This window comes from Gigantopelta aegis, chromosome 6 (assembly GCF_016097555.1).
Source record: "Gigantopelta aegis isolate Gae_Host chromosome 6, Gae_host_genome, whole genome shotgun sequence".
Lineage (NCBI taxonomy): Eukaryota > Metazoa > Mollusca > Gastropoda > Neomphalida > Peltospiridae > Gigantopelta > Gigantopelta aegis.
In genome coordinates this window covers 77,781,533-77,839,123 of record NC_054704.1, presented here as the reverse complement: position 1 = coordinate 77,839,123, position 57,591 = coordinate 77,781,533, and the positions used below count along the sequence as shown (strand labels likewise).

General features: G+C 38.5%; 2 protein-coding genes and 6 non-coding genes across 8 annotated transcripts; 2 read left to right on the top strand and 6 right to left on the bottom strand.

Annotated features, from left to right (window-relative positions):
• Nucleotides 1-1,314: 1,314 nt before the first annotated feature.
• Nucleotides 1,315-11,162, top strand: LOC121376345 (40S ribosomal protein S20). Its single transcript, XM_041504190.1, has 4 exons — nucleotides 1,315-1,471; nucleotides 8,595-8,688; nucleotides 10,002-10,201; nucleotides 11,061-11,162. Exons 1-4 carry the CDS (start codon nucleotides 1,469-1,471, stop codon nucleotides 11,115-11,117), a joined length of 354 nt encoding a protein of 117 aa, XP_041360124.1. The 5' UTR covers nucleotides 1,315-1,468; the 3' UTR covers nucleotides 11,118-11,162.
• A 3,048-nt stretch (nucleotides 11,163-14,210) lies between these two features.
• Nucleotides 14,211-14,331, bottom strand: Trnal-caa. Its single transcript has 2 exons — nucleotides 14,294-14,331; nucleotides 14,211-14,256 (listed from the first exon to the last, which is right to left on the bottom strand). It is a non-coding gene; the product is annotated as a tRNA-Leu (tRNA).
• Nucleotides 14,332-15,650: 1,319 nt separating this feature from the next.
• Nucleotides 15,651-15,771, bottom strand: Trnal-caa. The gene is made up of 2 exons: nucleotides 15,734-15,771; nucleotides 15,651-15,696 (listed from the first exon to the last, which is right to left on the bottom strand). It is a non-coding gene; the product is annotated as a tRNA-Leu (tRNA).
• Nucleotides 15,772-17,415: 1,644 nt separating this feature from the next.
• Nucleotides 17,416-17,536, bottom strand: Trnal-caa. The gene is made up of 2 exons: nucleotides 17,499-17,536; nucleotides 17,416-17,461 (listed from the first exon to the last, which is right to left on the bottom strand). It is a non-coding gene; the product is annotated as a tRNA-Leu (tRNA).
• A 3,244-nt stretch (nucleotides 17,537-20,780) lies between these two features.
• Trnal-caa lies at nucleotides 20,781-20,901 on the bottom strand. The gene is made up of 2 exons: nucleotides 20,864-20,901; nucleotides 20,781-20,826 (listed from the first exon to the last, which is right to left on the bottom strand). It is a non-coding gene; the product is annotated as a tRNA-Leu (tRNA).
• A 3,069-nt stretch (nucleotides 20,902-23,970) lies between these two features.
• Nucleotides 23,971-24,091, bottom strand: Trnal-caa. Its single transcript has 2 exons — nucleotides 24,054-24,091; nucleotides 23,971-24,016 (listed from the first exon to the last, which is right to left on the bottom strand). It is a non-coding gene; the product is annotated as a tRNA-Leu (tRNA).
• A 2,796-nt stretch (nucleotides 24,092-26,887) lies between these two features.
• On the bottom strand, nucleotides 26,888-27,008 carry Trnal-caa. Its single transcript has 2 exons — nucleotides 26,971-27,008; nucleotides 26,888-26,933 (listed from the first exon to the last, which is right to left on the bottom strand). It is a non-coding gene; the product is annotated as a tRNA-Leu (tRNA).
• Nucleotides 27,009-38,921: 11,913 nt separating this feature from the next.
• LOC121374894 (growth arrest and DNA damage-inducible protein GADD45 alpha-like) lies at nucleotides 38,922-43,852 on the top strand. Its single transcript, XM_041502017.1, has 5 exons — nucleotides 38,922-39,060; nucleotides 40,323-40,551; nucleotides 41,639-41,713; nucleotides 42,471-42,716; nucleotides 43,184-43,852. The coding sequence occupies exons 1-4, from the start codon at nucleotides 38,960-38,962 to the stop codon at nucleotides 42,576-42,578; spliced, it is 513 nt and encodes a 170-aa protein (XP_041357951.1). The 5' UTR covers nucleotides 38,922-38,959; the 3' UTR covers nucleotides 42,579-42,716; nucleotides 43,184-43,852.
• The last annotated feature ends 13,739 nt before the right edge of the window (nucleotides 43,853-57,591 follow it).

Below are 57,591 nucleotides of genomic sequence, written 5' to 3'. Positions count from 1 at the left end.
TGGGGGCCGTTCAAATATTACGTAACGCTATTTTGGACTAAATTAGACCCACCCCCACCTCCGTAACGCTCCGTAACACAAGACCATACATCCACAAAATATTACGTAACGCTTGGAGATACCACCCCCACCCCCATTCACAAACAAGTCATGATATCTATGTAGTATAATTTTAACGTACCGTTTTGCGATTTGGGAAAGCTAAAATTATAGGCTACGTACGCATTTCAACTCGATTTAAAATCATTAATATTGTTTACATACCATATCTAGCTATTATTACGTACCTACTTTTTAAGCATTGTCACCGTGACAGAGCGTTTATGGATTTTTTTTTAAATAATAAAATTTAGTAATTAAAAAAGTGCGTTACGCAACGCTTTTCAGTACACCCACCCCCTGTAACGCTACATAACGTATGGACATACACATACACCCCATGGATGAGCGTAAATATGTATTATTTGAATGTCCCCTATGGGTTACAAGGGTACGTTACACGTAACATATTTTGATACCGTTATTTTGTTTTTAATTTTCAATTATTTGTGATAAATAATTACAAATGAATACATCATACACATAATAATCTGTGCATAATTAATTAGACAATAATATGAAAACTGTAATTGTGTTGTCACGGCATGTTCATGAGGGCGATCGCCTAACGTTTGAGGAATGTCATATGACAGAAGACGATAGTAGCCTACCAATCAAATTGGTCAGGAACACTGTTTCCTGAGGCATGTTCAGTGTGGCTGAACTCAGACCATTTTCTAGACTAAGTTTTACGTTTCATGTGAACGTGAACTGTTTTAACATTCCCCTATACCACTTGGGTTACAAGCATGTTCGTCACGGATCCGTCCGGTCTCGGGATAGCCAGAGACCTGACCCGGGACAGAATTTACGCTACACATTAGACCGAATGACTAGCCTACTCCAGAAACCAGTCAAAACAGTTTGCAAACGTTTAGCGAAAAGCGGCTGGCTGAACCAATCTAATTAAAATTAGCTCCACTATTACATGTGGATCTAACAGCAGCCAGTTGAAGCTCATGTCCACCAATCAAAACCTTACTTGCAGAATCAAGCCAGTGGTTTCACTTATTGGTCACATTAACATTTTCTCAGTAAAATTGATACAAAAGTGCTTTCGAACGGTTAATTGTTTTTTCTTTTTTGTGGATACCCTGGAGTCCCACTCCGGGTGGTTATATTCCTGGAATGATAATATTAAAAATAATTAATAATTAAAAATATTTTATTCATAAAGAAATATGGTCACTGGAGCATATATTTCGCACCATTTCGATGTTTAATATGACCCTGAAAATGACAACTTCCTGTGAAAAGCGCATGCGTTCTCTTTTGCATTAACCTCGTGGAGAGAACAGAAGATTTCTGGCTCACCGCTGTTCAAAAGTCGTATTTTTGATTAAGTCGGCCAGATATTACAGAAAAAAATATGGTAATCCGAACTCTTTAACCATTCTTTCAGGCGTTTTGAATTACCGTAAGCGATAATTAAAAGAAAGTTCTATAGAAATTCGATTGTTACCCCACCACTGGCACCAGATCATTGGATTTGACGTTAACAGGTTGTTTAGCCCGGCCCCCAGTGTCTCGTGAATGAGGACCATATGTACTCAAGATTATGTAGTGTCGTTTTGCTCTAATTTTTAATTTGTTAATAAATGAGACATTCATTGATTTGTCCTGTGCCCTAAGGCCGTGGTATGTGCTATCCTGTCTGGGATGATGATGATGCACATCAGGCTGCAAAATGACTGGGTTCGCATCGCAAAAGCCGAAAAGGCGATGCAAAATCTTGCGATCGCGATGCAATATTGTAACAATGACTAGCAGTTTGAAATGCATGTTCTTTGTAACCAAATTGATCTTTGAATTGAGATCAAGGGAGAAGAACACCACTATTGCATGTTTCGTGTGAATTACGAATGCCTTAAAACAAGTTTTATTTTATAAGTTATAAAATAAATAATTGTTAATTGTTACGTATTGGTATGGTTCGCTGTACTGCGGCCACTAAAATAGACTCGCCCGATATTTTTAGAATTTGTATGCTACCAAATAATGTTATAAAAGGCGAAGTGTGATTGGTCAATATTTAAATTATTATTTACAGACGAAATGTTACCTGGACATTGGAGACTACGCAGTGTTGTTAGCAATCTGATTAAAATTAGTTCTACTGGTCTAAATAAGGCATTCGTAATTCACATGAAACATATCGTATACCCAGTGTTCTCCAACCCCAGTAAGCGGCTTGTACACCCGCCAAGCTGAGAATTTGCGCCGCCAAGCTGAAGATTTTCGCGATGGGTCCGCCAAGCTGATAAAAAATGCTGCCAAGTCGAAAATCAATCCGCTATGACGAAAAAAACTTCCCTCAGTTCTATTCACCTATCGCTATGTTTAGCTTGGACTTGGAGTATATAATAATAATATTCTAATTCAACACATTTGTAAGAACGAATCTGACTGGATCCCTGCTAAAAATTTCTTGTGGTAAAATCACCGATATACCGGTCGCAAAATTAAAACCGGGCCTCCCCAATATCCAGCAGTGATAAAGCAGGAGTCGTTAATACAAGCGGCACAATTTCAGCGGTGCAACGTAGATTGCCTCTCAACAGCTTGGCTCCTCTAATCCAATCAGCGAGCGGTAATTTTTGACAGACAGCCGCCTGTCACTTTATCATTGGCAATTTGCATATTATGATTTTTAGTAAATCTTAGTCCTTGCGAGTAATTGACAAGGATCCGGGCAAATTTCATGCAGGGGAATTGTCTATTGCTGGCTGTTGGCATGTTGAAAACCATAAATCGAGAATAATATTTTATGCAATGAAAGACGGCAAAATACTATCCCCAGATGCCAGGAAATCGCATCTATATGAGCTTTTATTTTTAAAATTTTCCGGGGGAGATTAGCCCATTGGCTGCACACATTTAGGCCTATGATCATCTAGGCCCTACTACTTCAACGTGACCGGTGCCGGTGCGGCAGATCATGAGATAGATTATGGTTAACTTTATTTAAATCAACTATTAAATGCCAGAAAAAAAGCAACTTTTGTGACTTAAGATTTACAAAATTTTCCGGTGCGAGAGGGGGCGAATCCCTCACGAGCTCACCCCCCCCCCCCTCGTGGACTTCGTCCATTCGTTTCAGTGGCGTCGTGTGAGGCCCAAGGCCTCACATGTCCGCCAACCTGGTCGCCAGTATAACTGGTTCAACAAAGGCCATTGGAAAAGATCCCTTGAATTGGAAGAGTAGCCCATGTAGTGGCGACAGCGGGTTTCCTCTCAAAATAATTCGACGCCATATAACCGTTTTCAAATCACTGGCATGAGCTACAACTGGCTGCAAGTAAGGTTAGCTGATTGCTGTTTGTAGATACCGGACGGTCCTCAGTGGCGTCGTGGCAAGGCCATCGGTCGTACAGGCTGGTAGGTACTGGGTTCGGATCCCAGTCGAGGCATGGGATTTTTAATCCAGATACCGATTCCAAACCCTGAGTGAGTGCTCCGCAAGGCTTAATGGGTAGGTGTAAACCACTTGCACCGACCAGTGATCCATAACTGGTTCAACAAAGGCCATGGTTTGTGCTATCCTGCCTGTGGGAAGCGCAAATAAAAGATCCCTTGCTGCCTGTCGTAAAAAAGAGTAGCCTATGTGGCGACAGCGGGTTTCCTCTAAAAACAGTGTCAGAATGACCATATGTTTGACGTCCAATAGCCGATGATAAGATTAAAAATCAATGTGCTCTAGCGGCGTCGTTAAATAAAACAAACTTTACTTTTATTACCATGTCATGTTCTCCTTCAATGCCATAAATTCTATTCACTGTACCCTCCCTCGTCACATGTTATCCCCATATGCCTAATAACCTCGAAATAAAATAAAACTCGTCGTCTTCAATTCCAATTTAATTAAATGTTGTTTTAGACGCTACTGGATCCAACTTGGTGAAACAAGCTTAAACTAATTACTTCACAATACAGTGTTCTCGCTGGGTGAAAATTAAAGGAGGGCGGCCGCTCGGCACCACACCCTTCAAAAAAAACCTCGCAAAAAACCCCCACCAATAAACGAAAAGCAAAAAAAAAAGGGGGGGGAGTAGTTTGGTTATCATATTGTTTTGTGCTGGTAGACTTTGAGAAAAGACATACTCCTTATTTTGCCTATGAAAAAGTGCAAAGGGGTTTATAAAAAGACTCGTCTTTTAATTGAACCGAACATAATATCGGTCTGACATTCACGGGCAGTTCCGGTTTTGCTGGACCAATCAACGTCTTATTATTTTTAATAAAAATTTCAAGATGTTTTCAAAACAATAAAGATGTTTGTAAAGTGATCTCCTAATGTCAGATACATTTTTGCTATTTCCATCTTCATCGAATGAATCGATCGCTGTGATAAAATATTATCGCCAGCTGATAAAAAGTAGTTTCGTTTTTGTAAAGGTGGTGTATATATTATTTGGCACTCAAGATAAATGATTTTTATGATAAACACTACCGTTGTTTTTATAAGCGTTCATATCCCCTCAAAATGAAAAGTTTACAATATTTTATAAAGAACTGCTGAATAAACAGAATAACAGAAAGTAAAAATCATCAGTTTCAACCAATTATATCTGCAACTGGGGACAAAATATCAAACGATAGTTAGTGGAAACAAAGACAGAATGACCGTTCTGATCACGTGACAAATTTGCGCCAAATAAGAGGGTTTTTTTAATCAGAGATTGCTGAATCCGTAAAAAAATAACATGTTTTCATTGCTTACATAAAATATAACTTTTATTGTATCTATCAAACATACAAATGGATACAGATATTGGACAAAATAGAGGCTGTTAAAAATACTGTTAAATTATGTTACGGTAACTGTCGTAAATGTTTCATCAATTGCTTTTTCGTACACAACGCGGCTTGTTTCCTTTGATGTCCAGTGTGCAGACTGATCGTTGTTTTTTTGTGTGGGAAAAAAGTGCATTTGGAAATAGCAGAGATAGGTGCTGGAAAATAAAAGAGGGGCGCTCAAAAATAAAGGAGGGCGGGGAACGTGAAAGGAGGGCGGCAAAATGGAATAGTGGGGCGGGGCGCCCCGCTTAAATGGAGCAGCGAGAACACTGCAATACCACAATAGAGGACACCTGTACACTTAATTGGTAAAGCAAACAGAAACCAAACAAGTTGAAAGGGAAGGGCTAAAGATTATCTTTACTGGGTATATTGTACTAAAACATCCTACAACATGTAGCGTGAAAGGCGTACATTATAGAAACAAACAATAACCGAATAAATAGAAACGCCAAAGAATTATGTCTGCAGAGCATTGTTACAAAAACATCTACTAAGCGTAATCTAATGCAATATAATTTATTTTCACATTTGTAAATTTATGACACAGCAAAAAAAAATACGGGGTAAAATATATCTAATAGTTTATTTAGCCCCTACGTACATGTAGTACACATTATTTAGTCCATGGACGAAATGTACTGGGGAAATAAAAACCCAGTGGACGAATCGTCCGGAACTGATTTTTTGTAGTGGACGAATCGTCTCGAGGTCCTCAGTGGACGAATTGTCCAATCGACTGCATCCCATGGGGGTGTCGATTTTCCGTGATCGCAGCCAAGGTAACTGATTCGCCAATGATAAACATTTTAAAAATTTATCTCAGTGTACAACCTTCTCGCGTGTGTTAGTATTTCAAATAGAAAATACTGTCGGAATATGCGGAGGATGTTTGACGTTTTAACAAGAACAGTGATGTAACGTACTAGTTGCTACGTCATCGTGGTAACCTAATTTGCAAGCAGCTATGACCTTGTACACTGAACTTGTAGCCTACCGTGCAGCAAATATATCATGTTCACGAATTAAATATACCGCGAACATGCTGATAGCTTCGCGAATTTAATTACGCGTTAACTTATTTCCGATTTAGCTTTGAATAATGCCTATAGATACAAAACACATAGCACATGCACTTTATTTTTATCGTCAAATTACCTGCCACGTGGTTTTATACTACAAGTGACACTCGGTGCTATGCATGATCTGCGTTCAGCGATGGCCAGTAGTCAAAATGTCTGATAATTATTTTGACCGGTTGTCGAAGTGGTCGTTCGTTTTAACTTATTGCGTGAAAAACAGTCTGGCAAACATTAGCGACAAATGGCTGGCTGAACTCAAGTCTGGTATCTCATGACTACGAGATTTCAGTTTGTTTTTACACTGATTATTCTTATATTCGATACATACTTGTGGCTTTCGTTATTTGTAAACCCGAATGCAACCTATGAATACTACTAATAAATAGTATTGGGTCTAGTCTGTGATTTTTCAAGTTTTCTGCATCATGTATTATCAGACATACATGCGCACAAGACTAACGGCACGCGGACAGCATGGTGAGAATGTCTCGAGTATAATTATATCGTACGTGAAACTGTCATTGAAAGGAGTTCAGTTGATATTGGTTGTTTTTAGTTTATTATTGGCAAAAACTATCGTAAAAATGTAAAATGAAAGCTTGATCGCGAATTATTTTAGCCGCGAAAATGTTTGCGTATACATACAGTATTATCGACTAATTAACAGCCTGGCGTTTTTAATTTCGAATTGCCTCGGCAAATAATGTTCCGGTAAAATACGTATATATATCGTTTAAGAATTGTCAATTTTCATAACAAAAATGAACACCGAATACGTTGGAATGATCAGCCAAATAAGGAATTTTTCTCTGGCTTCAATCGCACTTTGGATCAGACATACAAATCAACTCAGGAAAGACTAAAAAATCACTTTGAACAAGTTAGATAACCAAGCTGCTTAGCATAACCATTGACAAATATTATTCAGAAATATGTTGTACTATAAAAATTAAACCCAGACATTTCTATGCTATTTTCTATATAGCCAAAAAAAAGTGAGATTCTCTGGGTGTGTGTGTGGAGGGGGAGGGGGGAGGCACCTGCCCCCTTGACCTTCGGAGGATAATGCCTTGTAAACAAGTGACAATGATGACCCTTCACATGTACTGTTCTGTACTTGTTTTATTTTGGGGTAAGCAGCCCACAATACAAATACATGTATAAGAAATATGCAATTTTATTGAAAAGAATGTTTTATTCATGTTTACTCATTTTATTAAAGTGCTAATCAAATTCCAATAGTTGCTAATCAATTCTCCATCCAGTAGGAAAAACTGCTAATCAAAATTTTAAAAACAAATTGCACCCTGCATTTAAAAGATCCCTTGCTACTATTAGTAGTAATGGTAAATGGAAAAATGTAGCGGGTTTCTTGTCTAAGGCTGACAAAATTACCAAATGTCTGACATCCAATAGCTGATGATTAATAAATCAATGTGCCTTAGTGGTGTCGTTAAACAAAAACAAAAGGTTTTCTTCCTGTAATGTGTGTATTAGTGATTAATATGTGGATTTTTTACAAATAAAATGATTGATGTAAAGGTATTTGGCGTGAAATATAGAATTGTTGTGGTATTAGAGCAGGAATCTTTGACTACACTTTGGTAGGCAGCGATTACGAAAAGATTACATAGCTTGATCTCTGACTTAATGAGAGCGTATAACCTTCTAAATGTCCGTCTAGCTCTTACAGTTAGGAGTACTCGGGCTACTCATTGCCTTGTCTAATGTGCAGAATAAAGGTTTACACAGGGACTGTCCTTTTTAGGCTACGGTGCATTTTTAAAAATCTTATAGCCATTAATTCTGTTTAGAAAAATGTAACATAAATAATAATTTTTGTGGTCTATGGCAGTAACCAATTTTGAATTATCAGAAGCCTGGGTTGGACATCAGTCTTCACCAGAAAAGGCAAGTGATCACTCCTGCTCCACTCCACACTCACGTGAAAAGTTTGAGAGTGGCAACTTGATCGCCTTGCAGTAAAACAATTTAATACATTTTATTTATTTAGCACCATTTTAGGAGAGTGATCTTCTGCTTGCCTTGATTTTACTCATGGTGGAAACTGGATATATAACAACCACGGTAATCGACAGTGATGAGTCTAGAAGACCTTTTTGTGACATAACATTTTTATTTATAATCCAGTATTGGACAAAAACAAAGCTCCAGTATTGGACAAAAATAAAGCTAGTACTAGTAGTAGAGCTGGGCGGTATACCGTATATACTGATCGGTATTATATCAATACCGATTTACCGTACCGAGCACATTCCAAAACACTGAAATTTCGGTATTGAAAAATATTTCCCGGCATTTAGTAAAGAACTAATAATATATCTGACAAACGAAAAATGGGTTGGTATAAATCAGACGAGAGCCTTACCGGGTGACCCTTAACTCAGGCATGCATTTAAAGCAAAGTATACAGAAAATACCGCTCGATATAGGTATTGTATGAATACTGTACTGATACCAAGGTAAATTATCCCCCAAAATACCGATATCGATATCGAACCTCAAATTTCAATACCGCCCAGCTTTAACTAGTAGTATGCCTGTAAGACTGACTTAAATTAAAACATTTGAAAAAAAATTGTTTTATATTAACAGTCCTTCAAAGATACTAAGGCTCCAACAGATGAGGCACCAATTCATCGCATCCGAATTACACTTACCAGCAAGAATGTGAAAAGTCTTGAAAAGGGTAAGTATCAATTTCGTCCTTAAAATATCGTGCAGGCATTCTTTGACGAGGGTTGTCGTTAGAAAAGGAGAGGCAGCAACTGGTACATCAAAGGCCATAATATGTACTGTCCTGTCTTTGGAAAAATGCATGTAAGAAATTTCTTGCTGCCTTATTGTTTGGAGTAGTGACAGCAGATTTCCTCCCCTTTTTTTTGGACCAAGTATCAAAATACCCATATATTGAACACCAAGATAATACTAATAGCTGTAGTTTAAAATGTGCTGAGGTGTCATTAAGCAATCATTCCTTCCCTTTCAACTGGTGGCTTAGTTAATACATGTAACAAACTGTATAAGAAGATATTATTACCCCAGCAGGCACTCTCATAATGGGGAAAATAAAAATAATACTATTGCACGATTTGACGCTTACAAACCAATGACCCTTGTCGGTACTACATATGACGTTTAAAGAGTTTGCGTTTACGGCTGTCTGTTTTTGGTGTTAACTTTATAACAGAATGTCATTTTAATGCAATTCATTATAGATTTTGTACCAGATTTTGAAAAGTATCTATGAATGTTATTAAATTACAAAGTTATAGTAATACTCAGAACAATGCGTAAAGTGGTTTATATCAGTCCTATACATGTACGTGCATGTGTGTTGAAAATAAGGGCTTTTAGAGAAACAATAGCTCAGGTAATAAATAGAATAACAAACTCGGCACCAGTTATTATCAAATTTATATCCCTCGTGAAATAATTTTCATTTGTCACTTTCTAAAGCTCGGACAACTGAAAATTATTTCAATCGGGACATAAATTTGATAACTGGTAACTCGTTTATTATCCTCTACTAAACAGTGGAACCAATTTGTGATGGTCTACATCTTTTGTTGTAAATGTAGCTGATACTGATGCTGCAATAGCTGTAAAAATACTGGTTGTTATCTTATTTTGTTGTGCTCGGTTGCCATATTTAGTATATATTTGCAATGTTGAGTTAAAACAACTAATTCTAATTATTAGGCAGGACAAATTGTTTTGCTGATTACAGCTTTAAATTAGTTGTTCTTTATAGCTGTTTTCTAAAGTCTGACAGATCTTAGATTCTAGTACGTTTCTGGTCATTACGGTGTTTATAGTAGTTCATACTGCATTTTTGTGTAAAAAAAATTAACTAGGGTCATTGTTTTAATATGTCTGCAATAAAATAATAATAATAATTTGGACTAAATTGTTTCTTATATTGATGTAACAAAATGTGGCTCTATTTTGTCTTTTTCAGTGGTTTATAAATAATCCTATACTTTTTTTTATTTGTTTTAGTCTGTGCTGACCTAATCAAAGGTGCCAAGGAAAAGTCTCTCAAAGTGAAAGGACCCGTGCGTATGCCTACGAAGATTCTTCGCATCACCACCCGTAAAACACCCTGTGGAGAAGGATCAAAGACCTGGAGCCGATACCAGATGAGGATCCACAAGCGAATCATCGACCTTCACAGTCCATCTGAGATCGTCAAACAGATTGTATCCTTTACTCTTGCTGGGTTTAGGTTTTTTTTCACCCCCACTTCAGAGGGATGTGATTTTTCAGCTTTCTAATCCAGTTTCAACTTTTGTTTTTGTGCATTTAATAATTTTCAAATTGGGATGTAACCCAGTGGAATAGTGCTCGCGTGATGTGCAGTCTATCTAAGATCCCAGTAGATGGGCCCATTGGGCTATTTCTTATTGCAGTAAACCTTGTGGTATGTACAGAACTTCAAAACATTTCTTTGAACCAGTGCCCTAGACTGGTTTACCAAGGAACATGATATGTGCCTTCCTATCTTTTGGAAAGTGCATATAAAATATCCATTTCCTTTTTCTACAGACTCTGCTGTCCTGTCTGTGGGGAAGTACACACAAAATATCTCTTGCTGTTAATGGAAAAGTGTAGTATATTTCCTCTGCAGACTGTCAGAATTATCAAGGTTTTCTTTAAGACGCAACTAGAGCATATTGATTTATTATAGGCTATTAGCTCTCAAATATTTGGTAATTTTGTACACATTCTTGTAAAAAAACATGCTACATTTTTCCATTAGCAACGAGGAATCTTTTAGATACATTTTTCCTACAGGCAGGACAGCAATTACCATGTTTGATATACCAGTCGCAGGGCACTGGTTGGGATGGGAAAAACAATTATAGGGGCACTGGACCAAATGAAGAAAACAGAATTATCAAATGCATGACATACTTAGCCAATGATTGATAAATCAACCTGCTCTAGTTGTCACTTTTTACTTATTATTATTATTATTATTATTATTGTTTTTAAAGTTTTAATTTACCATTGTATGTTTTTTCTACCGCTAGTTAGTATTTCCTTAACTGGTTCTAGACCTCCATCAGTATTGAGCCTGGTGTGGAAGTGGAGGTGACCATTGCTGATGCATAGACTCTTGTCAGTATGAACTTTTGACAATAAACGGTCTTTCTCAGATTTCTGTTTTTTTATAATTTGTTTTGCAACAAACTGTTGCAAGGGGGATAATGGATGTTACATCTTTGTTTTGGTTTGCTGTTTTCAGTAGAACCTGAAAACCCCCCATTTCTGTTGTGTTGAAAGAAGCCACTGGATGGTAAAGCTTTGATAATTTGTGCAGATTCTTACCACCTGAAAGTTCATTTGTGAGCAGTACAATAGAAATGAAGTTGAGGGAGTTGGTGCCTCTGTGCCATCCCTTCGTTTGATGCCCATCAAATCTTAGGCTTGATCATTCATATTACACTTAAAGGAATGCTAAAGCAAGGCTTTTGGACTGGTGTGCATATTCAACGATACATAATTCACATTATTGCTTAATATCAACAAGTATACTCGTATAGTTAATTAATAAAACGGTTAAATGTGACGGCTATTGTATATAACGGGCGCAGCCATTTTGTACCATCCCAGTGAATACGCCCTCTGGCGAGCTGGTGGTTACGTAATACCTAACGTGTCGCGTCAGGAATTGGTCTTCGAACTGAAAAAACAAAACATACCTGATTTTTGCAGATGCATCGCAATGTTCTGTAATAATATCTATCCCAGTAACACAGCAACTGTATATATGGTTTATTTTTCAATACAAAATAAACCACCATTGTCAAAGTGTTGAAATAACTGTATTGTATTTTGTATATAAATTGAACCCGCGTACTGAAATAATAGTCGGAGTGTTTTGCTTAATTGGTCTTTTCTTTCCGTGGCCTGTACCTGTGGTTCTTGATTGGCAAGTGTATATTTAGACGGTCCCTAGACACTAAAAAGACGTGCCTCTTTTATTAAGATCACAGGGTATTGTGTGATAACTTCAAATCGTAATGGACTTTACCAGCTTTATTACTGTTAAGTAATTCTGTAAAGCCCTTGATTAAGTAGACTTCCCCATCTAAAAGCACAAAACTGACCAATTACGTAGTCCCAGAGAAAAAAAAATATCACTTTGGTATCGTGAGTGGTTTTTGCTCGAACGTATCCTAATAATATGCATTTTTTCTTTTCGTTATATTGATACAAATTGAAATATATTTAGTTAAATAGTTTATTAAACTATCAAGTCATTTATGTTGTTTTACAAGTCGGGTTGATGAAAGCGAAGCGCCTTGTCGTAAATTAGAGCATTTGTTTACTCCGTGCATACTAGACAAGTTGGACCTGAGCTCACGTCACTTGGCCTCAGATTACAGTTATCTTCCCATTTGGTTGTCCAAAATCCGGAAGTTTGACCGCGCAAGTAGTCTGCTGTTTGACTGTGATTATTTCATGGCAGACAGCTATGAAGTGGCAACTGTTTGACTGAAGTGACAGGGGATAGCATGTAGTTTGTAAACATGTGTAACTTGTTGACATTGAAGACTTGTTTGTGGTAATTCCGGCCCATGCAAAAGTAGTGCTTTTTGTGTAAAATGGGTGTACTCCGGCCTGGTTTAGAGGGTGTGTCTGTTTAAACCAATATGCTGGGAGAAAGAGCTGGACAACAGGGGTTGTCCTTTTCAGGGTATGTGTCCCCCATGCAGGCAAAGGTACATACAAAACTTCACGGGCCTGCTGATATTAATAACAATGTTATAGCCACTAAGGCTATATAGAAACATATAGCGAAATTAATTGTGGTCTGAGGCCACTTCTCCCCAAGCTATACCACCGGACGTCACAAAAACAAACAAAATGGCTGCCCCCAATTAGCAGGAATAATCACGGTTTTTTATTTGTTAAAGTGTCAATATATGTCGGTGGTCCGGGTATGCATCTTTCCAACACGTAAGGCTCTTGTTGGAGTTTAGTCTACCTTTAATGGTGTCTGGTTTAACATAATGACTGGACAGGTCAGTTTTGTCATCTGAAGAGGAGGGTGGGGGGGGGGGGGGGGGGGAGACTTATTTGGAGGGGAATATGCATAAATATTGCCACTGAAGCTTGGCGGTTGGGGCAGATGGGCCTCCTGATGCACACCGCTGTTGATGGAGTTTGATCCGTTTCATTTCAGAAACCTGCTGCCATGTTTTTTATCACTACTCCACACAAGTGTTGGCTGGTGGCCGTAGTTCCACGACAACCTATGTAGAAAGGAATCCGTCTATCCCACACCCACATTGTCAGAAAACCGCCCCCTCTGCAATGCCTTGTGATGCTGAGCTGAAATGTAAATATCCTGTTGAGATAAAGTTTGACTTTCAATAAGTTTCATGGCGATTTACCCATTTTTCATAGAGTTATGGCCCTTGAAGTTAGGAGATACGAAATTTTTGGTGGCCCGGTATTTAGCAGTACTCTTAAATGCTTTACAAAAAAAAAAAAAAAAAATTAAAGTGATTTTTCAAATATACGGGCATAGCCCTTCGTCATCCCGGATTTAAAAGGTTTTGAAGGGGAAAATGATTGGGGTGGGTGGCATGGCACCTGCATGCATGCAATACATATACACATTAACAACGCACACCATAACTAATAAAATAAACCTGAAGATTTTGTTTATGATAGTCGTCGGATTTCTTTCTTTTGTACGTTTTGATGAATCGATTAATACATTAAATGATTGTCGATGTAAATTAAATATGTCGTCAAACTAATGTTATTTTTTAGCTTTTTACTTTTCTTTTTTGTATAAAATAATTTAAAGAAAAAACAAGTATTTTGTTTAACGAGATCCGTAGAACACATTGGATGTCCGAATGTTTGTACTACAGTCATTTAGAGGAAACCTGCTACATTTTCCCATTAGTAGCAAGGGATCGTTTATAGGTACATATGTACCAATCCACAGACAGGATAGCACATACGACATTTATATACCAATCGTGGTTCACTGAATGGAACGAGAAGTAGCTCAATGAATCCACCGACAAGGATGTAGCGCTTTACCACTGACCACAAATTATGCAGATGATGTGTTATGTGAAGTATTGAAAAGCGGGAGAGAAAAAATTTGTCGGAAGTGGAATTCGAACCCACGTCCATTAATTTAATTACTTTTTCAACGTTTTAAATGAAAAAAAAAAGATTTGTCAGAAGTGGGATTTGAACCCACGCCCACATTCGTGGACCAGAACACTCGTTATCACATGCAGTGTGTAAAGTTCGTAAACCTTGAGTCTGGCGCCTTAGACCACTCGGCCATCCTGACAACTACAAATGTATATTACAACTAGGGGGCAAAAGTTTAACCATAAATGTAAACCTTTATTAAATTTATGAAGAAAGAAAAAGTAAGTTTGTTTTGTTTAACGACACCACTAGAGCACATTGATTAATTAATCATGGGCTGTTGGATGTCAAAACATTTGGTAATTCTGACTCGTAGTCGGAGGATGCCCGCTACATTTTGCATAATACAACAGTGGATCTTTTATATGCACTTTCCCAGATCAGGTGAATTAGAGGGTTCTGTCCACAACTGCATAGTTAAAAATTCACTTTTATGGGTATTAAAACGTACCTCACGCCACCCCACCGTAGAATAACAATCAAAAGCAACACTCCTACGGAAAATTGTCTAATGTCATTTAACGTACACCTCGCACAAAAAAATAATACACATTCCTCCAAACAAATTTTAAAAAAAACAAACAAAAAACAGGATAGACCTTAAAAATATATAAGCCTTTTGATACAAAGAAAAAAAAGAATATAAAACAAACTAACCGTTAGTTATATAATGACCGAAGCTTTTATGTCTGAGGTAGCCTTCAGGTGGGTTTGTTGTACTTGTATTGAAAATATGAAGCTGGAACATACCTAATTGGGATGTTGATACGAAAGTGTCTTTTTTATCCATTGCTAATAAAGATATTGTAATGTCTTGGTGCTCATTCATACTGGCATTAGGGGTAGTGAAAAGGCAGACAGTTGCCAAGATTTACCTAATGTCAGGGTTAGTGCGCCTTGCACCTACCTTAAACATTATATTAACCAGTATATCTCTTGCACCTACCTTAAACATTATATTAACCAGTATATCTCTTGCACCTACCTTAAACATATTAACCAGTATATCTCTTCAACTTGATTTACCTAATGTCAGGGTTGGTGTGCCAAGCACCTACCTTAAACATTATATTAACCAGTATATCTCTTCAACTTAGCAATATGATTGGAACGGTGCGGTTGCGAGCAAGCTTCATTCTGTCAAGCCAGTCCTGGGAAAGTGGCAATCCTCCCGTTACGTGAAGAATGAAATTGTTAGCTTGTGTTGTGTTCGCATCTGTTAGTGTATTCTGATGGTGCATAGCATGTTGATGGTGTGCAATCATCTCGACCTAACAAAACAAAAAAATAAACATTTGGTACGTTTCGGTTCCACTCTAAACTTAATTATTTTTATTCGAAACATTAATATACTTACCTGTAATATCTATATTTTTGTGTTTTATTTTGTGTAAAGTAATTTTTAGCTGATTTGATTAATGTTGAAAAAACGCCCATTATTTAACTTTTAAAAATATTTGTCAGAAGTGGGATTCGAACCCACGCCCACATTCGTGGACCAGAACACTCGTTATTACACATAATGTGTAAAGCACTTAAGCCTTGAGTCTGGCGCCTTAGACCACTCGGCCATCCTGACAACTATATAACAACTATATTAAAACTAGGAGGCAAACGTTTAACCATAAATGTAAACCTTTATTAAAATTATGAATTAAAAAAAGTCAGTTTGATTTGTTTAACGACACCACTAGAGCACAGTGATTGATTGATTGATTAATTAATCATGGGCTATTGAATGTCAAAACATTTAGTAATTCTGACTCGTAGTCGTCAGAGGAAACCCGCTACATTTTGCATAATACAACGATGGATCTTTTACAGGCACTTTCCCACAGACCGGTAAGCACATACCACGGCATTTGACCATTGTGGTGCACTGGTTGAAACGAGAACAAAGCCAATCGGTTGAATGGATCAACCGAGCTGGTTCGATCCTGCGATGCACGTACCTCAAGCGAGCTAGTTGAGTTAAATCCCGCACAAGGAATAAAGAACTCTTTTAATTACATATTAATTACGTCGGCGTTAATCGATAGCCAAGGAATGTGCAGGGTAAATACGTTACAGTCGCGTCTAGCTCTCTTACAGTCAAGAGTACTCGGGCTACCAAGGAATGTGCAGGGTAAATACGTTACAGTCGCGTCTAGCTCTCTTACAGTCAAGAGTACTCGGGCTACCAAGGAATGTGCAGGGTAAATACGTTACAGTCGCGGCTAATCTCCAGTTTTGCCCCGATTTCACTGTCGCATCGAAGGGGCGGGACATAGCCCAGTGGTAAAACGTTCGCTTGATGCGCAGTCGGTCTGGGATCGATCCCCCGTCGGTGGGCCCATTGGGCTATTTCTCGCTCCAGCCAGTGCACCACGACTGGTATATCAAAGACCATGGTATGTACCACCCTGTCTGTGGGATGGTGCATATAGAAGATCCATTGCTGCTTATTGAAGAGTAGTCCATGAAGTGGCGACAGCGGGTTTTCTCTCTCAATATCTGTGGTTCTTAACCATATGTCCGATGCCATATAACCGTAAATAAAATGTGTTGAGTGCGTCGTTAAATAAAACATTTCCTTTCCTGTCGCGTCGACTGGTATGTGCAGGTGCACATTTTCAGATTATTGTCAACTGAACAGTCGAGTCGGCGTTAATCGGTAGGTTTTGTTTGTTTGTGTTTTTGTTTAACGACACCACTTGAGCACATTGATTAATCAATCATCGGCTACTGGATGTCAAACATTTGGTAATTCTGACTCGTAGTCATCAGAAAAAACCCGCTACATCTTTCCTAATGCAGCAAGGGATATTGTATATGCACTTTCCCACATACAGAATAGTACATACCTCGTAGAGAGAAAACCGATTACTATTTTATATTGGCATCAAGGGATCTTGTACATGTACCATCAGAATGCAGATCAGGTGAGCGCTTTAATAAAGCTAGATTAGAGAGTTCTGTCCACAACTGCATAGTTTGTTCTTTACTATTTTAAGTAGTTTATATGATAATAGGTATATGGACACGTTAAACGACTAGTCAAATTAAGTCGGTTCCGCCCTAAACTTAATCATTTTGAATGATTTATGAGATGTTGATTTTTATTCAAAAATTTAATATACTTACCTGTAATATCTCTATTTTTGTGTTTTATTTTGTATAAAGTAATTTTTAGCTTATTTGATTAATGTTGAAAAACATCCATTATTTAACTTTAAAAAATGTTTGTCAGAAGTGGGATTTGAACCCACGCCCACATTTGTGGACCAGAACACTCATAATAACACACAGTGTGTAAAGCTAATAAGCCTTGAGTCTGGCGCCTTAGACCACTCGGCCATCCTGACATCTATATTACAACTTGGGGGCAAAACATATAACAAAAAACGTAAACTTGTATTAAAGATAACAAGGCATGAAGGAAGGAAATGTTTTATTTGGTATGTGGTCAAAACGGCCCCAGGATGAAACGGCCAAAGTAAGTCAAAACAGCCAAAGAAAAAAAGGTTAAAACGGCCAAAGAAAATAGTCAAAACGGCCAAAGGAAATAGGTATCGTACCATAACATTAAATTAATTCTCATTAATAATAATGTTAACCAATATAAGCAATATATCACAGGCAGTCCAAAAAATATATGTATAAAAACAACAGTATCACTGGTAACACTTTATTACACATTTTTAACAGAAACTGTATCACAATAACATTTTATTACACTAATTTACCACATATATAATAATAATAATAATAATAATAATAAAAAATAATAAAAACATATACACACAACATCTCATTATAAATGCATTTTGTCTAAAAATGGAGAACGACTTATAATTCAAAATCCACCCTCCATTTGAAATAAATACTAGTGACCAAAATTTACCCCATAATATTAACTCTACCGTGGGTCAGGCCACTGGTCATACCAGCTCAACGAGCTACGAGGCAATAAAGGCCCTACCGATTATCTTGCACGAGTGACCTGATGCTGTCCTTCTCGAGCCTTTTGCGTTTACACGTTGGCCGTTTTGACTTTTCTTAAGGGCCGTTTTGAATTTTACTCTTTAGCCGTTTTGCCTTTTTTACAATCTGATTAAAATTATTTAGGGTGGTTTTGACCAATTATTGTTAGGGCCGTTTTGTAGTGGGTCCGTTATGACTACGGTTCGTTTTATTTAACGACGCACAACGTTTTATTTACGGACATATGGTTAAGGACAACACAGATACTGAGTGAGGAAATCCGCTGTCGCCACTTCATGGGCTACTCTTTTTCGATTAGCAACAAGGGATCTTTTATATGCACCAACTATGAAAAAATATTTTAATTACTATATATTTATACGCACGACTGGAACCCATGATATCGGACATATGTTAAAGGGACAGACCCTATTTTTTAAATACTAAGGCATATTTTCCCACCTAGACCATAGTTTCAACCCGTCAAAATGGACACTACGTTTGGTTAATTTACAAACCTGTAACAAATTTGGATACAACAGAGTGAAACAATAATCTGTGGCGTTAAAATACCCTTAAAAATAGACTAAAACGCGACTTCATCATCGTTACTTCTCAGACGCACATGGGTTTTTTAAAATATGAAAAATGCATTTTGTGGTGTTAGAAACATCAGGATGACCGGAACACTTCGGTTGTACGGAAATCGATAATCTAAACAATAAAATACAAGTAAAGTTTGATTTCAGTGATGATAATGGGCTCTAACAGTGAAAAATATGTATCAGTGTTTAAAAACTAGGGTCTGTCCCTTAAAAGGATCACACATATAATACAGCCGCCACGTTATGAGTTACTCTTTTTGATTAGCACCAAGAGATCTTGTATATGCACCATCAGACCGCACATCAGATGAGTGTTTTACCATAGGTCTAGGTACGTCCCGCGCCATTATTAAAATGACTTGGAGAGTTCTGTCTATAAGTTATTTTGCATACTAAAAGTCCACTTTTATGTGTTTTAAAATGTACCTCACCCCACCCATGGAATAAAAATCAAAAGCAACACTCTCACGGAAAGTTGTATAATGCCACTGAACGTACACCTCACAGAAAATCACCCCCACCCCCCAACCCCCATCCTCCAAATTAAAAACGAACAAAAACAGGAGAGACCTTAAAAATATAGGCTTTTTCACATAAACAAAAAAAAAGCAAAAAAAAAGCATAAAAGACAAAGAAATGAACAACACACAAGAACAACAAAGAACAAAGAAAGAAAATAAACCCTGTATATAATTACTCAAGATTAGATGTCTTGGGTAGCCTTCAGGTTTCTTCTTTTTGTATCTGTATTGATGATTAATACGTGAAAAAGATAACTGGCCCCCTGGTGCTGGTGAAAATCCTCAAATTCGGACAAAACCAATAGGGATATTCGGGCACAATGTACTAGCATGAACCGTTTTCACCATTTTCATCATTCTATAATCACAATATTAGTTGTATTATTAGTGACATAAGCGTACGAGACAGGGGAGCAGGGGGGCAACTGCCCCCCCCCCCCACCCCCACCCCCACCCCTAGTGCTGGAGCAAAACCTCACATTCGGTCAAAAATTATAAAGATATTCGGCAAAATGTGTTAATCTGAGACATTTTTACCATGTATTTTTATCATTCTACCCTCAAAATTAGTTTGCAACTCTATATAGCTGTTTGGCTGTAATGCTGATATGAATAAATGTAGTTATGCAGATTCGGGCATTTTCGTTTAATTTGGGCCAAAGCCAGTCTGCCTCCTACACAAAGTAAAGTTTGTTTTATTTAACGACGCCACTAGAGCACATTGATTTTTTATTTTATCATCGGCTATTGGACGTCAAACATATGGTCATTCTGACACTGTTTTTTAGAGGAAACCCGCTGTCGCCACATAGGCTACTCTTTTACGACAGGCAGCAAGGGATCTTTTATTTGCACTTCCCACAGACAGGATAGCACAAACCATGGCCATTGTTGAACCAGTTATGGATCACTGGTCGGTGCAAGTGGTTTACACCTACCCATTGAGCCTTGCGGAGCACTCACTCAGGGTTTAGAGTCGGTACCTGGATTAAAAATTCCATGCCTCGACTGGGATCCGAACCCAGTACCTACCAGCCTGTAGACCGATGGCCTAACCACGACGCCACCGAGGCCGGTCCCCCACAAATGGGAGTCTGTACGCCTATAATTAGTGATTCGTATGCAACCCTATATAACTGTTTGGCAGTAATGCTAATTAATGTTGTTACCCAGATTCGGGCATTCTCATTCTATTCTGGAAAATACCAGCCTGCCTCCTACAAAAATGGGATACCGTACGCCTATGTGTGTGCCTTGCATATTACTAATCAGTATAGAGTTTTAACTTGGCAAGATGACTGAAACAGCGCGGTTGCTAGGAAACTTTATTCTGTGAAGCCAAAGTAGGGCCAAATGACTATGTCTTAGATGTAGGCCTAATAAACATGTACTGGGGAATAGAAGTATAATAAGTATTCATTATTTATATATAAAAAATACTTTGTTTTAAAATAACATGTTAGAGTCATAATATTTAATTTACAAAAACAAAAAAGGTTTGTCAGAAGTGGGATTTGAACCCACGCCCACATTCGTGGACCAGAACACTCGTTACAACACATAGCGTGTAAAGCTTATAAGCCTTGAGTCTGGCGCCTTAGACCACTCGGCCATCCTGACAACTACAGTTGATAAGGGGTGAAAAACGTATAATAACAAAACCGTAAACTTTTATTAAAGATAGAAAAGTTTGTTTTGGTTAACGACACCACTTAATTAGTTATCGGCTATTGGATGTCAAACATTTGGTATTTCTGACTCGTAGTCATCAGAGGAAACACCTTACATTTTTTTTCTAATGCAGCAAGGGATTTAAAGATATGAATAAAGAAATGCTTTAATTACGTACGTACGGCAGTAGCCGGCCCTATGGCGTCGGGCATATGGATATGGTAAGGGATCTACATATATGATATAAGTTTTAAGAGAGAGGATACCAGGGCCATAGCTAGCGAAAAGCATTATAGAAAATTATCTTCTTAACCGTTTAAGACTATTAACTACTCAGTCCCCCCCCCCCCCCCCCCCAACAAAAAATCCTAGCTACGGCCCTGGAAACACGCTTCCGCCACTCTTTTACATTAGCAGCAAGGGATCTTTTATATGTACCACATCAAATGTGATTAGATATCTTGGGTAGCCTTCAGGTTTTTTCTTTTTGTACGTTAAAAAAATTCAAAAGCGACTTTTAAAAAAAGCTGGTTTAAATACAATATTTACTATCAAACTAAAAAATGTTGACGTGTCTCCAAGCTTTACAAAATACATTAACTGGAATGTTGATACTAAAGTGTGTGCCCAGTACAGTCATACTGGCATCAAGAGTGTTGAAAAGAATATAGGAAAAAAGTCACAGGTAAAAATAGTCATGGAAAGTCTATATTTTCAACTTGGTAAGATGATTGGAAGGTACGGTTGCGAGTGAACGTCATTATGTCAAGCCAGTCCTGGGAGAGTGCAAGCAGAATAAAATGGTGACCTTGTGTTGTGCTCGCATCGGTCAGTGGATGTTGGTGACCTGCAATGATCTTGAAAAACGGAAACAGATATATTTAGTACATTTCGGTTCCAGGATGTCGGTGGCCTTCAATCATCTTGAACAAACAGAAAAAATATATTTAGTACATTTCGGTTCCACCCTGAACTTATTTTGAAAGTTTTACGAGATAGTTGTGTTTTATTCCAAAATTTAATGTACTTACCTGTGATATCTACATTTTTGCACAAATCTTTACACTGTGTTTTAATTTAACTTCAGAACTTTTATATTGATGTTGTTCATAGATTCAATTATATAGTTACCTTTGTTTTACACCCAGTAGCCGATGTGGTCGTAAGTCACTAACTGGTCACCATAAAAAGGTGGAGCCGTTGCAGTTTTTCTAAAACACCTGTTTTTAAATGTTGCTACAGCCCATAATAATGGTCCTTTTACAATGATTTTGGTATCAGAAGAAAGGAAAATCTGTCTAGTTTAATGTGAAAAAAAAAAAACCAGGAAGCAAAAATATAAAATACTTTGTGAGTTATGTAGAAAAATATGAATTACGTCAGGGATGGAGCATGCAGGCGGAGAGTGGTAGTGGTTGTATACATTTATGACTACAGGCATTCTATAGATGTTAAACAGCTTTAGTTTCAGGTTTTACCACTAGATGTCAGTTAATAGCCATAGAAGACAATAGAGGGCAGGTAATTATACATGGCACGGTCATTTTCTTGAAGTCCTGCAGCTCCATGCCTTTGTCTTGAAATTTTAATTATGAATTTGCTCATGATACATGATCATACTTATGATATATCAGTTAGTGAAAAGGTAATTAAAGTAAATGACTATCCTGTTTTTGTCAAGAAGCCACAGTGTTCCAAATCCAATGCAGTTAGCTAGACAAGACATGTCTTATGGGCATTTCACTATCTTTCAGTTGGATGAAGTCCCGACAATGGTTGTCATGTTTTATACTCATTTAGAAAGTGGAAACACGTGAATGTACTAACTTCATTCATAAAGAATCTGATATAATATCTCTCATTTGTAGTCAGATGTAGGTCAAATATTAATTTTCTTAACTGACCAGTAGGTGGCAGAACAATGTCACTCAGCATACATGTGAAGATGTCTAATTGAGATGATACAGATACTGAGCCAGTAGATGATTGGGAAACTGACCAACAATATAATGCAATGTATGACATTATTTGTCATGATACTGTGGCTGTTAGACCCAACATTGAGTCACTAAGTGACTATTTCCTTCTGCGTGTAACTTCCGCCAGTGTCCTTACTCTGTCCCAAACTACTGAAAACCAAGGGCATGTGTATTCGGGAGGGGAAAATGTTATTGAAGGATATTTCTCAAATTTTATGAAAGCCAACAGACATGGGTGCTGGTACAAAGCTGTGAAGGAGGAAACAGTGATAGTCCCTGCTGGAAGTGTTGTGTATGTTGGGGTGGAACTGCAGCAACAACGGGATGGAAGACTGTTACCAAGTTCATTTGATCACGGGGATATAATGTGTTTCCTTAACTAAAGAGTTCTAAGACAGAACAAACAGTTCATACCCACTTTTTTGGTACAGATATTTAAATAATTTTCTCAGGATAATTTTGCCACACAAACATTAATGAAATCAGATGGATATTATTGTGTCTAAGGCCAATTATGTTAGGGTAGGTATGATTTGAGAAAATGCCAAAAACGTTTGTACAATGCAATGCATTTTCTATTAAATTTGTTAATTAAAACTTTTAATATCTTTGCTAATTGATGGAATTTTTTATTTCTGTTTTTAGTTTTCTGACCAATAGTGTCCTAGGTATTCATACCAAGAATAGTGAAAAATTGGTCATTTTGAACCTGCAACGCAAATTAGGACCAGTATGACCATGTATTTTTTTTTTTTCGTGATGAGGGTGTCATTAAACGTTCGTTCGTTAATTCATGTTGACATTTTCGTGTATTTGACTTCATAAAGGTGTGTCATTTTTCAGCTTGTTTCCTGTTTTGTTCTATTTTTCATAAATTCATTTTGAGAAACTAAGCTGATTTAATATGAAATGCTGTAAAAAAAAAAAACCCACCAAAAAAACAACAACACACACACACATACACAAAACCCCCAACCCAAACCTTCAAACCTTTATTTAAATTTTTTTCTAAAACTTTTTAAAATGTAGAAAAATAATTTGTCAGAAGTGGGATTTGAACCCACGCCCACATTCGTGGACCAGAATACTCATAACCACACACAGTGTGTAAAGCTCATAAAACTTGAGTCTGGCGCCTTAGACCACTCGGCCATCCTGACAACTACATTTCCAACAGGGGTGAAAAACGTATAATAACAAGGGATTTAAAGATAGGAATAAAGAAATGTTTTAATTACATTTTAATTACGTACGTACGGCTGTAAGTGATCACACATATAAGTTTTAAGAGAGAGGAAACACGCTTCCGCCACTCTTTTACATTAGCAGCAAGGGATCTTTTATATGACCGGCCTCGGTGGCGTCGTGGTAGGTCATCGGTCTACAGGCTGGTAGGTACTGGGTTCGGATCCCAGTCGTAGCATGGGATTTTTAATCCAGATACCGACTCCAAACCCTGAGTGAGTGCTCCGCAAGGCACAATGGGTAGGTGTAAACCACTTGCACCGACCAGTGATCCATAACTCGTTGAAAAAAGGCCATGGTTTGTGCTATCCTGCCTGTGGGAAGCGCAAATAAAAGATCCCTTGCTGTTAATCGGAAGAGTAGCCCATGTAGTGGCGACAGCGGGTTTTCTCTCAAAATCTGTGTGGTCCTTAACCATATGTCTGACGCCATATAACCGTAAATAAAATATGTTGAGTGCGTCGTTAAATAAAACTTTTCTTTTTTTTTATATGTACCACATAAAATGTGATGGCTTGGGTAGCCTTCAGGTTTTATCTTTTTGTACGTTAAAAAGATTCAAAAGCGACTTTTAAAAAAAGCTGGTTTAAATTAAATATTTACTATGAAACTCAAGAATGTTGACGTGTCTCCAGGCTTTACAAAATAGACTTTAACTTACGAGATATTTGTTTTTTATTTCAAAAGTTAATATACTTACCTGTGATATTTACATTTTTGCATGACTCTTTACACTGTTTTAATTTAATTTCATAACTTATATAGGCCTATTGATGTTGTTCATTGATTCGTTTATATATAAAAATTACCTTTGTTTTACACCTAACAGCCGATGTATTTTTGTGTGATGAAGGTGTTATTAAACATTCGTTCGTTCATTCATTAATTTACTGGGATATTTTATATGCATCATCCCACAGACGGGATAGCACATACCACGGCCTTTGATATACCAGTTGTGGTGAAGTGGTTGGAACAACATATAGACCAATGTGCGCATCAACGGGGACCGTCTGCGCATCAGGTGAACGATTTACCACTGGGCCACGTCCCGCCCCTCGACCGTTTTGAACCATAAAACGTAATTTCTCAGATTCGTTCATATTTTTTTCTTATTTTATTCTTTTTATTATTACTAAAATAAATTAGTCAGCATCCCCAAATTAGGTTAAATAGAGGTTATTACCAGTGTTTTTCGGTATCGTCAATATCATGTATTAGGAATAAAAATTGTATTATAATACATTGTTTTTATTCCTAATATATGATATTGACGATACCGAAATACACGAGGGTAATAATCTCTTTATCATATAAGCTCAAGCTTAATACAACATGTTTTTGTAAACTGTACACGCAACTTTAATTCCAGTCCGCCATTACTAGATATTCAAATGACGTAAGAATATGTGGTGCGGTGTATTTTTGAATGGAAATGACGTCAAACTCGAATGACGTCATTTTGGATGTCCTTACATCAAAATAAAGTTATGCATAACATTTTTTGTTTTCTGAACGCTGGACAGCTTTCAGTTTCAAATTGCCATTGAAATGTTTTTATTTGATGACTATGAATGCATACGTCAATCATGGAGTGTCACACAAGTACGTTTGCTTAAATGTCAATAAACCTAGTGCCAATTTGCAAAGTTATTAAATTCTTAAAGTATGTGATCTGAAAAATATCACATACTTTGATTGCACTGAAAATGTAAGATATTATATGATAAATATATTTATCATCCATTAAAGGCTTTTGTAGAAGATATCGCTGGCACTATAATTTGCGATTTCTCCTGCGATATTCTCCGCAGGAGATATCGCTTCTTATAATCTTGATTGGTCAAATTTTAATCACAAAACAATATTTTGTTACGTCACTGTTTGTTTCAGCGTTAAAACTATCATTAATGACGTCACGCCACTGTCGTTAAGTTAACGAGTCTACTGTTGCCAACTATAGTGACATTCAACCCACATTACTGACAACTATCGCAAATGAAAATAATGATAATGGATGATAAAAAGAATACCCACCTTGTGTCTTGTGCATCATAATTTATCTGCACTCGTTGATAAAAGTATAAAAATCCTAAGCAAGCCTCGGTTTTCATACTTTTATCAACTCGTGCTGATAAATTATGATAGCACACGACACTCGGGGAGTATCGTCTATTTAGATGTTGGACCAAATCATCAAAAAATACTCACGTCACATTTTTTAGAACAAATTGGGTTTGTCTACGGAATTTTCACTTTTTTTTTTTTTTTTTTTTTTTTACTAACCCACACTTTCAGGATATTGGCTACTGCCCTCACCCCCAACCCCCCCCCCCCCCCAAAAAAAAAAAAAAAAAAAAAAATAAATAAATAAATAAATAAATAAATAAATAGAGTAAAATAAAAATAAATCAATAAAAATCAATAAATAAATCAATAAAAATAAAAAAATATATTAAAAAGAAGTCATCCTCCGCGCCCACCCCCGAATAAAAAAAGGCAAAAAGAGTAGTATAGGGCCAAATGACTATGTCTTAGGTGTAGGCCTAATAAAAACGTGAGTAAAAATAGAAATATAATAAGTATTCGTAATTAATATATAAAAGATACATCGTATCGATAAAAATGTCATAGTAGTAATGTTTAATTTAAAAAATATTTTAAAAAAATTGAGAAAAAGTAATAAAAAACCTTTAAAAAACAAAAATATTTGTCAGAAGTGGGATTCGAACCCACGCCCACATTCGTGGACCAGAACACTCGTTATCACACACAGTGTGTAAAGCTCGTAAGCCTTGAGTCTGGCGCCTTAGACCACTCGGCCATCCTGACAACGATACTAAAATTTCGGAGTAATAGCTTGTACACCAAAAACGTTTCATTGCAAAAACAATTGAGGGGTCAGTGTAAGATTAAAACAGGGCCAGAGAATGGACAACACAGTGAGAGGTAAAATCAACAAGTTAGAGATAACACCAATGTAACGTTAGAAAGGATCAAACATTAACAAAGGCGTTTTAAAAATGATTTTTTTTTTATGGGGGTGGATTGGGGTGGGTGGCAACCCTTATTATCTATGTCACGTATGTGTGGTGAAAGACACTAATAATTTGCCCTTGTGAGATCCTAACATATTAACACACTAAACAGTGGAAACAATCTAACACCAGGGCGAGTCACCAGACATCAACATTGTGATATTATGTATGACAAAAATGCCAACAGACTGAGTCATCAGAAATACAACACGGAGCCGACTAAATCTTAAGTGAGTTTTACATAAAATATTTCATTTCTATTTTTTTATTTTTTATTTTTTTTGCATTTAGGATTTACATCTAGTTATTACTACCTACGTTAAACATTGTCGCCGTGACAGAGGTCTGTATATGTGTGTTGATGTGTGTGTGTGTGTGTGGGGGGGGGGGGGGCTTATAGTCGACCCTGGACGTGTTCGACCCGTCAGCAGTTAATATAAGGAATGAATGAATGTTTAACGACACCCCAGCACGAAAACTACATCGGCTATTGGGTGTCAAACTATGGTAATGCAAATAAATAAAGTGATGATCAACATCAATATAAAAATTCAAGATTCAAACAAAAACAGTGTACAGAACTGTGCAAAAACACAAATATCACAGATAGATACTGAATTTTACTAAACACTTCAATTTTGTGCTGTATTGGCCATTCTCAAAGAAAATGTTACACCCCTGCACCACGGTGAGGTTACAGCACGCGCAGGGGTTAATATAAGGTTTTACCGAACAAAAAAAACGGGACTTCGGTTTTTGATTCGAGCATTGCGATGTGTACAACCCTTCCGAGGTCGAGCCAACGAGATTCTACTGTGTATGTATGTATGTATGTATGTATGTATATGTATATGTGTGTGTGTGTGTGTGTGTGTGTATATATATATATATATATATATATATATATATATATATATATATATATATATATATATATATATATATATATATATATATATACATACATACATGGTATATGAAATATCTTACATTTCAGTGCAATCATAGTATGTGATATTTTTCAGATCAGAGAGAGAGAGAGAGAGAGAGAGAGAGAGAGAGAGAGAGAGAGAGAGAGAGAGAGAGAGAGAGAGAGAGAGGTCGCAAGTGGGATTAGCCTACACACGATTATGCTCTAGTTTCCTAACGTTTAGATCATGTCTTATTATATATGCACGACCCCACAGACAGGATAGCACATACCACGACCTTTGATATACCGGTCGGGGTGCACTGGCAAGAACGAGAAATTGTTCAATGGGCCCACCGACAGGGATCGATCCCAAACCGACCGCGCATCAGGCGAGCGCTTTATCACTACAGCAGGCTACTTGTGTGTGATGTATCAACTCGTATTGTGCGGGACTCAAAATGTGGCGCGAAAACGCACCTGACTTTGACTTCCGGAATGTTTGGACTTCCTGGAATGCGAACCACTGGTATGCGGTACACCCCTGACATCCATACCGGTTCATAACTGTAGATAACATAATGAGGTCATGATCGCGAGTAAACGTGGGTCAATACTTAGCTGGTTTATATTGTTCTGTGTCAGGTTCGGGCTGGATTGGTGCAATGCAATAATAAGTCGATTGCATTACTAATAAACATGTACTTGTTACTGCAAAGAGAATCGTACCTGCACGATACAGTGTCATTCGGTCACCGTGACATGCGTTTCTTTCAAAGACCGGCGGGACATAGCCAGTGATAAAGTGCTCGCTTGACGCGCGGTCGGTGGACCCATTGGGCTATTTCTCGTACCAGTCAGTGTACCACGACTTGTATATCAACGGCAGTTCAATCTTGTCTGTGGGATGGTGCTCATAAAAGATGCCCTGCTACTAATTGAAAAAATATAGGGGGCTTTCTCTCTAAGACTCTGACAAATTACCATATATATATATATGTTTGCATGCAATAACAGATGCTTAATAAATCGATGTGCTTCTAACGGTGTTGTTAAACACAACAAACGTTAAATAACCATATGATAGGCAGTCCGCAGTTTTAAATGTACTCAAGTGTTGTTAAAAGTAATAAATATTTCATCCATTCATTCATTCATCCATTCATTCATTTCAATTTATTTTCGTGCTTATATCCAATTAAGGTTTAAGCACGCTGTCTTGGGCACACACCTCAGCTATCTGGGCTGTCTGTCCAGGACAGTGGGTTAGTTGTTAGTGAGAGAGAAGAAGGTGTAGTGGCCTTACATCTACCCATTGAGTCGTTAAAACTCGCTCTGTGTGGGAGCATGTACCGGGCTGCGAACCCAGTATCTACCAGCCTTATATTCGATGGCTTTACCACGAGATCACCGAGGCCGGTACTATTTCTTTCGTTATCGCCGCGCCATCGAGATAAGACAGTTCACAAAATGTCACGGACTCAGCATTCACATTCATGGTATGACTAGATTGAAAGCGAACTGTTTAATTACTGGTGACGCTGCGAGTTACAAAACCGACGTGCAGTAAACAACAGCTGTCTTAATGGGCCAATGTTTCCGATTAGCCGTTGCGTACTGTTGATATTATACAGAACTTGAGACTGGCGTGACGTCAGCACTGTCGATTGATTATTTCACATTGCGTGCGCACTGATTACACAGATTCACAAACAAGACGAAATACAATGTGGAAAACATGAGAAATTTGTTTACATATACCGAACCGACAAGCTCAAGAGATCTCGAATTCGAGATAAACAATAGTTGTTGATGAAAATATGCCATATGATAATTTTCGACCTGGAGATATCCTGGGTATTCGAGATTACAGAGGTCGAGATAACGCTTGACTGTGAGTTATCCCTCCCCCCCTCCCCCGCCTCCACACACACACCATCAATGAGAAAATGGATAGTAAATGACCCCTTTCTCACCGTTATTGCCTCTCCTCCCGCCCTTTCCCTCTTCATGTCTTTTTCTTTCACTTTCTCACTCTTCCTTTCTCTCTCACACACACGCTCTCTCTGTTTTACTTTCACTTTCCTTCTCCGTCAGTATCTCATAAACACACACAAACAGGGGCGTACAAACCTAGTGGTACAGCGCTCGCTCGATGCGCGGTCGGTATGAGATCGATCCCCGTCAGTGGCCCCATTGCGCTATTTCTCGTTCCAGCCAGTGCACCACAACTGGTATATTAAAGGCCGTGGTATATACTACCCTGTATGTGGGATGGTGCATATAAAAGATCCCTTGCTGCTAATCGCAAAGAGTAGCCCATGAAGTGGCGATAGAGGGTTTCCTCTCTAAATATCTGTATGGTCCTTAACCACATGTCTGACGTCATATAACCGTAAATAAAATGTGTTGAGTGCGTCGTTAAATAAAACATTTCTTTCTTTTACACACAGACACTTTCTCTTTCACTTTTTCTGTCTCTCTCTCTCTCTTTCACTCGCTCTCTCATCTCTGTCTTTCTTTAACTCCATCTCTCTCACACCCTCTGTCACCCCCTCTGTCTATGTCGCCCCCTCTCCCTCTGTTTATGTCTCTCCCTGTATCTATGTTATATATCACTCTGCATCTCTCGCTATTTCTTCCTTATTGACCATAGATAACCATGCTTGTCATTCCATTCATATACACAGTCCACAGTCTACAGTCCACAGACTACAGTCCACAGTCGCAGTGCATTTATTATTATAACATGGGCGGGATTTAGCTCAGTCGGTTGAGTGTTCGCTTGAGATGCTTGCGTCACAGGATCGAACCACCTTAGTAGATCCATTCAACTGATTGGGGTTTTTTTTCTTCTAGTTCCATCCAGTGCACCACAACTGGTCAAAGGCCGTGGTATGTGCTTTCCTGACTGGGGGAAAGTGTATATTAAAGATCCCTTGCTGCATGAGAAAAAATGTAGCGGGTTTCGTCTGATGACTACATGTCAGAATTATCAAATGTCAGTCTAATTAAAATTAGCTCCACCATTACATGTGGATCTAAAGACAGCCTGTTGGAGCTCATGTCCACCAATCAAAACCTTACTTGCAGAATCCTGCCAGTGATTTAAAACTAACAACACTGTCCAGGTAACATTTCGTCTGTAAATAATAATTTAAATATTGACCAATCACACTTCGCCTTTTATAACGTTATTTGGGAGCATACAAATTCTAAAAATATCGGGCGAGTGATTTTAGTGGCCGCAGTACAGCGAACCATACCAATACGTACGGGGTGGGTTATCAGTCTTCAATTTTACATTAAAAATTATTTATTTATTTATAAAATTTAAAAAAACTAAATCAGTCTTCAGTTTTACATTACAAATTATTTATTTTATAAAATAAAACATGTTTTAAGGCATTCGTAATTCACACGAAACATGTCGTATACCCTCAGGATAATTCGGAATGTTTTCAAATTATTTTTAAATCACTGGCAGGATTCTGCAAGTAAGGTTTTGATTGGTGGACATGAGCTCCAACAGGCTGTCTAAGAGGAAACCGCTATACTTTTCCTTGGAGGTACCAGACGTCAACACTGGTTGAGACAGGAAAACCCCCAACAATCCGAGCTTGGGTTCACCGAAGGGATTAAATCCTTCGCATCAAACACTTCGGGGGGGGGGGGGGGGGGGGGGGGGGGGGGGGGCGTAGCCCAGTGGTAAAGCGTTCGCTTGATGAGCTGTCGGTCTAGCATCGATCCCCGTCGGTGGACCCATTGGGCTATTTCCTTTGCTGCTAATCGAAAAGAATAGCCCATGTACTGGCGACAGCGGGTTTCTTCTCTCAATATCTGTGTGGTTCTTAACCATATGTCTGACTCCATATAACCGTAAATAAAATGTGTTGAGTGCGTCGTTAAATAAAACATTTCTTTTTTTTAATATAAACAGACAGTAACTGTCAGACGAATAGCTTCTTTTTTTTCCTTTTTTTTTACTATTTCAGTGCTTCAAAAGAACACTAAAACGGGATAGATCCAGTCCTCTTGAAATCGATCCAGCCAGTACACCACGACTGGTATATCATATAACCGTAACTAAAGTGTGTTGAGTGCGTCGTTAAATAAAACATTTCCTTCCTTCCAAACACTTCAGCTGAACGCTCGACACGTAACACTTGATCTTTTCAAGCATTTTCACCACAACATTTTTGTGCGAGTTGCGTGTTTAGTATACACGAACCATTCATTCAGATTGTGTTACCGCCCTTATTGCTATGAATAATTTCCACAATAAAGATACTTTTGATACTAGAGGAAGCTGGAGAATATATAGTGAAAAACCTTTTAACCTGGGACATTTTATATGCTGCTGACTTGAAGCCACTCCCAATAAAAACCATACACAGTATTAAGCCACTTAAAAAAAACAAATCTAAGCTAATTGACCCTAATCAGTAAACTGGACCAGTTACATTCCAGCCACAAGAAGCCACTCTACAAACCCACCATAATCAATAAGTTTTAATATGTCACCGCCCTTGCATAGGCTACCATGAAACCACAGTACTTTGCAAACCCATTCATTTTGTTATATAAAAGTTGTGACTTCATGTAATGATCAAATGTACAAAAAGTGTACATAGGGAGGGGTAATAAAACATTCCTTGATTTTGAAAAATAAATACTTTATGGATGGCCCCCAATTAGTAGTCTGAAAGACCTACTACCCATTTCACAGTGACAAGATGGCGCACGTCTCTCAACAAACGTAATCAATGTCCATGTTGTACAACATTAGCAAAGAGGTGTGCGCACCCCTACTTTTGAGTTACACTAAACATACCCTTTTTGACAGACACTAAATACCCTTTTTTAACAGAAACTATGCAAACTTTGTGGTGAATTTGACCAAATATGACATGACATCTAGTAGTTAGAATATTTCGTCCCCCATTTTCAAGTTTATAGATTTATAGTGGTGACCTTTGGTGACCTCAAATGACCTTGACATTCATCAGAAAAAATGGAACCATATTTTTCCTGAATCTGTATACAATAGTGATTATAAATATTTTGGCTACATATGCCCCTACATTTAAGTATCTCACACTTAAAAGGTTTCATGAGTCTAAAGGTGGTGATATCTCAGCTACCGTTGCAGACGAAATGCTGATAAGGTTCTACTTTTCTGTGAATGGACCTATTCTTTGATGACGAAAACAACTGCTGGTACTGCTTCCTGGTCTTTGTTTTAATTCTTGGTCAGTAAGTATGATGGAATGAATTTTGATTTGTTACCTTTTAACTGACCTAGGGGTGTACTGCTGGGTTCAGCTGTTAATAATACTGTTTGATAACTCTAACAGTAAGGCTCTGCCTTATTGTGACCCCAGTGGTCTAGTTCACAGGGATCTACCCAAAATGGTTGTTGCTAGACATCTGTACTGAGAAGTGACCCATGTTTCAAGCTTCATGCTATCAGGATTCGTTTGTAGGAAATTCGTCTTCAGAGCAAGGTTTGGGGCTAGGTACCTGGCATAGTTAATCTTATCATACGCAAAACACAATGAGATCATAGTTCTTATGGCATTAAGGTGCACATTCCAGTTCCCTACACGAAAAGCACACACAAGGCCAAATACATGCATTACATCCTCTAGCATGTGCATGTAAGACATCCAGTATGTGGATAGCTCTCCATTGTTATGAATTAGGTGTTCTATGAAATCTATCCACGTTGTTATCAGCTCACCTAAGAGTGAACTTTACAAGACACTATTGAATTTCTGTTCAAATCGGTGACCATGCTAAGAATGATGATCAAATCCCTGCTGCCGTAAACATTGTCATTCACCCACATTGTAAATTCCCCTTACAGTACTAATTTCGTAATGGTTTCTTAGACATACTTATGTACCCTGACAGCATGATAGCAGTGTTTACAAGCATGAACCCCAGTGACGGACACCTTAGAATAATGTTTAAAATGTGCTAAATTAGTTCAGCAGCTTTTACAAAAAGCGTTTGATTCATAACTACCATACGTTTTTAACAAGTAGTTTCTTCCCGATTAGTTCTGACTGCTTGAAGATTTCAAACACTGTGGTTAACTGTTGTGGCTCGTGCAGTGAAAAGTGCAGATACCCAGCATCTTCTGAGCTTGGCATTTGGTTAATGTTTAAGTCTGATCCACCTTGGGATTCGCCGATCCTCTGGACATGTTTGCCCTGCAAGTATCCACATCAGGTTCTTTTTACAGGCAACTTTCTGGATTACGGTTCTCTCTGGTAAGATGAAGCCATGGGTTCATACGTGCATCGGCTACATAGATGTCCAACATATATGCACACAAATATACCCATACATACACATATAGATTAAAAAAAAACCCCACAATGATCACACACACACACACACACACACACACACACACACACACACACACACACACCATATATACTTAAAGCCCCCCCCCCCCCCACATACACACACCATATACACCATATACATTGTATACATAAAGCATACACACACACATACACACACACATACACACACACACCACATATACATAAAGCACACAAAAACACATACACACCATATATACATAAAGCACACAAAAACACATACACACCATATATACATAAAGCATACAAACACACATACATACACACACATACACCATATAAACATAAAACACACACACACACACACACACACACTCGTGTCGTACTTAACAGTTTCCAATCATTAATTCGATTGGTTAGTAACTGATTTTCATTCACAACTAACGTCTCATCCACGTAAGTACCGCAGCTATCTGGACTATCTGTCCAGGACAGTGGGTTAGTTGTTAATGGTCAGTGAAAGAGAAGAAGGTGTAGTGGTACTTACACCTACCCAATGAGTCGTTAAAACTCGCTCTGGGTAGGAGCCAGTACCTACCAGTTTTATTTATGTCCGATGACTTAACCACGACGCCACCGAGGCCGGTGTATTACTTAAACGAAATGCGGCGATTTATTGAGGTTATAGCACAGCCCTTCCTAATAGCTTCACAATGCTGATTATGGTCTTACTACATAGATGTCATCTGCCATTGAAACCCATGTTAAACTGCCCAACTTCAAGCGAAGATTGCCCATAGAACGGGTTCTCGTTGGCACTAACAACATACACCATTGCGCACATAAATTATATAAGCATTTATATTCACTCCAAAATTGTGAACATTTCCGTCTCAGTTTTTTGCTATATGACCGCATCTGGCTGTAGTACCGGTCCAAACAGGTGGTTCATTAACCGATTCACTCCGGCTGTCACTTGCGCTATATACCCATATCCCAAAAGGTCGATGCGCAATATTACAAAATAACATGGGCAAAATACAGCCAGAAGGCTTACCATTAAACATACATATTGTTTTAATTCTTCACCATTTCCTAGAGGTGAATATGTGAACCATAGCATGTGCCACAATTAGGAATTATAGTGGACCGTGATGAATGAACTCTCACCCTGAAGTGATCTGTGTAGTGATACCTGAGCGATACGCCGGAAGCATTCCTAAAAAAAAAGATCGAGATGTAATCCTTGGGTGTGGGCAATTCGCGCTCTTTGATCTGTAGACTAAACCCTTGTCAGAAGAAGCGGGATTTAGCTTAGTCGGTAGAACACGAGAAATTGGATGCCTAGAACAGCGTGCTTGAACATTAAAATATTATAAGCACGATGATGAACTTTTAGAGAAGCCAATGTTATCCTTTCTTAATTCTGAATTTCCAAGGGCGGATCCTGGAAATATTTTGCGGGATGGGGAAACTAACGGGAAAAGGGCACATGGGCAAAATGCGTTAAAAATGCATCCCAATGGGGAAGAAACTATTAAAACATGAAAACATGTGGCACGAATATTTTTAAGCAACCCCTCGCCCCCTTGGACTAGCCTCTGATTTCTCAAACAATCCTACATAATCGTTTAGTTGTAGTAAATGCAAATATCTACCTGCTCGCCAACAAAAATGGGAGCCCGTACGCCTTTGAATATTATGGTACAATGCTACCTTGTGAAGAAGGTCCTCCTCGAATGTTCTGGACATTACCCCCGAGTCACTTCGAACTTTGACACAGCCGGATGTTACTAGTATTTGGTATAATGTCACCTTGTTCAGAAGGTCCTAAGATGTTCTGAACATTAACCCGGGTCACTAAAACTTTGAATGTTTACTGGCATTTGGTATAATGCTACCTTGTGCAACAGAAGGTCATAAGATGTTTTGGACACTGACCCGTATAATTTTGGCCAGCCGGATCTCTATCTGGTATGGAGCTACCTTGTCCAGAAGGTTTTTAAGATGATCGGGACGTTGGCCCGGAAGCTTGTCAAGACAGCGCTGTAACTCCCACCAGCTGTTATCATGCACATCCGATACCTTGTAAGAATGCGCATTGACTTCGTAGATGCATTTGTAGAATGGTGGATTTACCGTTATTCCGTTTTGGTTACCAAGGATATACAACTCTCAGTGTAATGTTTAAACGTTTTCCAGAAACAGGTGTACTGACAGTTCATTCACTGCATCTCTCCGGATGCACTTTTAAAGGGACTACGCTATTGTAACATGTTGACATCATACTGAACCTTGTTGATGACTAAAACGACATTAAATATATATATATATATGTTGTTGTTTAGAATATCAGTGTCTATATAAAAAAGATGTTTGTTGTCATCCTACTGTTTGTGAGATTTTACCTTCCAATACGTCCGTACGTACGAAGAAATAAACATGTATGTTGCGATGTGAAATGAAAAATGGCTGGTACGTCCAAACATTAGCACACGACCGCAAGCACATTGGATATAAAAAAAGAATGTTTTTTAAGAAAATGTATTTAACGAATAGTTTTAATTTCCTAAAATACCCTTTTGGTCAGAAACATCGTACAATGGCTACAATCTCAGGACAGTTCCTTTAACTACGTACTGGTTGTGTGACCATTAATACCAAAGAAACCGAACAAAAATAATATTGAAGAAATAGTTTATTGCATAAAGTATTAAGCATTATAACAATACACAAATACAAGAAAAGATACATGTTATCAACGGTCAATTACTTACTAAGCACATGAATGTATACAATTGCGCAGAACAGATAACACACGCAGTTATGGGAAAATATAAACATCTGGTTAAATGTAATGCATTAGAATTGTCACAAGACCTACATATTAATAAAACTTGTGGATATTTGGCCACTAAATAAATAAATAAAATAATGGGCCTGTTCGGTTGCAGTGTTCTGAATTGTCTAAAATATAATTACAAAAATACATTGTGATCCAACTTCTGACGTGTTGCGAGTGCGTCGTTAAATAAAACATTTCCTTCATTCCTTCCTTCCTGACGTGTTGCAGACATCCATTTTCAGAAATGTTTATTTAATATAATAGAGTCACATTTAGTAAATGTATTTTATTTATTATGTAAATTCATATATTGGTTGTGTCGAAAAATATGTCAAATTAGCTTAATTTTTTTCTTAAAAAGGTGTTCATCAGTTTTTATTTTACCATCAATATCCCGAATCCATCTTTCTGTACTAAAGTGCTATATTGTTTTACCTTGCGCTTATAAATGAACATAGTTTGATGAACATATTAGTAATTTAAATAATTTTCAAATTAGAATTGATTCAGTTATTTGTTTTGGGTTTTTTTTTATCACCCGGAATGTTTCATTAAGTAACAAAAACTCTCAGTACCTTTTCCCGTTTTAGTGTTCATTTGAACCTCTGAAATAGTAATAAAAATAGCTATTTGTTTAACAGTTACTGTCTGTTTATATATATATATATATATATATATATATATATATATATATATATATATATATATATATATATATATATATATATATATATATATATATAAATGTTTTATTTAACGACGCACTCAACACATTTTATTTACGGTTATATGGCGTCATACATATGGTTAAGAACCACACAGATGTTGAGAGAGGAAACCCTCTGTCGCCACTTCATGGGCTACTCTTTTCGATTAGCAGCAAGGGATCTTTTATATGCACAATCCCACAGACAGGGTAGTACATACTACGGCCTTTGATATACCAGTCGTGGTGCACTGGCTGGAACGAGTAATAGTGCAGTGGGCCCACTCACGGGGATCGATCCCACACTGACCGCGCACCGTACCACTGGTCTACGTCCCGCCCCTTGTCTGTTTATAAATATTGAATGAACTTTAGAACTGAATGTTTATGTCCACCGAAAGTGGTCTCCTTATTTATCAATCGAAGTTTAGCAAAGAGTATTTTAATCCCATACCTGGGAGTAAGGGTATTTAAAACATGGGAACTTTGAATGTTTCACAGTCTTTAATATTGGAAAGTCCCTTATAATTCTGGAGATTGTTTTCGTTTTAGCGGTTATTCCCCTTGATCTGTATTTCAAAATGTTTTCCCGTTTTTCTTTGATATCATACCGTAGGTACTATATATAAAACGAAAAGAAAAGTGTCTATAATAACCTTTATTATCAATATTACTATCATATAGTATTAAGATAATGTCCCCGACCCCTCCCCTCACCACAAAACTTAGTGAACAATTTTCTCTGTCAACCAGTTCGTTCTCCATTTTCTACAAAACATGACCGGTCATGACCGGTTGATCGACTATGTGGCTGGGAAATCCAGCCAATGAGATAGCTCGTTCCAGGAAAACCCGGTAACACAAAGACGTTTTCCGATAAGTCACGTTGAGTGCGGAAATCTGGTCAGTACGAATAGTATCGAGCTAGCGAGAGAACGTATCAAACATGTCTCCACATATCTGTGACGAACTGAACTCTGTGCAGGATACTCTGTTTAAAATACCCACCACTGAGGCGAAACCAGCAACCGAGACACTGCATGAAAAGTAAGTACCATATTTTGAATTTGTATTTTAGAATTCAATATAAGAAATAGCGATTTTTAAAATTCTGTTCAGTAAATTTTGTGTTTAATGTGTACTTATTCTTTTTTAAAAATTAAAATGTGCAAGAAGCGAGTTTTAAAATTCAGTTCATATTTCGAAGTTAAAATGTTTAAATGGTGACTTAAAATTCAGTATGATATAAATGTGTTTGCAATTTGTATATTGAAATTAACTCTTGGAATAGAAAGGTGGGTTTTTTTTAGTATAGCCGTAACAGTTGTTGAAACTTAGTAGTAAAGGAGTGAACAAAATCCCTAAATATATATATACACTGACATTGTGTTATGGAAGCCTAAACAGTTAATACTAGTGAATGTAGAATGATTAGTACTATTGCTAGTGCATAATACGCATATTTCATCGAAAACATAGTTTTACGTACTGAATTAGCCAATAATAAAAACAGATCCCACGCAATATACTAGCAGTCAAGTTAAAACCTTGCGTGGCTTTTGTCCCCATCGTAAAGGTAGCTAGGGTCAACAAAATAGCCCATACGTTGGCGACAGCGACGTGGTTAAGCTCGACAGCTGTGCGACTGTCGACGTTTGCCTCGGAACAGCTGGTGTACAGAGAAAGCGGCTAAGGGAACCAGTCAGCCGTGCCCGGTTAACAAACTCGATCTCCAAGTCTTGCACCGAGTTAACTGTATGTCCTGGGCATCAAGGGGAAAATCGGCTGATATCGTTCTTTGTGACCCGTTTAGTGCTTAATAGCATATGTCCCAGGGCAGTTCGTACGTTATCCCCCCCCCCCCCCCCCCATTATAACGGATATCTTTATTTAAATTTTTAAAACGTAATCTCTCTCTCTCTCTCTCTCTCTCTCTCTCTCTCTCTCTCTCTTTTGTTTGTGTGTTTGAAAGAGCAACGGTATGTACCTCGAGAATCTATTTTTATGTAAGATGAAAAAGTCTTTAATTCTTTTTACATGCATAAATGCATTTCTAAACCTTGACGTGAACAAAAATCGAGGCGAGTGATAAATTGCTATTTAACATATTACCATATAAACCTAGTACATATTACCATATAAATTCACTTGTTAAGAGGAGCTGAAAATGACTCCTTGAACTAAAGGAGTCTCAGAAGAGTGGTGGTGAGCGAGCGTTATAGCTCTCCTTTAAAGGCGAGGACAGTGTCTGATCCTTACCAGTGTAAAAGTGAAATTATAAAAGTGTTTCTCTCAATCTTCTTTTGCAGATCTCAGAACACCATAGGCCACACCCTGCTGAAGGTGCTGCGCCAGGCCGTGTCGTCTGCTAGGGTCACTTGTGGAATCTTTGAAAGCACCAAACTGCTGAGCTGCAGCCCCGACAGCGTGATGCTGTGTGTGCTGCCCAACGCTGGCTCATCCAGTGACGTCACCGTGCACATCCAGCACACCCTGATGGAAGCTTTCTGCTGGGAGAACGATATCAAGATGTTGAAGGTATGTTCGACTTCTCATCTCCATATCGGTACAGATGTTCGGTTCCGGTCTCTATCATTAATATTAATTCTGGATAGACAGAGACAAAGAGGGAAAATTTTTGTATTTCTTTAAATAATAATAATAATAATAATAATAATAATAATACACGCACTACAACAAAGACTAAAGTTCCCGAAAGATAGAACCTGGATTAAAACAACACCACACCCAATAAATAAAGAGAAAAACAAAGAAGCAATGAAACTATTTCACCTCAATTGGTTACCCTTTTTCTCTCTCTTTTTTTTTTTTTTTTTTTTTTTTTTTTTTTTTTTTTTTGGTTTTCAACACCAAACCATTTTTTTTATATCACCAATTAACAATTGCTCAATAACAATTATCATAGACGTTGGATTGTACACGAAAGTCAAGTGTGACATTCCGCCGTTGGTCTTTGTCAACAAGCGTCGCACTGATGTGACTGGCAAAGTGGGGGAAACTCCCTAATGTCTAAGCTTTGAAGACAAACAAGTCTGTTAAATCTTGTTACACAACCGCCTCTGCTGTCCACACGAGTGCTGCAACAAATCCACAGAGGCGGATATTAATTTGCTTAACCCTCCTCCCTTCCCCCTTCCAACATACTTCCCAGAAGAACCACTTTCTGGAAACTCGGTGTATACTCGTGCGCTCTAATGGGATTTTGTCAGAAAGTCTTCCGTGTGTGCGTTTCTGTGGGCCGCGTTGTTTTATTTCCTCGTGTCTCGAACACAGAGGTCCAACGTCTGGCATTTCTCAAATACTTGCTCTAGATTTGGTTTTTATCTCCTCGATAAACAAGCGGTCGGTAAACAGCAAGTGCACTCGAGTTTGCCGAACAGTCCGCCTGTGTTTGTTGCTCCAACGGGGAACCGCCCTGTTTAAACCCTGTGATATAAATAAAACTTAAACCGATACACTTGTATTGTGTTTAAATTATTGTTTTAACATACTTACCGAGGGGAGGGGGGAGGGTGAAGGGGCAACACCATCCCCTTGTTATTTTATACTAGGGTAATGACACTACAATTTTAATTAATCTGTTTTTGCATTGTGTGTTTTGCAGGTTGATGAATCGAAGAAGCTTGCGAACGCGCTGGGCAGGTCCTGGTCTGATGACGTCAGTTGTGTCCTGTTAGAGGTGAGTGTCTGCAAAACACTTCCACGAAGCCCGTCATTCGTATTACATACAACCCGGAACCTAATTACCGAGCCCTCTTATTGGTCGGTGTAACAGTTTCCCATCCGCAGTGAATACTTGGAAATATTAAGTTACTTGTCAACATACATGTTTACGAATTAAGGGATAGAACGTGATTTTTTTTCCAAAGGGGTGGTGTGGAATATAAAGGGTAGCTAGCATGTATGTGCTAAGTGAAATCACGTTGTTGGAGAGCATTGGGGGGGGGGGGGGGGGGGGGGGGGGGGGGGGGGGGGGTGTCACCATAAATTATTATTTCATGATAATAGCTTTAGTTATTTTTAAATTGCGTTTGCTATAGCCCCATTGTGTTTGAATAAATTTATGGTTTTTGTTTGTTTGGGAGTTTTTTTTGTGAAGGGGGGGGGGGGGGTGTTACTTCCAACATCCATCTGATCACTTGTAAAACCACTTGCAATCGCATCCCTGAAATAGAAGATATTAATATTTAAATTAAATCATTCATAGAAATCGTATAATTTCAGAATAAATGAAAACATATTGACTAACACCCACAATGGATTGATTATACCTGGCATACTACTGAACGTAATTTAAGCAGCAAGGCAACATGCTCTGTCTCTCTCTCTCTCTCTCTCTCTCTCTCTCTCTCTCGTATTTCACTGAATAATTTGAAATTTTTAACATATGAATTATAAACATCTGTTTAACTGATCTCTCTTTTTTTGTCTTCCAGTTTCCTCTTAGTGGACTCAGCCCAGAAGATGAGCGAATTGCCGACTTCTACGACACCGCCATGTACAGTGGCATTTCGCCTAACCCGGTTGTAGAACTTCCGGATTGAAAGGATTGGTCGTGGTGGTAACCATGACGACGACGAACTTTCACAGAGTTCTGCTACACTGACTTGCTCTGCGGAGTCCTGGCGACGACGTACTGACCAAACACTCAGGAGCTCGCACCCGACAAGAAGCTTGTAAAGGTTTGTACACCATTTCATATTAGTGTTTCAAAACGATTCATTTTATGTTTCCTTGGAGACCATTTTCTACATTCTTGTGTCCATGGAAATGATATAATTTCATGTCATATAAGTGTATTTTTTTTTGGGATGAAACGGATGCTTACAAATAGAAAGTTAAAATATAGTCTTGTGTCCAACAATAACTTCTAGGCCTATAGCCTCGTCGATCAATAGGTTCGATGATATACAAAAAATTAGTTATATAACTTTAGAGATATTTACTTTAAACGTTATTCATTTAAACCTAGTATTATTTTGGCAATTCTTTTTTTAATCAACATTTTCATCTGATTATGATAGGAGTGAGTAAAATGCTAAACATTTAATGTTATCATTACGTAAGCCTCGTTTTACTTTTAAAAAACATGCATATCATAAAACGGCAATAATAAATTTGCTTATGATGTACTTTTTTGCTTTTTCAGAAAGACTTACGATGAAGCCCAGCGGTATTAGATTCAACCGTTCTGACATCCTTCTGAGGGCTTTAGCAGCTGTACAGTCTTCTGAGCATCAGCCGCTGTCCACTTACTAAAGATGTTTGCTTAATGCAAGGACATTTCTTATGGAAGAACATTGATTGTGCTATGCCATGCTCACTGGAGTTGTGTATTGTGTCAAGACTAAGCCACGATTACCGAAGATGCTTGCATAATGCATATAAACATAAACATTTCCCATGGAAGGACTTTTGCCACGCCGTACCAACTGATGCTGTTTACAATGTCAGGTCTGACATGCTCGCTGAAAATCCTTGAATAATGCATCATAAAAACATTTCCGATGGAAGGATATTTTCTATGTCAGTCACTGAAGCTGCTTGCTATGTCATGTCTACGCCGTGCTCACTCAAAGAATCTGATGACTGGTTGATGGTTGACGGTGAACACTTACAGTGGAAAGACATTTTGTTGTGTGAAATCTATGCCGACCTGACGGCAGCACTTAGCTCTATGAACACTTACTTGCCAGCTCGGTGCTTATAATGTGGACACTATTGCCATGGAGATGATTCAAATGTTTGTATTATTGTGAACGATGTTTTAAACAACAAATGTGTTGTTGTAATTTGTTAAATAAATATTCCTATTTAATTCACTCTGGGTGTGTTTTATCTTGGTTAATTAGATGAATTAGTAACGCATTTTAGTAAAAACAATATGTTGATACTGTAGATAATTACTCTTCTGGAAATGATCTCAAATGGCATGGGCGTAGGCTGGGGGGGTTCGGGGGGTTCGGACGAACCCCCCCGCTGAAGCAAATGGTCCGCTTTCAGAAGTAAAATATTACTATTTTTTTTTTTTTTTTTTTTTTAATTATTATTAAATTTTGTTTAACACAGTGCTGTATATGGCTCTATATTCATATAGGCGTCCATGCGTGCCCGTCGCTTGTTATTACATAGTTTTATTTTGTTATAAAATAATGTAGTACACCGAGCTCATGTTAAGCTTTCGAAATGTATGGTCATCAACAAGGATATGACGTCAGACGTTGACGAAAATATGATCCAAAGACATAGAAGCCTGGTGATTTCGAATTCCAAACGTAAGTACTTGCAAATGACACAGCCCAACTACATGTACCTATATGCACTAGTAGCGGCAGTATACTTATTTCAGTTGTTTTCCAGCCTAATTTTGTTTTGTTCAAAGGATAAGGAACATACACACTCGTTTTCAATATTTGATGCGCAAGCCAAAAATTAAAGCCGCATTATCGCCCAACCATACTATCCAAAGACATCTTATCTGCTCAGTGGTGTAGGAAGGTGATTTCCAAACTAAAGTAGGCCTACTTGCAACAGATATTCCCCCAACTATCAATATGCACTTAGACTAGTAGATATAGTATACTTATTTCAGTTGTTTTCCGGCCTAATAAATTGTTTTGTTCAAAGGATAAGGAACATACATGTAGCACTCTATTTTGAATATGTGACACGCAAGCCAAAATTAAAGTCGCATATCGCCTAACCATGTTATCCAAAGACAGTGCTCCACAACTAGTTAACGAAGGTCATGGTATGTGTTATCCTGTCTGTGGGATGTGCATACAAAAGAGCCCTTGCTGCTAATCGGAAAGAGTAGCCTATGTGTAAACATAATTATGGTCCTTGACCATATGTCCGACGCCATATAACCGTAAATAAAATGTGTTTAGTGTGTCATTAAATAAAACATCGGCAGTGTCGTACCGGATATACGTTTTTTTTCATTGGTTCGTATCGATAATTTGATGTAATTTTAGTAAGCGACGCCAGCTTCTCTGATAGCACAGTGCATTTTACTTCATAAACATGTTGGTAATAAATAAAATACCGCACTCGTTTCACTAGATATCATTAATTTTAGAAAACTCATGAACTTCCCAAAGTATCTGACCTCACTTTCGTTCGGTTAGATACCTTTGGGAACTTCATTCGTTTCGTAAAAATGATATCTAGGGAAAACCTGTTTAGTACTCTCTTGCTCACTCTCTTTTCCCCCATCTCCCTCTATCTCATGCATACGTGTCCACACACACACACACACACATACACACTTGACATTGACAACTTACCTTAAGCTTAAAATGTCCAGTACTCATGGCGACTGTCATTTTAGAGTAGGCCTACACGATAGGTTTTATTAGCGAACAAACAAGAGCTTTTTAAAATAATTTTTGTGGTCATATTTTACTGTAGGAAACATGCTAACAATGTAACTTTAAATAAAACAGTAGAGCTAGTGTTGTTGCCTAGTTAGGCCTCGCATTATTGATAATATATACTGTAGTTCAACTCGAACCTTTGATCGTTGTACTCCGTTTTGAATTACGTATGCAACTTTCTATTCCAATCCAATACAATGGAATAAATGAAAGTATAACTTAGTGTGGTTTTAAATTGTTTGCAGCAAACATTCGAGATGGGCAGGCCAGAGAAAAGAAAACAGGAACTGAAAATTGCATCCAAGAGATGTCAATCCCTGGATAAATTCTTTAACAATAAACGACCACGACCAAGAGAAGGGCAAACCAAACAGGCACCACGAGAAGAACGCCCGACTCCTGACGAAAAAAGTAATCCATCAGAATCGCCATCAGGGTCTGCTAGCGAAGGATACAAAGAAGAATCCCAAACCAAGACACCTACTGCAACAATTAACGATATTGGACATATCATTACTGCAACAATGTCAGTACTAGATATTAAAAAAGCAATTGAAGGACTCTCTGATGGAGAAAAATATACACTAATCAAACACCATAGCCAGCCGTCCGAAACATATACATTTCCTATAATATATGTTGGTGGCTGTAACCGCAGTTTTAAACTCAGCTGGTTGAAGGAATATCAATGGTTAGTTTATAGCCAAAAACTCGATGGTGCCTTTTGCATCATGTGTTCACTTTTCTGTATGAATCGAGAAGGGAAAGGGCAATTTGTCAATCGGCCATTTATAAATTGGCAAAAGAAGTCCGAAAAGTGCAAAAGCCACGAAAGCAACGAGTACCACCAAGAGGCAATGCAAATTGCAGACACGTTCATCAAAAGTATTGAAAATCCTAATGCCACTATTCCAATTTTGATGGAAAACAATAGGTCAAAGAACATTGACAAAAACCGAGAAATACTTCGATGCATTGCAGAAGCAATTGTGTATTGTGGCAAGCAAGGTATAGCATTACGTGGGAAGAACGAACACTTGGAGGATGAGAAAACAAACCCGGGAAATTTTCTCTCCTTGATCAAGGTACTGGCTAGGTATTGCTCAACCTTACATGAACATTTAATGGAGCCACAAATGAAATGTGTCACTTACTTGTCACCACAAACACAAAATGAGTTACTCGATGTTATAGGCAATCACATAATTCTCGGTGACCTTGTCCAAGAGATAAAGACAGCACAGTTCTATAGTATCATGGCGGATGAGGTGACATCTCATAACACTGAACAGCTGGCTCTGTGCGTCCGCTTCGTGGATTCAGATGAAAATATTAGGGAGGAGTTCATACAATTTTCAAAAGTGATTCGCACCACGGGTGAATATCTGGCCAATGAGATCATTCACATACTGGAAAACCTTGGTATACCATTGAAAGATATGCGTGGTCAAGGATATGATGGGGCGAGTAACATGTCATCTGGTCGAGTTGGCGTCCAGGCTAAAATCCGAGAGCATGCTCCATTAGCAACATATGTGCACTGTAGTGGCCATTGCTTAAATCTGGTTATAAGTCACGCCTGTAACATACCAGAAGTGCGTAACATGATCGACAAACTTAAGAACTGTTGCCTTTTTTCCGAAATAGCCCAAAGAGAAATGAACTTCTTGAGTTGATTACAGCGATTAAAGTCGAGAACCAAACAAGGAGAAAAACTTTAATTGATCTCTGTCGGACCCGATGGGCGGAGCGCCAAAATGCCTACCAACACTTTTACCAGTGCTATTTCTTTATTGTTGATGCCCTACAGGTGATCGGCTACAAGATGCATCTTGAAGAATACAATGGTCTACATGAAGGTTTTGCAGAATTGTATTGGGATTGGAAAACACAGACCCGCAGTGATGCGCAGCAGTTGCTCACTGGTATAACAAGTTTTGGCTTTATTATAGTTTTCCTCACAGTCTACCAATATCTCTCACATCTTTCTGGACTTACTGTTCAGCTCCAAAGCTCCTCTCTGGATATTATTCATGCATATAATGCCGTGAACGATATTAAAGATATCTACAAGAAAGAGCGCCATGACGTTGACAGTAATTTCGAATCTGTAATTTTCAAACAGGCAGAGAGAATGGCAGCAAAAGTGGGTGTTGAGCCCAATAAGCCAAGGGTCAGTGGGAGACAGATATACCGTGCCAATAATGCTGCAAGTAGTACTGTACTGGAACACTACAAACTGAACTTGGCAATTCCTTTCTTGGATCATGTGTGTGAAAATTTAAACTCTAAGTTTTCTGGACTGGCTAAAACTGCAATTTCACTGCTAGGACTAGTACCATCTATACTTTGTGAAAACAACATGTCGATTGACGAAATCCTACGTATGTACAACGAGGATCTCCCATCACCCGAGGTGACCGACCTAGAATTGAAACGTTGGAAAATGCGATATGAAAATGTGTCACCTGAGAGGAGACCTTCTACTCCAGCTGCTGCGTTGAAGGATTGTGATGGAACCCATTTTCCTAACATAAAAACTCTTCTCAGGATCGCATGTACTATTCCAGCAACCTCCTGTGAGTGCGAACGAAGTGCAAGTTCATTAAGGCGTTTACATTCATATGCGAGGGCAACGATGGGGCAAGAACGCCTGTCTGCATTGGCACTCTTGCACATTCATTACGATAAGGAGATTGATCTTGACCGTGTCGTGAACGTGTTTGTACAATGTCATCCAAGGCGTCTTGAACTCTCATCGATAATTAAACCATAAACCAGTTACGATCTAGTAAGTGGAATTTCTGTGGTTTGTTGTTCGTTTGTATTGTTTCTTTGGGTTTTTTAAAATATATAATTGTAATATATATATATATGTATACGTTGTGTGTGTGTATGTGTGTGTGTGTGTGTGTGTGTGTGTGTGTGTGTGTGTGTATGTGTGTGTGTGTGTGAACAAGGGTCCACTTGGTTCATATCCGAACCCCCCCATGACCAGGTCACGCTACGCCCCTGAATGGGCAGAGGAACAATTGTTCTTGCCTACTTACTAAACATACACAAAATATTATAAGTTGTAGAAGCATCACGAGGGGTATATGGCTTTTTATGTACCCTCTGTGTGTTCTTTTACCCCGAGCCGAAGGCGAGGGGGTAAAAGAACACACAGAGGGTACATAAAAAGCCATATACCCCGAGAGATGCTTCTACAACGAATTTATCTTGCCGACATGTTAAACCATATAGCCAAATAATCAAAATAACGCCAGACAATAATTGTTAACAATTTATTAACGGAGCCGTACCACGCGGACGCGAACGAAACCACTTGCCAGTGACGAAAAATAGTTCCATCGATAAACGAGTTTTTAACTTCAAATGTTTTAATACGAAATTGTCTGAAACAGATATTAATAAAAATTAAAAAAACCAAACTTTTTTTTATATCAGAAATGTATGTAGTAAAAAAAAATATATATTAAAAATGAAAAACAAAAAAACAACTGTTGCTAATCGCGCATTAATACAATAACACCACGACCGTAATTAGGTGGCCGAGTTCAACATTGCAGCTTTTAAAAGTATTGAAATAGTGTATTTTATAGTAAAAATAAAATTAATTATGTATACTTGATTGATTATCAATGTTATTTATAATCTAATTATTGCTTTAGCATTGACTGGGGCGGCTGGAAACTGTTGGAAATTACAGACGGGGTATAAGAGAATTTGGCTCCGCCCACAGGGGGATAAGGGATTTGTCCAACGGCAAACAACCAATGAGATTAAAGAATTTTACATGAAGGCGAGATAAAACGATTTATAAGCACGGAATAGGCTTACTCGTACTGGTGTTTTACAATATTAATGTAAAATACGGTACCGTAAATACTGTAATAGAAGTTTGCCTCGATTAGTGCGTCTCTGAGCGTCTAGATAATAACTAGAGACAAGCATTGAATATATGCCTTTCCAGGGGCGGATCCAGGAATTTTAGCAGGGGGGGGGGGTCCAGTCGAGCCTTTGAAGGGCCCCCTCTCGATAGGAAATTTTCATATTTGAAGATAGCTTTAGATGGATTTGAAGTATATTCCCGTTATCAAAATCCTTGTTGGTCACGAGCAGGGGGGGGGGGGTCCAGACCCCCTCGACCCCCCCTGGATCCGCGTCTGCTTTCTGCCATTGTAGCTTTGTCGTGTTAATCACCTCGTTACACTCGTCACTTCCGTTGCATGACGTCACAGGCTTAAATAACCACATGGCGAGAACATAATAAAAGGGGATTTTTTTTTTTTTTTTTAAACATTTTTTTTTTTATTTGTTGGGGTAAAAAGGTTTCCACGCGTACAAAAAAGTTTGGAAGTCTACATTAGAAGATGACCTTACATCAAGACTATGTTAGAAAGAATGGTGGAAGAGGTCGTATGGATCATCCCGGGCATCATTATAACATATAACTAAATATCTGTAACATACTCTACCGAACTAAGACTTTAGTTTTATAACATTTTAGATGACCAACCGGGGCGAATTAAGGATTTTGTATAAAGTGGAGGGGGAGGGGAGGAGTGGATGTTACAAAATTCCAAGAAGGGCAAGTTTGAGTTGACTGAAGGCAAATGAACCGAGCTCCCAAAGGGGACAAATGAGATTGTGGCAAAGAAAGAAAGAAATGTTTTATTTAACGTCGCACTCAGCACATTTTATTTAGGGTTATATGGTTAAGGACCACACAGATATTGAGGAAGGAAATCCGCTGTCGCCACTTCATGGGCTACTCTTTTCGATTAGCAGCAAGGGATCTTTTATATGCACTTTCCCAGAGACAGGGCAGTACATACCACGGCCTTTGATATACCAGTCGTGGTGCACTGACTGGAACGAGAAATAGCCCAATGAGTCCACCAACGGGGATCGATCCCAGACCGACCGCGCATCGAGCGAGCGCTTTACCACTGGGCTACATCCCGCCCCTGAGGTTGTGGCAGGCTTCCCAGACAGGTCTGAAATAAAGTTGAAGTTTAAAATTTATTTTGTTTAACGACACCATTGGAACACACTGATTAATCATCTGCTATTGGGACCGGCTTCGGTGGCGTCGTGGTAGGCTGGTTCAACAAAGGCCATGGTGTGTGCTATCCTGCCTGTGGGAAGCGCAAATTATTTTACGACACACTCCACACATTTTATTTACGGTTATATGGCGTCGGACATATGCCTAAGGAACAGAAAGATAACTAAAAAGAAAACCCGCTGCCGCTACTCCGCAAACTACTCTTTTCAATTAGCGGCAAGAGATCTTTTATGCGAAAGACAGACGCAGAGAGCGACAGACAGAGATATAGATACCATGAACATTGGAGAGAGAGAGAGAGAGAGAGAGAGAGAGAGAGAGAGAGAGAGAGAGAGAGAGAGAGAGAGACGTCATGAACATATGAAGAGAGACAGAGATAAGGAGAGAGGGCATATGAATAAAATAAGAAAGATAGCGCACATTTTTGGCATACACTGTGTCACCTTGATCAGTACGAGTATTCACCGAACGATGCAGAACAAAAAGACAACGCCTACTTGAATTGACTCTTCTGCACCGAGACACCTTAGGGCGAACATGTGTTTGAACAATTACATGTTCGGTTGATCGCTGTTGACACTGCGTTTATCACATCTAAAAACACACACACACACCTTTCATATCGCACTGCTACATTACTTTGATTCTTTCGCAGCACCAAGAAGAAAACATTTCATTTCAACTTATTTTCGTGCTTATATCCAATGAAGGTTCAAGCACGCTGTCCTGGGGTGTATCTAGACTGTCTGTCAAGGACAGTGGGTTATTTGTTAGTTGGTTAGTGATTAGTGATTAGAGAGAGAGAGAGAGAGTAGAGTGTGTAGTGGTCTTACACTTACCCCCCATTGAGCCCTTAAGAACTCGCTCTGGGTTGGAGCCGGTACCGAACTGCGAACTCTGTACCAACCAGTCTGTAGTCCAGTGGCTTAACCACTGAACCACCGAGGCCGGTTGAGCGAAAAAACAAAACAAAATGACAATAATTGTACAATGAACACCAGTTGTTCCATTTTGGTGTAAAAAAACATCCGTGAGCAATATTTACTTCTTTTTTATGTGTGTCAAAGCGACCATCTTCTGTTTATTTATTTATTTATTTTTAGGGTGGAGGTAGGGGTGGGGTGGGGGTTGGGAGAGTGTTGGATGAATGAGACCAAAATATGCACACATGTTGAAGACACTGCATGCATACAGGTATACATGCCTTCCATCCATTTGTGTACAAACCATTGTTTTACGAACACACACATACTCGCGCGCATGCACATGCACGCACACGTCAATAATAATACGCATTCTGTGCTAGAGTGTCATTAAGCTTTCATTAATTCATTTCACACATTCACACACATACATATATACGCGCGCTTGCAATCGCACAATTACACATACAGTTATGCACACTGCACATATATACATGCACAGACTCGCGATTACACACTTACACAAATGTTCATACATACAAATGTCAGATGTGTTTCTGAGGAGAAAACAAAATTAAATTAAAGTTTGTTTGGTGTAACTATACCACAACAGAACATTGATTTATTAATCATCGGCTAATTTATGCCAAAACTGGATAATTTTCGACATGTAGTGCAGTGGTATGTGCTATCCTGTCTGTGGGATGGTGTATATAAAAGATTCCTTGCTACTAATGGAAAAAATGTAGCGGGTTTCCTATATGTGACTATAATAGTCAGTGATTAATAAATCAATGTGCTCTAGTGGTGTCGTTAAACAAAACAAACGTGGTTTGTTTTATTCGACACGTTGTCTTAGAGCAAAGCAGATACATTTTTCATACCACGGCCTTAGATATACTAGTAGTATGACACTGGTTGGGTTTGGAATAAACCCAGTCTGAAACTGGATCCACCCAGGGTTAAAATTATTTGATCTGGTTTAAAGAATGATCAACGGGCTTCCATTTTTGTAAGTGTGTGTGTGTGTGTGTGTGTGTGGGGGGGGGGGGTAGTTTTGCCCGAATTAAACGAAAATGACCGAATCTGGAAAAAATAATATAATCATATTAGCATTACTACCAAAAAGCTATATTAGGCTGCAAACGTATCACTGCGCATTTTTACATGGATTACAACTAATTTTGAGGGTAGAATGATGGAAATACATGGTAAAAAGGTCTCAGGTTAGAACATTTTGCCTGAATATCTATATAATTTTTGTCCGAATTTGAAATTTTCTTCAGCACTGCTCCCCTGTCTCGTACGCTTTTGAGAATGATACTTGATAGGACTGGTTTAACAATCATCTTTGTTACATGTACACACTGTTTGTAAGCACTGTTACGATTTAGACGCGCGCGCGAACGGTTGAGAAAGAAAGAAATTCAGTCAATACCGTGGCCGGATTAACCCACAAGCTAACAAGGCTATAGCCTTAGGACTTTTGTTTTATATGTCATCAACCTCATAGTCGCGTTACAGGGCATTATTGAGCCGTATATTTTTTATTAAGGGCAATATTGAGCCGTATATTTTTATTAGCCACAAAGCTTGCAGTCACCAATGATATATATCTAGACTAATGCTTCAAGAGATCACGTTCAACACTAGGTTCCAACAATTGCTCTGGCTGTTAAAACAAAAAGACAGTGGTAGGCAGGTATTGCATCCCTGTCATGGACAGAACACGCTGGCGAAGTCAGAGGTTGTGCCCACGACAGTCGTGCCTGACCAATTATATATATCTTTCTGAGCCGATTGTTTTCTAAATTGCAAAAAAAATTGTATACTTTTGCAATTACCAAAACACTTTAGTTTCCTTCTTACGTCAAACCAAACTGAAATTAGTTATAAAAAAACATTTGTAATGCCGTTTCAGCCAGACATTTTAAAATGTTTGGTTCTGTTTAAATCATAAAGCCATAGATTTTTGTTCAGTTTTGTCCAATTTGGTTCCGTTTTCGTTCGGGGCCGTTTTTATTCACGGTTATATGGAATCGGGCATATGATTAAGGACCACACAGAAATTGAGAGAGGAAACCCGCTGTTGCCACTTCATGTGCTACTCTCTTCGATTAGCAACAAGGGATCTTTTATATGCACCATCCCACAGACAAGATAGCACATACCACGGCATTTAATATTCCAATAGTCGTGGTACACTGGCTGGAACGAGAAATAGCCAAATGGACCCACCGACGGGGTCGATTTCAAGGAGGCCTGGATCTAGCTGAGTCGGTAGAAAGTTCGCACGAGCTGCTTGACTCGAAGAGATCGAACCGCCTCGGTGGTCCCGTAACGGTTCTTTGACCGATGCCCAACGACTGGTATATCAAAGGATGTGGTATGGGTTGTACTGTCTGCGGAAAAGTGCATATAAAAGATACGTTTATTCCGAAGACCCAAAGTCAAAATGACCAAATATTTGACAATCAATAGCCGATTATTAATAAATCAATGTGCTCTAGTGTTTTCGTTAAACAAAACAAACTTTAACACCCAAACTGCCGACATGCATGTATGAAAACACTTGACGATAACTGTTGACAGCGAGATATATATATATTTCATTTATACTTATTTTTGTGCTTACATCCAATTAAAGTTCAAGCACGCTGTCCTGAGCACACAAAGTCTATTCAGGTTAGTTAGTGAGTGAAAAGTCGGTGTAGTTGCCGTACACCTACCCAATGAGCCGCTAAGCTCGCTCTGGGTGGGAGCCGGCACCGGGGTGCGAACCCAAAACCTACCAACCTTATGTCCGATGGCCTAACCACTACATCACCATGGCCGGTGACAGCTATAAAACACGAGTTGATTAAAACTGAGGTTACGTTTGTATTTTGCATTAGTAAATGAGGCGAGGTGCGGGACGTAGCCCACTGGTAAAGCGCTCGCTCGATGGGCCCATTGGGCTATTTCTCGTTCCAGCCAGTGCACCACAACTGGTATATCAAAGGCCGTGGTATGTACTACCCTGTCTGTGGGATGGTGCATATAAAAGATCCCTTGCTGCTAATCAAAAAGAGTAGCCCATAAAGTGGCGACAGCGGGTTTCCTCTCTCAATATGTGTGGTCCTTAACCATGTCTGACGCCATATAACCGTAAATAAAATGTGTTGAGTGCGTCGTTAAATAAAGCATTTCTTTCTTAGTAAATGAGGCGAGACTGCAGCTTTAAAGAAGAAGACATCCATTTTAAACCAAGTGTTACTTACTTTTGATCTGCAGGTATTCGTAACGTGTCCCGGATTTTCACTCCCGCAATGACGAGAAGTCATAGATAACAGCACAGTGCGCTAGGTAGAACACCAATTAGTTACTTTAAACCAAATAGAATTATGTAACGAAAGAAACCATTCGTCATCGCCACAAAACATTAACGAATCCAACCAAGCACATTGCGTTATACATTTTAACCTCAAGTTTCGTGGAGGAACACAGATTTATATTACTGCTGATGACATGTTTATGTCACTTGAATGTGACACTCCAAAGTAAACACGTTTTCAAATTTTAAAATAAATAGACACAATCTGTGCTAAGCCAGTGCACCACGACTGGCATATGAAAAAGCGTTAGTACTATCACCACCGCCACCACCACCACTACTACTAGTATTATTACTATTACATCCACTACTGCTACTACTACTATTACTACTACTACTACTACTACTACTACTACTACTACTACTACTACTACTACTACTACTACCACCACCACCACTACCACTACCTCTACTACTACTACTAGTACGACAACTACTGTTGGAACTAACAAGCGAAAACAAAAGTTAACACGTGTAAAAAGTTGTATTTTAATGACACCACTAGAGCACATTGATTTATTAATCATCGGCTATTGGATGTCAAATATTTGGTAATTTTGACATATAGGCTTAGAGAGGAAACCCGCTATATTTTCCCGTTAGTACAAATAGTAGCAAGGGATATTTTATATGAACCATTCCACAGTCAGGACAGCACATACCACGGCCTTTGATATACCAGTCGTGGTTGCACTGGCTGGAACGAGAAATAGCCATATGGGCCCACCGACAGGGATCAATCCTAGACCGACAGGGCATCAAGCAAGCGCTTTACCACTGGGCTACATTCCGTCTACTTAACACGTGCAAGTCAAACAAGAAAACAGCTTAAGTGTTACGCCCATCTACAGGTATTCGTAACCTGTCCCGGATGTTCACTCTCATAGATTACAATACAGAGCGCTAAGTAGAACGCCAATTAATTACCTGGAAACAACAAACGAGACTTATGTAACAAAAGAAATGATTCGTCACCCGGATAAGTAATGTCATTTGTAGCCTTAACCTTACCAGCCTTAAGAGACGTTACACATTTTAACCTTAAAATGTGTCCATGGGATATTTAAATTCCTATGAATGGCATGCATTCTGATGTTGCCACCACCGCTGATACAACACCACCATCAGCTTCCACAACATCGACTACTACTGCTACTGCTACTGCTACTGCTAGTACTAGAACTACTACTACTACTACTACTACTACTACTACAACTACTACTAATTCTGCTACTGCTACCGGGCTCGGTGACACAGTGGTTAAGCCATCAGAATACAGGCTAGTGGGTACATGGTTCGCAGCCCGGTACCACCTCCAACCCAGAGCGAGTTCTGGTAGGTGTAAGGCCACTACACCCTCTTCTCTCTCACTAACCACTAACCAACCAACAACTAACCCACTGTCCTGGACAGACAGCCAAGATAGCTGAGGTGTGTTCCCAGGACAGCGTGATTGAACCTTAATTGGATATAAGCACGAAAATAAGTTGAAATGAATGCTACTGCTGCTACTGCTACTACTACTAGTAGTAGTACTACTACCACCACCACCATTACTATAACAATATTACTAATGTACCACAACCATACTGGCATACTATTACAAATTATGTTGCTACTGTTTTTCACTTTCCAAGCAGTACGACACGACTGGTATATCAAAGATGGCTGTTGTGTGTGTGTGTGTGTGGGGGGGGGGGGGGGGGGAGGATGCATATACAAATGTAAATAACCACCAATTGATATTCGGTAAGAATGGGCAATGCGGTGACAACGGGTTTCTTTTCTCTTAACAATGTTAGTATATACTTTCGGTGGCTAGTTGTTTCATTTTTATTTCTAAATATAGAACAATAGAGCTAACTGTTAATCCCTCGCGACATTTTCATGTGAACTTTATTTAATGTTAATGCTATTCTATATTAATATACCTATTTCCTACTTTTCGTCTTTGTTTTCCTTGTGACGTCAATGCTCGTGTATGTACACGCAAGTTCCAACACGACAGGCTTGGTTTTCCCATGCATCGCTCTTCAGTCTTAAAACACGGAAAGGTCACACAGCAAACTGACGTCATCACACCACGGTTATATCACATCCATGGTGCGATTCTCGCCATTGTACCGATGTTACGAACTTTGAACTCGGTTAGTACTTGGATGGATCAGCGCCTTTAGCGGCATTACGACCAGTATAAATAATTATTAAATGCAATTAAATGTTCAATATTTGTCGGGGGGGGGGGGGGGGGGGATGCTTATAATAAACCCCTCGATAACTCGTGGAAGAAAGACGGTTAGAATCCTTTTCACTATGTATTTCTATCATGCGACTCACAATTTTAGTGGTAATCCGTGTAAGAATGGAGTTTGTTTACTATTACCCTGTTCAATTATTTAGACCCAAAGTTTTTTGCAAATGTTACGTTTATTTTCTATTCGATATTTGTTTTCTTTGCATTTACATGAAAACAAACCCAAACCCCGACAGGTTTTATATACAAATCATCATATAAAATGCACGAAGTTGACTTAGTTCCACTTTTTAAAAATCTCTGTGTCGTTTGAATGCACGTTATTTCGCCTATAAATAACTACGGTCATTTGCATATCAAAACATTGGGATCTGAGGCTACGTGAAGGCCATTATAGCTTGTTTCATGAAATCAAGGTTATTATTGTTTTGCAGTGTGTAACAGCATTGTCTAATCTTTCCGTTAAACATAGATGTAAACAAACAGAACATGTAACCCTTTGTTGTAGGTGCATTATATTTAATAAATTTAGCTAATGTATTATGTATTTTTAT

What these genes read in the sequence shown, in the direction of transcription:
- LOC121376345 (XM_041504190.1), top strand. An exon ending in TGTGAAAAGTCTTGAAAAGG is followed by an intron (nt 8,689 to 10,001) that starts GTAAGTATCAAT and finishes TATTTGTTTTAG; the next exon opens with TCTGTGCTGACCTAATCAAA. An exon ending in CTGAGATCGTCAAACAGATT is followed by an intron (nt 10,202 to 11,060) that starts GTATCCTTTACT and finishes AACTGGTTCTAG; the next exon opens with ACCTCCATCAGTATTGAGCC.
- LOC121374894 (XM_041502017.1), top strand. Translation starts at nt 38,960, where the DNA reads ATGTCTCCACATATCTGTGACGAACTGAACTCTGTGCAGGATACTCTG. An exon ending in ACGATATCAAGATGTTGAAG is followed by an intron (nt 40,552 to 41,638) that starts GTATGTTCGACT and finishes TGTGTTTTGCAG; the next exon opens with GTTGATGAATCGAAGAAGCT. An exon ending in TCAGTTGTGTCCTGTTAGAG is followed by an intron (nt 41,714 to 42,470) that starts GTGAGTGTCTGC and finishes TTTGTCTTCCAG; the next exon opens with TTTCCTCTTAGTGGACTCAG.